Source organism: Mytilus californianus, unplaced genomic scaffold, assembly GCF_021869535.1.
Source record: "Mytilus californianus isolate M0D057914Y unplaced genomic scaffold, xbMytCali1.0.p SCAF_18, whole genome shotgun sequence".
In the NCBI taxonomy this organism is placed as follows: Eukaryota; Metazoa; Mollusca; class Bivalvia; order Mytilida; family Mytilidae; genus Mytilus; species Mytilus californianus.
The window spans coordinates 11,813,598-11,885,686 of record NW_026262666.1 but is presented as its reverse complement, the minus strand read 5'-3'; the positions used below and the strand labels follow the sequence as shown (position 1 = coordinate 11,885,686).

At 32.1% G+C, this 72,089-nt stretch overlaps 1 protein-coding gene and 1 long non-coding RNA gene across 2 annotated transcripts; both read left to right on the top strand.

Moving 5' to 3' along the window:
• Positions 1-19,633: 19,633 nt before the first annotated feature.
• Positions 19,634-25,420, top strand: LOC127726735 (uncharacterized). The gene is made up of 3 exons (XR_007993654.1): positions 19,634-19,846; positions 24,320-24,417; positions 25,203-25,420. It is a non-coding gene; the product is annotated as an uncharacterized LOC127726735 (long non-coding RNA).
• Positions 25,421-54,234: 28,814 nt separating this feature from the next.
• Positions 54,235-66,275, top strand: LOC127726816 (aldo-keto reductase family 1 member B1-like). Its single transcript, XM_052234269.1, has 5 exons — positions 54,235-54,318; positions 62,288-62,404; positions 63,467-63,585; positions 65,483-65,558; positions 66,162-66,275. Exons 1-5 carry the CDS (start codon positions 54,235-54,237, stop codon positions 66,273-66,275), a joined length of 510 nt encoding a protein of 169 aa, XP_052090229.1.
• The last annotated feature ends 5,814 nt before the right edge of the window (positions 66,276-72,089 follow it).

Here is a 72,089-nt window from a genome sequence, read left to right as displayed (position 1 = left end):
AGCTAAATTTCTCTGCAACGAACGATAATATGAATTGTACAACAACATTATGACAGATCTACCCATATAAAACTGACAACCACTATACGTCACAGATCTATCATCCGTACATACTACACTTAAAATCTCATGGATACTATTCGTAATGTGTCGAAATATTGATTGGAGCGAATATGAACTCGGCGCCGGAGAATGACTGACGACGTCATTTCTGCCGATTCCTTAATCATTGCATATGAAAAAAATATGAAAAACAATTCAGCATAACACTTTCATCGATATCTCAAAATCAATCTCAATGTACTTCATCTGTTGGCATACATTGGTGCTGTATGAAATCCTATTGACTTCTCAATTTGTTATATCCCCCACAATGTGTTATAGTTTGTTCTTCTTTAGAATATCTAAATATAGTGTCAAAATGTATAAAGTGCGAAGCTATTTGTTATTTGAAATACGATGTTGTCATAGAATTACGTAACTTCACTTAAAGGATGAATGAAAAATTGTAAAATATATGAAAGTGAAATCTACTGCACGATAATTTCAATTTAAAAGCAATATCTTTGACTTTGCAGAATCCTCACTCGTGAATAAATATTGAATCGAAATTTTATCATTTTGATTGCAGATTAAAATAGACAAGGTGCAGGCGTCAATAGAAAAATGTCTCCAATAATTTGAACGGTAAATGCCTTTCGCTTTTGATTTTAACTTGCTTTGTATTCTCAAATAAAATACTATTTGACTAACATAATATAAGTTAAAACTTCAACCTGTTGCGGTGTTATGAAATCCTTCTCATGTAAGAAAAATCTATTTTTGTCTGGACACTAAAATTTAAATATCCAATTTCTATTGTTCACTAGGTATGCATTATTTCTTTATATTTAAATAATGAGTAGCTAAATGCTGTCATAAATATTTATATAGTAATAATTAAACAAAATTGACTTTCGTCATTAATATTCAAACTAGTTACTAGTGCCTCAAAGCCTTACTAACATATATATAAATTATGATTCATGAGCTTACATATTGCTAAACTCCATCTTCAAAGGTCGCCTTTTTCAAATTATTAAAGACAATTAGTAAGATTGTACCTCAAACAAAATTAACGACACTTCATTGGTTTAATCTTGATTGTTTATGACGTTGTGACACAATCACAACATTTTGCTGTATGCTATATACAAGATATACCAACACCTTTCGGTTGGTATAATTTCTGTTGGCTTCAAAAGTTGCTGTAAAACAAAGATGCACTGCATTTAAGGTTTACCTTTATACAAAAGGAAGATAATTGATCGTTGCTTAATGTATAAATTAAATGTTTTCACATTGCTGGTGTCATTCATTTGTATTAATGATTGAATATTCCTATTCATGCCGATTTGCACTCAATTAATATCACAATGAGTAATGGACATCAATTTTGTACAGTGGACAATTTGAAGGTTTGTCAAACACCTAATTAATTTTATCGTGCAGATGGTAAGAATAAATGATATAATAAATGAAAGCATTAATAAATGTCAAACGAAATATTACAAAATAATAGACAATGCATTATATTGTCATATTGAAAGCGCAAATTATAGAAACAGCATTTGTGTTGTAATTGCATTTGGTTAAACTGTACACATGACTATGATTTTTTAGAAGAGAGAGAGAGAGAGAGAGAGAGAGAGAGAGAGAGAGAGAGAGAGAGAGAGAGAGAGAGAAAATTCCATGTATGAAAAATAAACAAGTCCAATAAAAACACATCACAATTACAAAAAAAAAAGAGACACGAGCAGATAATCAACAATGACAAAACATTTCACAGTAAAAACAAAAGATTGATGGACTGGGAGTGAACCCAAGTGCACAGCATGGTTCAGTAGATCCTGTTCACCATATGACAACTGTGTTTATGTTAATGAACTCCGGTTGCATACCTTTAATAAAGTGTTTTGAGAAACTGGGTATTGTTACATTCGCATGTTTTAATATGACACCTGTGTTAAGACAAAAACCAAATAGGTTGGATTATATTTCGAAAATTGTAGATTTAAATACAACATATGTGCAACATATGTTTTGTCATGGGGTTCGACTTGAATGATAGGCGGGAAGTTTAGATTCATACTGGAACATGTGTGTACTAGATATACAGACATGCATTAAACCGTGAAACAGGCCATCTATGGCCCTCAAACAGTTGACTTGGATGCTAATTTATTATTCCCTCACAGCCAAATAGACAACCAACCTTGTAAATGGATTTATAGCAGATCGATAGAAGACCAAGGGTGCGCATATTTCTATACCCCTGTTATCCCTTGGGGTTTGGTACTAACGCTAATGTTGATTTCAATTGTTCAATATTTAGTGAACATGAATTCATCGGTATCCAGTTTAAACACTTTCGGTCTAAGACACTATCTTAACTTACATTTTGACATTGTAAATGTCGTACTTTCCAGATATTTCTTATGACCTATTTACTAAACCGTTGGAGCTGTACTCATTGACATATTTAGTCTCGGAAAACATTGGTGATTTGTATTAATTGAAATTAAGCTTAAATTTATTCTTATATTATATATAGTACCGATAGGTCATTACTATAATTTTTTACAAAAGTGTACTAGACTCAACGAGGTCAAGTTTTGCTTGATCGGTACTTTCTTCGTTTGTCTTTTTGTTAGTTGTTCTTGTGTTAGGACCGTTCTGACGAATTATTTCCTTCGTACCGGATTTTTCGTTTGTTGCTAATATTGCTTAAAATATCGTTTACATGCACTGTAAATTATGAGTTTTGCTCATTGTTGGAGGTCATGTGTCGTTGTTTTTTTAGTGGATAGTTGTCTCATTTGCCATTATAGCACATCTTCTATGTGTGCTAATATTAATATGCCATCAACACAAATTCTTCAATAACGTAAAATATTTTCCTATGACATCCACCAAAGAGGTTCAAGATTTTTAAAATAGAGAGGCAAAGGATACCAAAGGGACATTCAAACTCATAATTCGAAAATAAGCTGACAACGCCATGGCTAAAAAAGAAAAAGTCAGACAAACAACGGCACACAAAACATAACATAGAAAACCAAAGACTGAACAACACGAACCCCACCAAAAACTGGAGGTGATCTCAGGTGCTCCGGAAAGTATATGTCGGTGATAGCCTAGTTTTGACAGTGCTATCTTTTTAATTTACCTTCAGTGTGTGTATGCAAATTAAAGAAGAAAATGTTTGATTGCACATCGATATCTTCTTTCCCTTCTTTATTCTCTTATATTACCATTACTACCAATTTAGTACATACAATAATAATTTGAGGTCATTCTTATGTTATTATTTTACAAAACTATAAACTTAAATCTCTAAAAGACATCGAGCGTAAGCTGTTTTATAGAGTTTTCTGAATTTGCATGTACTTAATACCGTTGCAGCTGTAAATAAAATTAATTTGACTTTAATGCTATTCGTTTATGGTTGCTCCGATTTGCAGACAACGTACTTGTATTTGGCTTGATTGACAATGTAGACTAATATATCATACAAAATATCAGAACCTTCAAACTGTGAAGAGATTTATTTTCCAAAACTGTTTATGTGCACGCTATTAAATGACAAATTTAGATTGATAAATATGTATTATGCAATATAACGTCACGTACAATGAGGAAAACATTTAAAATGAATATTTGAACATTTTGAATTCTTGCATCTATATTATTTTGTTTCATTACAAACTATATGTACATAACACAAAATCAAAAATATTTTGAGTAACACAGACAATGTACAATCCCCTCATGGTGATATACCACCAAATCATAGTACGTCACATCCGGTTTCATACGAAAAAGGGTCGAACAAAATATTCCCTTAAACTTGACAATTGTAGAACATTGATCCTACATTTCATTGCAATAAAATATTTCTGAGTCATTAACATATATCTAGGGTGTTTCAAAGCACCATTCTTTTTTATTTGGTGTTTCTATAAAATATTTAGAATCTTGAGGTGACATGGTCACTAAAGCTTGCAAACAGGAAGAAAAGGGGTGACAATTTGATTGGTTAACTTCCGGTAATGGTTGTTATCTTATATGCCATGACATGTTATTTAAAATTTTCGCTGTAGCACTGGACAAGATAAAACTTTACTCATGCCAGGTAGTTCTTTATTTGAAACAAAGATAAATTATGCACAAGTTTTTTAAAAATACCAATATAAAAAAGACTAATAAGGAAAAACAATGGTTGTATTACATCTGGTGGACTTTAGCATTGAGCTAAAAAATCTAAAGGAAGTAAAGGAAATGCAAAAATAACCCTTATGATTAACGATATTTAAAAACATCGTTAGAAGGTCAGTGGGTAATTAGCTGATGAAAGACAAAGTCAAACAACTAAACGTAGTACAAAACAGATACAAACACTGTGATCTACCTAAATAAAGGCAACAGTAGTATACCGCTGTTCGAAACTCATAAATCGATAGAGATAAAAACAAATCCGGGTTACAAACTAAAACTGAGGGAAACGCATCAAATATAAGAGGAGAACAACGACACAACAAAAACACAACATTAAAATGTAACACACACAGAACCGAACTATAATATAACAATGGCCATTTTCCTGACTTGGTACAGGACATTTTAAGAAAAAAATGGTGGGTTGAACCTGGTTTTGTGGCATGCCAAACCTCCCGCTTTTATGGCAACGTCAAACACAACACCAAAACGACAACATCACATGACAGGACCACAATACAAATAAATGGGAGAACATGTAGGACAAAGAAACACACGAATAATAGCTAACAAAAGGTACTAGGCAATAGTTATATCAGTATTTGATCAATTGTTAACAGAAATGTGACCTCAATTGCGGTAATTAAGCGTAGTAACAAGTCTTTAATTTACACATGAAAGCTATTCCCTCTTTATGTTTGCAATTTTTCTTTGTTTTCTATTAAGCTTGACCGAGTTTGTATCAGTAAATTAAAAGGAAACAGTTAACAATACATGCGACTGATCTATGTACATGTACTAATATGATATAGTTATGTAGAAGATTTAATACACCATTCAGATGCAAATATCAGTCCAACTTTTACTACACATGCAGTCTCAAGGGAGTATCATTTACATTCGTTTTTTTCGGAAGTGATACACGAGACAGAAGTGGGAAATAAATGGACAAATTTCAAAACATGAAGACAAAAAAAAAAAACAAAAAAAAACCGATTTCATTGTTTTGATCTGTTCCGAGTATAAACGAACTTTCCGTCAGACGTTTACCTTCAATAGAAGATTCATAAAGTTTTGTATCGCCGATTAAAGTTTTACGGAAATGTCCGTGCAGATAGTAGAACATAAAGTTATTGTACTCGGACGCACAAACTAATCAACAATTAACTCCCTAATATAAGGTTAATGTGAAAATCATCAAGCGATAGATATGCGAAATGATGTAGTAATAACCATGTTTTATGCTGAGGTGCTATTCTATTGATAAGGAAACGATGAAATATTTTCGTAAGTCGATTTAATTATTTATGGCGATGAGTTATACACGTATACATTGTTTGTTGTGACACCATGATAGAAAGATACATTGATATGCATCAATATATATTTGTTTATAATATGTTCCAGGCTCTTAGTTCACTCAATGTCTATAAAAGTTCTGTGTTATTGAAACAGAAAAAAAAACAAAAGAAGATGTGGGGTATAAGTCAATGAGACAGCACCCCAACGACGAAAATAACAAATGATATCAAAAAGTTATCATAAAGTCTTCAAAAATAGACAGCGGTACATACAACGCTTCTAGAACTGTAGATTATAAAAAAACGTACATACAAGAGATTATCGAAGATCTGTCACCAAAAGCAAGTTCCCTAGCTAGATAGAAAAACAACTTAATAAGCAACCACAGAAAACAACCACTGGCAAAATGTACATGAAAGTAACAGAAATAATAGGGGTTCTATGTTATCAAAAAAGGGAGTTATACAGTTTTGAACGATAGAGTCATAAAAATACTATATAAGTCGATAAAATGACTAACTATGTTAATGAAGCTTATGTTTAGAAAAATACCCTATATGATCTTCAGTCTTGTCAATACGAGGGGACAGCCGATGGTGACACTCGTTATATATATCATGACATTTGCTAATTGGTATTAGACCGAGTTTGCATAATACTTGATATCTACTTTTTTTTAAATATGATACATAAAAGTGTTTTTTTTTCCGTTTCAATTATTATTCAATCAGTACGCTCTTTAATTCATTGATTGCAATTGAAACCTATGATAACGTTGTCTTATAAATGGTGTTCATAATATCAATAGGGGAAGTTTTAGATATGTGTCCTTGCTCCAAAAAGTTGCCATTTAGTCCGAGTTTGAATGCTGTCTTTTAATGCAAGAAAATCACAAATTTAACGGTAATCTTCAAAATGTTTATGTTATTGTCATGGTTGTTTCTGGACGGTTTCGAGTGTTTGGAATTTGATAATTGAATATTTTGTATGTGTTTGTGTACATAGATGCTAGTAAATAAAACGTCTGACATTCTTTGGTCTGCAAAAGCGGTATAGATGTTCTTGTGTTCGTTTGAAGAAAATGTCCTGTTTGACTTTTAAGGATGTTCGCTACTCTGTTTCAAAAAAACAATCTTTTCAAAAGACTGTTATAAATTGATAGTATATGAATAAAGAAACTAAAAAAGCAGAATAAAATAAAGGGTCCGTGTGCTTGTTTTTGGAGATATAAGCCATTGAAAGGTTGGCGGGAAATAATTCTCTCAAGATTTTTTATACATTTAACATTGGCAGCTTTTTTTTTATTCAAAAACTATGTTAACTTAGTTTCTTTGGGAAGATGTATTAAAATACCTGGAATAAATATGCTGATAAAAATGATACGATAAATAGATCACGTTCCATCTTAATAATTAGATCTTGCAGGATTCTTTAACATCTGTTCTGATAGCTACTTTTGTGCACTTGTACAATGTAACTATGAATATTTATTATGCACTATCCAATTGTCATAATTATTATGTAATATTGGTAGTCATCGTGCTAATAGTATAAAAAAAATATACTATGATCTGCAAAAGCGGTATAGCTGGTCTTGTGTTCGTTTGAAAAAAAAAGTCCTGTTTGTCCTATGTATTAAATACCACATATTGGTTCAATACAGTGACTACATTATCCAAAATAAGTTTCTTTTATCTAATCTAAAGAAAAATACCTTTAATCAGCACATTTTCACCGACTCAATACATTTACATAGGTCCAGTCTGCTCAAAAATAAAGGTTTTATGAAGTAGTATATTTCAGCAGAATTAAACATGATAAGAACTGTCAGCTGCAAAAGCTTTTTGGGATAAAGGAATTAAATATTGCGAAACTTTGATTCCTGTCGTCTCACCGACTGTAAAATAGAACTTCACTGTAACTTTGCCTATGCTTTATGTTTTGTAAAGTGCTTCGCTAAAGATTTTCTTGTCAAATATTAATAAACAAGGTTTCTATCATTCCATTGCATATAAAATTTGAGCTTTTTTTGTCAGAATTATAGAAGAAATATCAGTGAAAATAATCCTCAATAAATTGGAAGTATTATTCAAATGTTGACTGCTGTTTAAGTAATCCATAAAAAATAATCTTATTTCATTAATCGACAAGAAATTATATTTTGTATGCTGACATGAAAAATATTACGAGCAATATCAAAAGTGATTGCAAATGAGTTTGATGTTCGAGCTAATAACTTTTCATCATTGTAACATTTCAGCCTTTTCCAGTCAAACGTTATTTTCTATAAATGCTGAGATGACAACCACATGGCTCCATTAAAACGAAATTCCCTTTCAGAAATTATTTTATGACTACCTTATTGGATCGGTATTAGAATTAAGATGATCATCTGAGAAACTAAAACATACAGGAATTAATAAGATGAAAAAGACAATAATGAATTGGTGTTTAACAACCACTTGCAACTATTGCATGCTTACAAGGACAGACATATGTTAATGCGATATTAATATAAGTAGTACTGTGTACTAGACCGACTAGCCGAATGTTTTTTTCACTACAGTTCAACGGAAAAACATTCTGATCTGAGGCAACCAAATTTTGCTCTTACTCCGTTATACCGAATTCTAAGCGAACAAGCACAAAATACCACTTTTCAAGACTTTGGTAGGACCCGCCCGAGGAGAGTGTCCACGACCTCCGTACTCGAGGCGCACAAGCTAACACGAAACCACTGCAACAATAAGCTTACATTACATTGTAGATGTGGTAAGCACTCAGGGGAAAGCACAATCTGCAAAAAAAGAGGGACGAAAGATACCAGAGGGACAGTCAAACTCATAGATCGAAAACAAACTGACAACGTCATGGCCAAAAATAAAAAGACAAACAGACAAATAATAGTACAGATGACACAACATAGAAAACTAAAGACTAAGCAACACGAACCCCACCAAAAACTGGGGGTGATCTCAAGTGCTCCGGAAGGGTAAGCAGATCCAAGTGATACAATATCAGATACAACTGAACACATGATACACAAAGGATAAAAATCCATGCATGTAAACGCCAAAGGATTAGGGAAAACAAAACATTAAATAGATCACATTCCTTCTTAATAATAAGCTCTTGCCGGATTCTTTAACATATGTTATGATTACTATATTTGTGTACTTGTGCAATGTAACTATTAATATTTATTATGCATCATACAATTGTCATCAATATTATGTAATATTGGTAGTCGTCGTGTTAATTATATATAGATTAATACATGGCAAAATCCGTATCGCATGCTGTATCACGACAAGAAGCCAATATCAGTCCCGAGTGCTGATATTGGTCGAGTGGTGATGCAGCATGCGATACGGATTTTGCCATGTATTGATCTGTTTATCATAGATTTAAACAAAATCAGATTCATGATATATATAGGGGACAACTATTTGATTCTGAGGTGGGGGCCTGGCAATGTTTTAGAAATAAATATTATGGCCCCCATTAAGGTGAAAATAAATAAATAATCTTGTCTTATCACACATGGAAATAAATATTCTTGCCCCAAATACATTTTTGTAATTATTTACAATATCCAATATTTACAGAAAATCCCCAAAGAAGTATTGTCAGTGATTGTTTTGAGGTATACGCAGTGAACGTCCCCCCTCCTTTTGACCTGTGTAAATATAATTTTGTTTATGAAATCTTAAAAAAAAAAAAAAACTGACTCGCTACGGTCGCCAGAACTTTTACCATTTTGAATAACAACACCCCTCTTTTCTTGGACCCACCCTCGATTGTAATATTATATATAGTGTACTGAGTGAATATAAATAATCTGGCCGCAATTATGTTTGAAATCAATATTCTGACCTCATCATATTTGCAAGCCTACCCCTCCCGCCCCCTCCTCCTCAAAACTAGATGGTCGTCCCCTAACAGACTGCTACTTAGCCCTCTTGCTGTCGCTTACTTATGGTGGTTACATTTCGTATCCTGCCATAAAATACGGCAACTGGACGTCATATATCCAACATTGACGTCATTTGATATATGACGTCACGCCCTGATGACGCAACATTGGAGACATATTGAAGCCTCGGAAAAAAGATTAAACGATATGATCGTTGGTCCTTTATTTTGAATAGAAGTTGTAATGAATAAGTGATTGCATAAATTAAAAATATGGACACAATAAGCATTTGCATGCATATTTGGCGGCATTTTCCTTTGATCTATTGTTTTTTCTCTTTGATCTTTACAATTTTGGTTAAATCTCAAGCATTTGTTTCATGAAAACTTGGCAGTACTGACACATATATCCATCCGGCAGCATCTGAAGAGGGTCAAAATCATTGTCGTCTTCTGAAATTTCAAGTGGATAACAACAGAGGAGTTCCGGAAACAATCTCGAGATGTTCCAAAAGGGGTGCATTACGTGGTATGCGATACGGGTTTAGCTATGCGATACGGGGTATGCGATACAGGGTAGATGATACAGACTGGAGAAAAGAACCTTTATTGGATATACAAAATTTCTGTATTTAGTACTAAATATATGATAAATAAAAAAATCAATCTTTCTAGTCATAAAATACGTATCAACCAAAACATATATGTTTCAGAAGTCAAAACGAAGCTTAATGTTTTTCTTTTCACCTTTTTTATTTAGTTGTCAGACATATATATACATATTTTACTTAAGGATGTTCGCTCCTCTTGTTTTTGAATTTTTGCCAGATATTCGGAATCCTCTGGTTTTATCCATGTAGTGCCATTAAAAATGTTTGCCCACTAACCCCGTCTTTTCTTTTCATAATTTGATTAAATATAGTTTAAAATGCCGTCTTTGAACATCTTATCAAATCCTTGTTATTTTTTCATATTTTTTGACGGAAAAAAGGTGCCGATGTTAAAGGTATGAAAAATCTAGAGAGAATCATTTCCCGCAAAATTTTCAATGGCTTATATCTCGAAAGCAAGCTCACGGACCCTTCATTTTTTTCTGCTTTTATAGTTCCTTTGTTTATATACTATCAATTTATAACAGTCTTTTTTAAAAGCTTGTTATTTTGAAACAGAGTAGCGAACATCCTTAAAACTAAAAGATGAGTTTTGTAACAAGGAAGGGAAGAATGTATCAAGGTGCCAATCGAAAAGCGAAAAGGGGATTCGGTAGAAAACCTTAGTTTTCAAATAACCTAATGTTTATAATAATAAATTCATATAATATTAACATATTAAAGATATTTCATTTCAAGACAAAAGTCCTGACTACTAGGCTGTTGAAACCCTCGGAAACAAAACGTCCAACGATATTGGCATCGACCTAGTGGTAACAAAATCTTATCAACGATACTAGTATTAGAATCAATACCTGCAATACTAGTGGAATCTTGAACATAACTCTTGTCTTAAACAGCTAAAGCTGCCCACCAAAACACGTAGATTTTAATGTCTATTTTTGTCTTTTACTGAATTTCGTGAACAATCAATATTTGGTTTGATGGCCTTTATTTTTCAATATCGTGAAATATTTTTAGAAACGTCGCAGGATAAAAAAAGAAAATAGGACTAATAAGCAAATATTGATTTGAAAAGGCTTTTTTTGTATGATGAAAGGTTAAGCATTCATAGGTGGTAATAGCAGGGTTTCCGCTGGCGATTAAAATTCATTATTGGCGAAATAATTTGGCGAAAGAAATATAAAGGTCCGACTTCATTCATTTTGTTTACTTTTGGATTGTTCGGACTTTCCCCCCGATCAGACAATAATGGGAATTCACCTTGAACTCATTACTAAAATTTTTGATAGAAACATCAATAATTAGCTGAAAGCATTTTATAGCTATCGGCAATAATGGACAAAGCTAATTAATAAAGGTGTGGATTGTGTATATGTAAGAGAATGATAATCCCTTTCTTCATGATTAAGTACGAGCGTTAGGGTTACCTAAATTGTTTTCAACGGTCGTTTGCCTGGTCGAACTTTATCATTGTACACTACACATAATAGACTGCCCATGAGATGTTTTAGAAAACTAAATCAATTGTGACTGAAATGTATTTTACAAGCGGTGAAAGGGAAGTAACTGCAACCGCTTGTCTACTATCATAATATTTTCAATGATGTAAAGTGACTTATTTTATTGGATTAACCTTGATGATATATCTAAAATGAAAAATAATGGTCCATCAATCCGAGGAACACAAAACCAAACGAAACTTACCCTATATCAATCGATTTTTGTGGTTAAAAAAAAAATTTGACCGTCACATCACTGGTATGGAACAGCAATTTGTATTATTCGATTCGCACGTGCTTGTCAATTCTGATTACCACTGAACTTGACAAGCAGTTCTTTGTTTGATTTATCTTTATGTTGTTTTACAGAAGTGGTTGTGTCAACAAAATCACAACTATTAGCATTCCCGATACAAAAAACTAGTTGTCAATTACCAATTTGACTTTGGTATTAAACACAGGTTGTTTCCCTTTACTAATTGTAGACTCGTTCTATAACGTACAAAACTGGCTGTTACCCATGCAAAGCATGATAAGTTGAAATTGATATATAGGCGTTTTGAAAATTTTTTCATAACTTAAGAAAAATATTTAAAAACTTTAGAATCCCAATCATTACGCACATATACAGTTGTTCTTTCCGCGTTAGCTCTTGATTGTAAATGACAACTAATTTTCGTCCTATAGAAATCAACTTCAAAAATGAATATTTAATAATAGGGTCAATTCCTGCCTCGCCAAATAGATGATTATAGGAAAAATAGATAATAGGATAACTAGTAAAGTGATGGCATTTAACGTGTCTCAGGCGAACAGTATCGAAAGACCCCAAAACATAATTAACATAGCTATAAAAGCAAGGCAAGGTATTTGAATAATACAATAGGTAGGGTATACGTCAATGGAGTAGCTGAGCACCAATGAAAAAACTAAAGAAAAATCAATTAGAGATCAATGGGTAGTCTTCCTGTCCTTTGTTGATGTAAATCATATTTGTATTTCGTTCATTGATTTTACATAAATCAAGCCGTTAGTTTTCTCGTTTGAATTGTTTTACATTTGTCATTTTGGGGCCTTTATAGTTGACTATGTGGTATGGGTTTTGCACATTTTTGCAAGCCGTACGATGGCCTATTTCATTTGATCTCCGGTGGAGAGTTGTCTCATTGGCAATTATAACCAAATCTTCTTATTTCTAAATACAACAATAGAAAATATTTTAACAATATGAGCTCTGATTATATCGGAGTTTATACAAAAGCGAGGTGGAAGGGATAATTTATTCAAAGACAAACTGATAACGCCGGTATAATAGCAAAAAACAAAAAAGACGCCCAAACCACAGGCAAAAAACAAATACATTATTACAAAACAAAAGACTGAGCAACTTGAATTTCTACATATATCAAGGATGATCTCATGTGCTCCTGAACGCTAAGCAGATCCTGCTCTATATTTGGCATCCGCGGTGGTGTTGCTTAAGTAAATACAAATTTGTTGATAGTCTTCGTAATCTAACATTCGAGGAAAAGAGTAAAGGACTAGCACGACAACTGGAATATATCCGTCGTTATCTGTGAAATAGATATCCGATAATGGTCAACCAACTCGTGATGGCAGATGTAAAAATTTTATGGTATGACTGCAACTTAACCACCTGCAACCCTTGAAATAATATCCGCATTGAAAGCAGAAATCTTCTATTAGAAAAACCATGATAGGAAGGCAAGCACTGAAATATCATATCAATTTGGAGTCAGATACTACATATGTAGGCGCTTCTGAAATGTAGCTACATAGAAAAGGAAGCTTAAATCCTTTCTTTTGACGTTTTGATCTCACTTTCTAGATGTAAGCCTTGTCATCATATTCGAAGAAAAAAAGGTTTAAAGGTACAAAGGTACTAAGTCAACATTAGAATTTTATTAATGCGAAGCGGAAATTTATCTGAAATGATTTTAAAATAAACAAAAAGATGTAATGACTGTGTTGTTTTTTTTTAAGAACTATAAATTTTCTAATTTAAATCGCTCTTTGGTTTATAACAAACATATGATATAAGCTGTGTTGTAGGTACACTTATTAAGAATATTAACTTCCGTCAATTGTTTTAAGTTATAATGAAAAAAATAATTCAAAATACAAATTAAGATTTTGTGAAGGTTAACAATTTTTTTCAGGATTCAAATTATCTTTTGATATCCTTTTCTTAGTAAAGAATTTACTTGCACATATAACATGTATAATAACATAAAACTCATTCACAAAACAGAAAGTTTTTCTCTGAAAAATTAAAAACATAACAAATCCCGAATTCATCAGTTTTGGGGGAAATTGGGGTTAGAAAACAGATAATAATCAACTGTTTCCAGCTTGCCTAATTCCGATAAATATAAAGTTTCGAAATTTCCTGTATGGTGGTAACAAAAACATGATCATTGATTTTTTTTTCAATCTGAAGCGTTTTTTAAAATTCATTGTCGATTGATGTCCTTGACATCAAGTACGTTGTATTACATACAAATCCTAGTGTAAAAAATACATTTATCGACGTTTGATTTTTTATAATGCAAACAATTTCACGTCATTTTTTGTGTAATTCTTCTATTTCTGGTGGTTTAATCTTTCGTCATATAAACAAAACTTATCAAATCTTTACAAAAAAAATGTTACAACGACTATGTTTTTTATTAATATTGCAGGTACTACTAAAATAAAAGAATAAATGATAATTATTTAACATTTTTATTATGTAATCCTTGTTATATTACGTGTACATAAACATGCTATATATAAATTGCATGAAAACACATAATTCCTCAATAACTTGGCTTCAATTTAAGTGCTAATAAAAGTTTCGACTTCGTCTTTGGTGAACACTAAGACAAATGTAAAAAGAATCCTGACTTGAGCTAGCAACATTTGCATGTGTCGGTTAAACCCTTCCTCTATTAATCTCGATCAATGTGACATAAAAATGTGCATTTTAAATCAACAAACAATATAAATCAGTCAAGATACACATGTTGATAAGTGAACACCATACAACAGAAACCAGTAGCTTAGTCAATATAAAGTCTTATAAATACCGCAATGACCGATTCCGACATAATTCTTTCTTTAAACACAACATTGTTTTTCAACAAAAATACTAATGATGTATGTCAATATTTTTAAATAAAAGGAGATACGACATATCCATTAATGACGGGGCAATACAACAAATTAAATCACAAAAAGACATCTGAAGGATAACACTATACAGTAGTCTTTACAGTATCAGTGAGTATGTCACGCTCCAAATTGTCCCGACTTACAAAATTATGTAAATATTATCAAAAGAAACTATAAAAGACTTGACAGAAGCACTCAATTTTCAAAATACCACAACCAATTTTAAAATGGCATAATACAGCGACTGACAAGATTCCAAGCTTGGACAGGCACGCACACTAAGTTACTTTGAATTTTTGAAATACTAAGGCTTTTCAACCTCAGGAATAGATTAACTAAGCTGTATTTGGCAAAAATTTTAGGAATTTTTGTTCCTCAATGCTCTTCAACTTCGTATTTAATTTGGTCTTTTTAACTTTTTTTTTTATTCAAGGGTTACTGATGAGTCTTTCGCGTTTTGGGCAAATACAAAATTTCAATCCTGGTATCTATGATGAGTTTATTTAAAACAAAGCTTCAAGATACTGTAACTGTTACAATGTTTCAGATTTGTGTTTACATTATTACCTTAAACTGTCAGGTGCGCTCTAAAGTCATGTATGACCTCATAAAAAGATTGTTTAGATTTTATGCAGTTTTGTCGGTTGCAAAACATTCCGCTGGCATCTATTTCTTTTTTTAACAGACATGAGCATATACTTCAAGGCTTAAATACGTATCACAGGAGACGTCTGTATTTTCAACGCCACCGGTTTCACTGCGTTAAGAGTACAAGTTATACCAACAGGTTTTCCCCTAACACTGGTTATATATATAAAAAAAAAAACAATTTACGAGTTTTGAACATCGATAAAAATCTACTGTTACGTCTTGTTTACCCTTCCGGAGCACCTGAGTTCAACCCCGATTTTTTTGTGGGGTTCGTTTTGCTCAGTTTTTGGTTTTCTATTTGTGTTTGATGTAGTGTTGTTTGTCTGTTTGTCTTTTTCTTTTCTAACCATGATGTTGTCAGTTTATTTAAGACTTATGAGTTTGAATGTCCCTTTGGTATCCTTTGCCTTGTTTCTTTTGTCAATAACTTGTACATTTGTAAAATTCTTTTGTTAATAACTTGTACATTTGTAAACTTCTTTTGTCAATAGCTTGTACAATTGTAAACTTCTTTTGTCAATAACTTGTATATTGGTAAACTTCTTTTGTCAAAAACTTGTACAAGTGTAAACTTCTTTTGTCAATAACTTGTATATTGGTTAACTTCTTTTGTCAATTACTTGTACATTTGTGAACCTCTTTTGTCAATAACGTGTACATTTATAAACGTCTTTTATATAGAGAAATGTATATGTTTTATTTTGTTTCAAATATATAATCGACCAACCTATAGATACAGTCAACCCTGACTTCGTACATTAAACGATTTAAAACTCAGGATATCAAAATCACACAAATCGACTTACTGCTTACCAAACCATAATTATCATAGTATAAAAAACAAGGCAAGGGATATGAATAATACAATAGTTAGGGTATACGTTAATGGCACAGCTTAGCAACAATGACAAAAGTAAAAACAAATTAGTTAATGATCAATAAACAGTCTTCAGTATCTTGTCTTAGGGAGGACAAATCCTGCTATGTAAAATATCACTCTAATTCTAACAAAAAATTCTCTGAAACTGAAATCTTCAAGATGCTTGATATCTTGATTGACAAGATATTTGTTACGTTTGCAGGCATGTTTTTCAACATACAATCGGCTTTCCCAGTGGAACCAAATGTGCCCTTCTTCTTGCTGAATTGTCCCTTTATTCATATGAGGCTGTCTTCATACGGGAACTTCTTAGGAAGAAAGAAAAGAAGTTAGCAGTATCCTTTAACTTAACTATCCGCTACAAAGATGATGTTCTCTCACTTAATAATTCAAAATTTGGTGACTATGTATTTACATCTAGAAATTAGCAATGAAGGTTGGTTGAAAACAAAATTTTATGACAAAAGAGATGATTTCAGCTTCCCAATTGTGAACTTTCCATTTTTATGTAGCAACATTTCAGCAGCGCCTGCATACAGAGTATATATCTCCCAGTTAATAGGTTACTCCAGGGCTTGTATTTTCTATCATGATTTCCTTGATAGAGGGTTGCTGCTCACAAGGAAGCTATTTAACCAAGAGTGCCAAGTGGTGAAGTTGAAATCATCCCATCGTAAATTTTACGGACGCCATCACGAGTTGGTTGATTGTTACGGAATATCCGTTTCACAGGTGATAGCGGATATGTTCCTAATGTCGTAACTACAATCCCGTCCCCTTTTCCCGAATGTGACTTACCGAATAAGACTTATTACCGCGTTTGTTCTAACATGAGCAACACGACGGATGCTACATGTGGAGCAGGATCTGCATACCCTTCCGGAGTACCTGAGATCACTCCCAGTTTTTTGGTGGGGTTCGTGTTGCTCAGTCTTTAGTTTTCTATGTTGTGTTTTGTGTACTATTCTTTGTCTGTTGGTCATTTTCTGTTTTAGTCATTGCGTTGTCAGTTTATTTCCGACTTATGAATTTGAATGTCCCTTTTGGTATCTTTCGCCTCTTTCTTATAGAGCATCATGAGCTCTAAATATTCGGGAGTCTATACAAAAGAGAGGTACTAAATGGATGATTAATTCGAAGACAAACTGACAACGCCAGTGCACTAGCAAAAAGCGAAAAACGACCAAAATACAGATAAAAAACAAACAAAACACAGCATAGAAAACTAAAGACTGATCAACGTGAAATTTACCAGAAACCGGAGGTGATCTCAGGTGATCCAGAAGGCTAAGCAGATCCTCCTCCATAAGAGACACACACGGTGGTGTTGCACAAGTATGTACAAATTCGGTGATAAGTCTAATTCGATTATGTAACTTTCGAGGAAAAGAGGACGGGGTTGTGGTCACGACACCTTGAAATTATCCGTCGTCATTTGTGAATTAGATATTCAATAAGAGTCAACCAACTCGTGATCGCGTCCGTAAAACAATTTAAAGGAATGACTGCATTTTCACCACTTTAAACTCTTGAAATAATTGCCTCATTTTAAGCAGCAATCCCCCATCAGGAAAATCACGATAAGAAATGCCAGCTCTGGAATATCGTATCGGAGTAATTTACTTCATATGCAAGCGCTATTGAAATGTTGCAACATGTAACAGGAAGCTGAAATCCTTTCTTTTGACGTTTTGGTCTCACTTTGTAAATGCAAGCATTGTCATTATATTCCAAGTAAAATACGGTTTAAATGTTTAAAGGTTCTAAGTTGACATGGGAATTTTATGAAGGCGAAACGGAAATTTATCTGAAATGATTTTAAAATGAACAATAATATGTTATGACTGTGTTGTTGTTTAAGAATGTTTTAATTTACATTGCTCTTCTGTTTATAAGATATTTAACAAAAATATTAACGTGAGCTGTTTATAATGAAACAAGTAATACAAAATACAAATTTAGATTTTGTTTAGCTTAACTTTTCATAACAATTATATATTATGAAAATCAGAAATTCATCAGTTGTCATCGCTATGGGTGAGATGTGGGTGGAGAACATAGACTAATCTACTGTTCTCGTTTTGCCTCATTCCGATTGATATAAGTTTACGAAATTTTCTATTAAGGGATAACAAAAACATGATCTTTGATTCTTTTTTTAAATCGATAGCGTTCTTTAAATTCATGGTAGATTGATGTCTTTGCTGTCAAAAACATTGTATTACAATTCCTTGCAAATCCGACTATTAGGAACAAATATATCGACGTTTGATTGTGTAGATTGCAAATAATTTTACGGCAGTAGTGCATCTTTTGTGCAGTTCTTCTGATGCTGGTGGTTCAATTTGGCGTCATTTATATAAAAAATATATTGATCAAATCTTTATAAAAAAAAATGTTACAACCACGGGTTTTTTTTAATATTGCCGGTGGTACTATGATTTAACTCAACATTGTTTTCAACAAAAATCCTAATGATGTATTTTAGCATATTTTAGCATATTTGAATAAAAGGAGATATGGCATGTACATCATTGACCGGTCATTACAGCATATTAAATAACAAAAGGACATATAAAAGGCAGTCGTAACATTCTACAGTAGTGTATACATTATGTCACGCTCTAAACTGTTCCTAGTTACAAAATAATGTGAATACTTTGAACAGAAACCTTTAAAAACATGCCAGACGCTCTAGACTTTCAAAATAACACAAACAATTTTAAAATGACATAAAAAGCGACTGACAAGATTCCAAGCTTCGACAGGCACGTACAGTACACTTACTAAAAAAACGAAATAAGAGTCTTCAGCAAGGTTTCAGATTTCTATGTGCATTATTAACTCAAACTGTTTGGTCCGCTCTAAAATGATGTATATGACATCATAAAAATTTGTTTAGATTTTATGCAATTTTGTAAGTTCCAAATATTTCGCTAGAATCTATATTTAGAATCTGTTCATAGATTCTTTTTTTTTTTTTCTTTTCTGCATATTGTTCATTTATTCAGAGAATCAACGTGTGTCAAAATCAGGTCTTACTAATTAATTTTTCCGACTTAAAGAAACATATTTCTCATTTTTTTTTTTTTTTTTTTTTAACACTCAAATTGATACTTTATTGCACAACTTGCTGTTAACAATAACACTTGATGTACAGCATTCCATCAAGTATCCCTGTTAATAGTGCCACCGAATATCCAGGGAGAATATTCAGTAGAATTAACAAAAAGAAAAAAAATTCTATCAATATCTAAATAAATAAATTGCTATTACAAATAGCTGTTTTAAATAGTCTACTACAAAATATGTTTATTTTTCTCTATATAAAATACTATATATTCATGTAACATTACACACGTTATCACAAAAGTTCGTCAATATATTACGGAATTTATCACTATTTATTTCGGAATGAGTTTTTGTATACTATCTTAAATGTTCCAGAAACTAAATGCGGTCACTGGTCGATGACCTCGCACGTTTTTTGTGCTTCAAGTTGGGATTTACACAATTCTGCAATGTTTTGTAATTTGGAATAAAAATACGAAAAGGTGAGATGTTTTAATTATATGTTTTATCTGTTATAAATCAAATGATTTGAAATAAATGTGTTATTTATTTGACCTACATAACGTTATGAACAATTGAACATGATCCCGTGTCGTGACCTTAAAATACCTATCAGCTATTTTGTAAACATACACATACTTGAATTTTCTGAAGTCATATTCGTACTACACACACACAGACAGATTCAAACATCCAAGATACACACACAAAACTCCTTCATAGTTGCATGTTTTATACATTTTAAGCATCACATTTGAAATTATATGCAGATAGGCTATAAAATATTAAGTGCCTCAAATTTTCAAGAATAACATCAAATTCTGTACACTTAGTTACTATATCTGCCCAGTAACATGGTATTAGTTATATTGTTCTTTATTTTTACCCCTTTTTCTTTATTTCTTAGCCAATTATTTTGAAGCAAATAAAGTATCCACACCCATATATACATACTTGTACAATGTAGACACACACACCAAACACACACACACACACACACACACACCAACACACACACACACCAAGTACAGATCTTTTCATATATATATTATAAGTAGATAATAAGTACTTGTATACCTTAACATTTAAGGTATCAGGTGCATTTATAAGCACATTGACAGCATATTGATATTACAAAATACTTTATGCTACATGTATATTTTCACATTTCTATAACATTACCTTAGTTTTTTCTCAAAATGTTATACACTTTTGTTAATAAACAGTTTATCTTCATGTTTACCAAACTATATAATTCTACTATATTATTTATTTCATATTTAAATATTTTCATTGTATCTACCCATTTAGATTTTTTATTCGAAACATAGTGTGCCTTATAGACTGAAAAGAACACTAAACTAAGCAAATGATTAAGTGCAAAGTAAGCTTTATCATTAATTTTGTATCCTATGACAAGAGAACGGAGACTTATAACATGTTCTTCTATGCCAACTCTTTTGAGTAAATCTTTCATTGATTTCCAAAATATTTTATGATATTGACATGTAATGAAGAAATGGTTATAGTTATCTAGTTCATTGCAATAAGTACATAGGTCATTTTGTGCAATTTTCCACTGGAAAAGCAGCTGTTCATTTGGTAAAATAAAATGCATCAATTTCCATCTGAACATTTTTATTTTATTATCTTTTAGATACTCAAAAGTGAATTTAATAGAGTCTTTGAATTCATTTTTGAGACTTCCATTACCAAAGAGTCTTTCCCATTTAGCAAATCCAATTGGCGTTTCTGTTATTACTTGACCTAGCACTATTTTATATATGTCTTTATTATTGATAGTAAGGATATCAGTATTGTCTCGAAATTTGATTCTAGTTCGGTTAATATGAACATTAGTTTTGAATGATTCTTCTGATTTTAATATGTTGACCCATCGTTTTGGTATGGAATTTTTAATTTTTAAGATTTCTGCAATCCAATTACTTTTATTTTTCAATTTTGAAATAATTTTTTCTTCTGATATCTTCCCCCTTTTATCGATTATGTCATTAATATATAATATATCGCTGTCAATCCAGTTATCAAAGAACAAACAGTTTCCTTGAAATTTTATAAATCTATTTCCCCATATTATTTGTTTTCTAATATCTAAATAATTCTCAATTTGATCATGATTAATATTGTTACAATTGTTAACATTTATCCATGTTTTTATCATCTCTTGATAGAAAATTGGTGTTTCGTTCCATATTTTTTTATCTAGCATTTTTATTTTATTCAAATTTATCTTGAAAATAAGTAAGTTTTTGCCAAATTTATTGAGGTATAGCTTTGGTAATACAGCCCAATTTGCATTCCCTGATTGTATTATTTTTATAATCCATTTTATATGTATTGATTTTATATAAGACTCGATATCAATCATATTTAAACCCCCCTCTGAAAATTTTTTAGTAATTATTGACCTTTTTATTTTATCTTTTCCTCCATTCCAAATAAATTTATATATTAAATTATTAATATTTTGTAGTTTATCTTTACTTATGATACTATTAGTTGCAATGTAAGTTATATTTGGTAGCAAAAGAGCTTTTACGATTAATATTTTTCCCAATTGGGTTAATCTTCGTTTTGACCATCTATCTACAAGTTTTGCTATTTTATCCATGACTTTTTCCATATTCAGTGTGTCACATTCTTTTCTGTCATAACCAAAGTAAATACCTAAGCTTTTAATTGGTTTATTTGTCCAATTTATATTTTCATATTTATCTTTTGAACTTTTTAATTTTCCTAACCATATCCCCTCTGTTTTATTTCTATTTAGTTTTAATCCTGAAAAGCTGCCAAATGTTTCAATTATACTAAGAGCCAGACTTATTTCTTTTCGTGACTGAAAAAAAAGAGTTGTGTCATCAGCTAATTGACAAATTTTTAAATTACATGATTTTCCATCTAATTTTATTGTTATTCCTTTAAAATCTTTATTACTTCTTAGCCTTATTGCCATTAATTCTACTGTTATGACAAAAAGAAGAGCAGAAATCGGACACCCTTGTCGTATACCACGATATATTTTAAACGGACCTGAAACCCACCCATTATTTAAAATACAGCCTTTAATGCCATTATACATAGTTTCCACCCATCTGATAAAGCCATTTTTAAATCCAAACTTTTTTAGCGTTTCTGTCATAAATGTCCATTCCAAAGAGTCAAAATCTTTACTAAAATCCAAAAAAAGTATTGCTCCTTCTATATTAAATTTTTCAGAGTAATCTATAATGTCTTGTATTTGTCTAATATTAAAACCTATGTATCTATTTTTGACATATCCAGTTTGATCTAGACTAATTATAGAAGGAAGAACATTTTTCAGTCTCTGTGCCAACACATAAGCTAGTAATTTCGTATCAATATTCAATAATGTTATAGGACGGTAATTATTTAATGAAAAAGGGTCATTCTTTTTAAAAATAAGCGAAATAGCACCTTTCTTTTGAGAATTTGTTAATTCTTTTTTTTCAAAATTATTATTGAAAACCTTGACCATAATATTCTTTAGACTACCCCAAAATTGTCTATAAAATTCTACTGTCAGCCCATCCAGACCAGGGGATTTATTTAATTTCATTCTAAATATTGCATCTGTACATTCAGTTTCTGTTACATTCCCTTCACATTGAATACTATCCGAGTCTTTTAGTTTTTTTGGTATTTCTGTTTCTTTAATATACATTTTAACATCATTATCATTAGGATTAGTTGACTCGTAAAGCTTTTTGTAGTATTTCACTTGTAAATTTAGAATTTTATCTTGGTCAGTTGTCGTAGATCCATTTTCATCATATAATTCAGTTATGATCTTTTTTGTTTGACGACTTTTTTCTAGTCCCAAGAAGTTGCACTATTTTTTTCCCCTTCTTCAAACCATTTTACCCTTGACCTAATTTTTTGCCCTTTAATTTTATCTTTATACAAACCCTCTAACTTATTTTCAACCTTCTCAATTTCTATTTTTAAGTTTTGACTTTTATCAATACCATTATCTATTTCATTATTAAGATTATTCAGTTGTTTTTCTAGAATATTAATTTCATCCTTTTTTAATTTAGCTTTAATTTTACAGTAGTCTAAACTTGCATCCCTTACTTCTATTTTCAAGTTATCCCATAGTATCCCCAGATCATTGCAGTTGAATGAATCTTTTTCATATTTAGATATCAACTTTTTGATTAAAATTGTGTAATCTTCATTATTTAAAACACTTGAATTTAATTTCCAATAGCCTCGTCCCTTATTTCCTCTGTCAGTATTAATTTTTAATGATACCGCATTATGATCAGTTAGTTTTTGGATTATAGGTCTAATGTCACAACTTTTACAATTTTTTTGTACTTCTTTTGATATAAAGAAATAATCAATCCTTGTGGCTTCTGATCTATCTTTTCTACACCAGGTAAATTGTCTTGTGTTTTTATTTTTGATTCTCCAAATATCTATTAATTTGGATGATTTTATCAGCCCTTTCAAACTTGTTACTGGTTTATCAAATTTTTTGGAGGATTTAGTTTTGTTTTTTGTATCAGTCAATGACCAAATATCATTCAAATCGCCCCCAAGGATAGTTTGGCCTAGTCCATTTTTATTTATATAAGATTTAACTTTTTTGAAAAAACTATTTCTTTCTCTGAATCTATTTGGAGCATAGATATTAACTAGTGTGTAGATATTTTCATTAATTTCAATGTTAATTAAGATAAATCTCCCTTCAGAATCCTTGTGTTCATCTATAATTTTGAAATGAATTCCATCCCTTAACCATATTGCTACCCCACGCGAATTACTTGTTCCATCACTTCTTAAAAGATTTTCACCAAATTCTTTATTCAAAGTATCTTGCATTAAATTTGTGAAATGAGTTTCTTGAATAAATATTATATCACATTTTTGTTGATTTGCCCAACTAACTATTTTAATTATTTTGTCAGGTTGCTGCAGGCCATTAGCATTGACCGTGCATATATGCAGATATTTATTCATGGTGGATTATAGTTAAATTTAATTATCTTCCTGAACTCCAAGCATGGTGAGTAATTATTCTTATTATCTCTGTAGTATTTTATCTTCAGCATTATTTGTTTATTACTTTTGATTGTGCCTACATTTATTTGAACTTTGAATTCTTTTATTTTTTTCCTTTTATCCGTTTCATAGACTTTACATGCTTGGATGATTTCTATTAGATTATCAGATCTGAGATATTTACCTGTGGAGTTGAAATCTACATCTTTGTTCATATGATTCTTTAAATGGCTGTCTAATATTTTGAGCAGTTCTTTATCACAAGCATTAACATATCTTACTTGATTTTTTTTTGTACTTAGTTTTTGATAATCTGTGATTAATATATTTATCACTTTTATAATGTTTATTCTGTAAGAAATTTAAACACCTGCTCCCCAGGTATACTAGTTCTCTATTTACAATTGTATTCGATCTATATTTTGACCTCATCCTATTTATAGCCTGTCTGGTCAATGTTATTTCATCTAGTTTTGAGGAGTTCATTTTAACTTTGCTTAATTTGTTGTGAATAGAGCTTTTTATGTTTATTTGTAAGATGATACATAAACACCTATTTAGTACATTAAAATACAATATACTCCACAAATACATTTTGTATAACATGATTATCAAAGTTATTAAACAAATAACTACATTTACACAGCATACTACTTTATTAGCTAGGCTTTCAGAGTAACACTTCTTTCCCTTTTTCTTACATATTTTTACATTCTTATACATAATTTCATACATATTGTTTTTATTTCCATTTACAAATTGATTAATTGTTTTATATGTCTTTTTCAGGATAACAACTACCTGAATTGATTGTGGATAACCTTCAACAGCTATACCACTCAAACAGTTTAAATGATATTCTGGATAATATATACAGTTAAAAATAAGTAAAAACAGTGCTATACAGACAGTATTGTGAGGAATGTGATTTTTATAATGCATTTTGGTTTTTCGATTTTTTTTATTTTTTTTTTATTATTGTTATAATAAATAAATTTTAGTCTTTATTTTTTGTAGTTCTTTACACATATATACAGTTTATGGTTTCTTTTTCTGCTTCTTTGCAGCTTCCTCTCTTGTAGCGTCGTGTAAATTTTCAGTTGGCGTTACTGGTGATTTTTCAATGTTTTGAGTTCTTGTTCTTGACTTGTTAGGCGTTTTGTTTGTTGCATTAGCCTGCTCATGACCAGGTTTTATTAAATATCTTGAGATGCCAGGTCTCCTGTAATCACTTTTAGGATGTTTTGGTTTTTCCTTCTTTTTTGGTGAATTGTCTTTTCTGGCGGACACCCTATCGTGATTATCGAGGATCGATTGTGAATGTTCTGTGTCACTCTCTGACCTACTCTTATCCTCGGTACTCATGAGAGGTTGTGTCGAACTCCGGAAATGGACCTCACTCTCCTGACTTGGCTTGTCGATATCATCTTGGTCTTGATTCTGCTCATAATTCTCACTATTGTCGTGAACATTAGAATTATCTTGTTTATTATCGCCATCAGTGTTAGTCATATATGAATCATTACCTTCAAATTCTCCTGAGTTTTCGTCGCATTCATACTGCTTATGGCCTGTTTGACCACATTTTTTGCACTTCCATCCATTCGGACATAGATTCTTGAAATAGATACTGCACTCCATATGAAACTTAACACAACTTAGAATATCGAAAGGATCAATTGTAATGAATTTATAATAAAAGCTTTCATGGCAAAAACTAAGAAATATTCATAAACTAAGTTTTTGAAAACACATTTTGAATTTTGGGTTAAAATTTATTTTTTTCTAAATTCAATGTTGACATTTCTTTGAAAAATATGATTTTTCTAACAGATAGGAGCATATACTTAAATAAGTATCATAGAAGACATCTATATTATCAATGACACCGGTTTCACTGCGATAAGAGTAAAAGCTATACTCACAGGTTTTTTCCACCTCATAGTGTATATAAAAAAACAATTTACGAGTTTCGAACATCGATAAAAATCTATACTGTTACCTCGAGCTCTTGTTTACCCTTCCGGAGCACCTGAGCTCAACTCCTTTTCTGATGGGTTTCGTTTTGCTCTGTTTTTAGTTTTCTATGTTGTGTTTTGTGTACTGTTGTTTTGTCTGTTTGTCTACTTCTTTTATTCATGTTGTTATCAGTTTATTTTCGACTTATGAGTTTGAATTCCCTTTGGCATCCTTTGCCTCTTTTTTATATCATTTGCATCGTTTCTTTTTTCAATAACGTATATAAAAAAGAAGATGTGGCATGAGTGCAAAAGAGACAACTCTATGTGTAAAAGGTTAACAATTGTAGGTCAAAGTACGGCCTTCAACACGGAGCCTTGGCTCACATCGAACAGCAAGCTATAAAGGATCCAAAAATGACTAGTGTAAAACAATTCAAACAGGAATACCAACTTTCTAATCTATATAAAAATCGAGAAACGAGAACGACCTATGAACTACACCAGCAAACGACAACCACTGAACAACAGGCCCCTTGTAAACTAATCTTGTATGATTAAATGTATATGTTTTATTTTGTTTCAAATATATCATCGACCAACCTATAGATAAAATTAAACTTGACTGTGTATATTAAACGATTTCCAAACTCATGCTATCAAAATCACATAAATCGGCTGACTCTGTACAATAAAATGGCAGAAACATTTTAACAATTTAACAGAAGGAAAAGATATATTAGATACCCCGTCACATAAACTGATTCGGTCATTGATCAACACCGTCTAGCGTAGGTGCATAAACGGAAATAATTCAATAAACTCTCTGACATGGTCATTGAACGTGCCATATTATCGAAACTGACATCTAATACAATCCTAGCTAAACAATATAACGCACGAAAGTATGTCAATACAGATTGGCCATAAAGAAACAGATAAGTGTCTATAGCTGGTGTACTTTAATGTAGTAATTTAATCTGGCGAGGAAAAAAAACCGGTCAGAGTAACGTTACGTAACATAGAAAAAAACTTATCAAAGATTCTAAGCATATTATTTTGAACACCAGACGCGCGTAGCGTCTTCAATTGACTCATCAGTTACGCTTGAATCAAATAAAGTTAAAAGGATAAATAAAGTACACAGTAGGAGAACTTGAGAGACAAAAATTATCACAAAAAGTAACTTCCAATATCATACATACTCTTCACCAGGGAATTAATCTCCGCAATGGCAATTAAGCTTCCTGTTGATTTGAATTTCCATAGATGTACTTTCAAAAACGATAGTACTCTAGAAAATCCATGTCCGCGGATACATAGAATAAGACGAGTTGGGTAAAATAACACAAAGCAAGAAGTGCCCCGGGCTTATCTCCATCAAGCATCTAGTGATTCGGTTTGGGCAAAATCTAAATCATTTAATGAGTCAGTAAATTTCAAGTTCAGAAAAAAATGTAATTGGGCACTGTTGGGCTATAAAATGTATAAGTACAGATAACTTAATTGATCCCAGACTGTTATGACTGTTCACTTAAAGTCTTTTTGGATGTTATCCTCTAAAATGTTTTATTTCTTTGGCTAACAATACTTTCCGTCTCGAGCGTAGATGATGACGGAAATTCCCCGCTTAATGATATAAAGGTTACTGGGTAATTCCATTGTCCGTATCTCAAAATATGAATAACGTCACGTAGTAGGTTAAAATACTATTATTCATGACGTTTTGAACCAATCAAAATATTGTGGTATACCTTTTGAAAAAATTACCCAGAGTTCATTATATTCCGAAACCCTGAATTCAGTATATTCTGAAAAAGCTAACTAGAAAAACATATGTTAATTATGCTCATAAAATTATATCATGAAGTTTTAACTACAATCCCCACTGAGTAAGGCTTCAACTCCCTACGGTAATACTACTTTACCATAAACTGAATTGCCTTTTATTCATCTTTTTAGTCAGTAATAATTTCATATGTTTTAATATAATCGAGTTTTTTAAACCAGGATACGTTTCAATTTTTCAAAAAATAAGATAGTGTATTGGAAGGTAGTTCGATATCACGTTACTTTCTCCTCAAATTCCTCCCCGAGTTAAAGAAACAAGCAATTACAGCTCGCATAATGGTTTAATACACATTGTAAACTCTTTCAGTATATTACTTGACCTTTCATGTTTGTTTACTTTTATTATATTTAATCTACCGTAGTATGAAACATTAAACATACACCATAATGAAATTAAATCTTACGGTCCTTCAACTTCATCATATACTACATTCATCTCACGTTTATCAATGTCTGCATTTTTTTCCATATTTGAAGAAATTTGAAGCTACCATCTTCATTGGCTATCCATTTCAATTAAGATGATTTGTAACGAAACTGACATTAGAATATCATATCTAAAATGGAATTAAATCGTCTTAAAACTATATTTAATTTCATTTGAATGGAGAAAATTAAATCAAATATTTTTGATTAATCCAATTTTGTTAAAATTAAATTTGGCTGTCAATTGTACTGATATTATCATTGATGAGGATTTGATGAATTGGCATGTGTGACTGTCAATCAGACCAGATCTCTTGCTTTGTCATGTTTAACATTATTATCCTTACTTATATCAAAGTAGACTTTAATTATTTTGAAACTACAAAATGAAAATGACTTTAAATCCTTGTAAGAATATTTCAAAAAGACATGGGAATTTGATCTGAAACTGACGAGTTTGCATAAGGGATAACTACACTGCAAATCCTTTTAAACAACTTTTTTTTTATAGAAATTTCGTATTATCGAGCATGTGAATTGCAGTATGTATTGCTCTCCAGTTGGACAACAGAGATTTACTATCTGCTTTTATACAAAACCTTATCAACAAATATGACAAGTTATGGATTTTAATAGGAGAAACACGAGAAGTACACTTTAGGTCTACCGATTTCTACCTCGATTGTTTTGTTGTTCGTTTTTCACCATCTTTCGGGTCCGAGTTGATGGTGTAACATCTTACAAAGACTACGGAATTATTTGTCTTATACATACGTTATGTCTTGCCAAGTAATCTAATATATATCTCGATGTGCCCTGTGGTTGTATAAAAGTTTGTATTGGTTTTTGTACGCTTCATTGTAATTGTCGGGCTAATTTTTGATAGTAAATGAATGATTTCTTTGCCAGATTATTTTATTGATTAAAAAGAGACGAAGGATACCAAAGGGACATTCAAACTCATAAGTAGAAAATAAACTGACAACGCCATGGCTAAAAAAGAAAAAGACAATCATTCTATTACCTCCTGACTTTGTTTATCAATTCACAGTTGTTGCGTGATCGTCAGATTGCAAAGAATTTCGCATAAACTAGAGTATTTTTTTCTAATCCTTGGTGAAGATGTCACTGAGACTTTCAGATGAAGAACAGCGATAAAAGCGCTGTTCATTTGCTTCATGTGATGTTTGCTGTGCATGTACCAATGTGTATCCTTTCTTTTCTATTACAAATATTCTTTGATTCTCTTTGAAATTGGATACATGTTAGTGACTAATATATGTTGTACGAAAATCCATTCATTGAGAATGTGCCAAAGCTGAAAGTATGGACAAAAATGATGGACAAATATGAAAACTATAAAGATTAGTTTACTCTAATTGCATCTGCATTTTGCATTATGTGTTTGATTTGTGGACTCTGATTTGTCTTTGTGTTTTTGAATGAAATATAAAGGGACATTTTAAAATCTATTTATCACATACTTATAAGCATTTTTTTTAAAACTTTGGGAACATTTTTATTACTATCTGTTCAGATACATATAGACCTACATGTTATTTCTTTCATTTTAATATTTTCAATATAACGTAGCTTTTATTAACAACAGTCCTTTAATATTATAATGCCCATATCTGTTTTTTCGATAGTGAAAGAGTTCTTTATTTTCTCAACAAGTTCCGCTGTCTTTTTTCTCGATGTTATAAAAACGAGAATCTTACTCGTCAACCATTGTTGATAGGAACGGTTATGACGTCATTGAGATAAACAAAAATAACCGAATCTTTTCGCCGACTAGAAATATTACTAAGGCAAATGTTGAAACTTGTGAAGTTTTTATATGTGCAAAACAGCACATTTTCTAAAACATATATTATAAATATATTTATCATACTTCATGTCAAAATGCCAGATTTTGATTGGTTAACACGGGGGAGACAATTTACTCTATCCCATGGCAAATACTCTATTACCCTTCACGGAGACGCTTGCTCAAGTATGCGCTTATGTATTATTGTCATTTTGTTTATTTTCTTTGGTTACATCTTCTGACATCAGACTCGGACTTCTCTTGAACTGAATTTTAATGTGCGTATTGTTATGCGTTTACTTTTCTACATTGGCTAGAGGTATAGAGGGAGGGTTGAGATCTCATAAACATGTTTAACCCCGCCGCATTTTTGCGCCTGTCCCAAGTCAGGAGCCTCTAGCCTTTGTTAGTCTTGTATTATTTTTAATTTTAGTTTCTTGTGTACAATTTGGAGTTTAGTATGGCGTTCATTATCACTGAACTAGTATATATATTTGTTTAGGGGCCAGCTGAAGGACGCCTCCGGGTGCGGGAATTTCTCGCTGCAATGAAGACCTGTTGGTGACCTTCTGCTGTTGTCTGTTCTATGGTCGGGTTGTTGTCTTTTTGACACATTCCCATTTCCATTCTCAAGTTTAGCTTAAATAAATACGGCTGATTGTTATGTACAAGACGACATAGTTTATTACTTTGAATTTGAAATTTAATAGACAGTAATAACAGAACATTCAGTATAATAAATTAAATAACACATATCTGCAAGGGTGATATAGCAGATTGTTATCCCTCGAAAAGACATTTTCAACCTTGGCTTCGCCTCAGTTGATAATGTCTTCTCGGAGTAACAATCTCCTCTACCACCATCTTAGTTATGTGTTATTTATATATTGACGCATTCCCCGTTTCCATTCTCAATTTCATTTCGTGTATGTTACGAGGAACTTATTTCCCAAATGAACCTTTAATACAATCATATTTAAAAATATTTCAATTTGTCGTTTTCTACGCCTCTGTTATCATATGAGCTGCGTCGAATAGAAATCGACATTATGCAAATGAATATCAATACATCTATTAACCTATTTCGGGTTGGAAAAATTTCTACGGAAAGTCTGTAATTGTTTGAAAATTGGGTTGTTATAAGAACTCTACAAAACAGACAAAAAATCATCTTTTATTTCTTATTTGAATGGTCTAAAATCAATTAAAGTCTAATACATGTACATGTATACGTGCATTTTTTAGGTCGATTTCTATCCAGCGCAACTCATATATAGACCATGCCGCTGATTTTCTCTTGTGAATTATTCTTGTCACGCAGGAACTTTTTATACCTGAATATACGTTTTTGGTTTTGTCCATTGTAGATCTTCTCTTTTAGATAGTTTTCTCATTGGTAATCATATCACTTCAATTAATAAAACTAGCATTTAGAAAATCAAATTTAGATCAGTATCTTGTAATTTTGTGTTCTCAATCACAAACATACTCTGATTATACTGCAGTATCTCTGTTTGCAATTTGGAGTTTTATTTGAAAGCATTCGAACATCATATGACATGATTATAGACAATTTATCGTTATTTGGTCGCAACAGAGTAAGTTATTAAAGTGTCAATATTTTCCTATTAACCTTATACATAATTGTTTTTGTATTTGTAGGATAGATTAATAAGTAAGACTTTAAACCAGCCCACTTTTTAAAACCTGAATGAAAATATGAACAACGACAGATATAGACAAATTGACCAAAGTAAAAACAAAGAAAAAAACGAATGATGTTGTGCACACAAAACTTATTTTTGATATTTGCCTTCTTTATCTGCGAGGCGAAATGTATTGGAAGCCTTGCAAGTAGCATTCTTGGTTTAGTACAATTGCATAATTCAAATCCTGATAATATACAAATAAAATACATCATTCGATTGATGCAATTTTAAAGCGCGAATGATACTCTTTGAGGATTGAAAGTCCAACTACATCGGTACCGAACAATTGCCGTTGAAAAGTGTAGAATACTCATTTCCTCGAACAAGATACGTCTTTATGGTACTTACCTGGTTAACTTGTAATCAAAATATAAAGTATTTGTGAGGATAAAAACACAGACATAACTATAGAACAGCCAAATCTGTCCTATACCTGTTAATAACAACTCTATGAAAAAGTGTTCAATGCAATTTGTAACCATTCAGCATGCAATTGTTGGAAATTTGAATAACATTTCTAGTCTCGAATATGCTTAATTTATGAATAAAAATAATATTTCATCGATTAAGTCAGGAAAAGTTTATGTTAGGGAAATTATCACCACTTACAAAAGGCAAATTGAAAAAGAAAATATTTTGCAGAATTTGACAAAGGAAATAAGGTTTCGAATATAAGGCACACATTATTACTTACGTTCTTCGAAAAATATAGTTAAAAGAAACAATGATGACGTGAGATGATTGGAATTAAATTGTTTATTGATTACTGTCAGATATACGTGCACATATCGAACCTAATCAATATCCTTGTATACCTAAATGTGAACCCAAAGATTTCATGAACTCAGTAATGTACCTAAAAGTGAACCCAAAGATTTCACAAACTCAGTAATGTACCTAAATGTGAACCCAAAGATTTCATGAACTCAGTAAAGTGAACCCAAAGATTTCATGAACTCAGTAATGTACCTAAAAGTGAACCCAAAGATTTCATGAACTCAGTAATGTACCTAAAAGTGAACCCAAAGGTTTCACGAACTCAGTAATGGTCGGTACTTTCCTGCAATTCTTCACTAATACATTAAGAAATTATTAGTAAACTTAGGTTCCAACTTCCTCAAGCAAATTGACGAAAGATGTAATGTGGCAGTTCTTTGTAGGTTTTGTACTTTATTTTGGCCTTTTTGACTTGCATTATTCGAGCGCTACTGATGAGACGTACACATATTATAATGAATTTATCTGATTATTTAGTTACTAACGTATTAAGGTACTTATACATCCTTAGCTTTTATATAGTTTAAAGATTGAGCGTTCCCGATTAAGGTTAATCCAGAAAAGCATTTCGGATTAATTGTTAAGTATTATTTTCTTGTCATGCAATACTTTTCCATCTTTTCAAACGTGTCTAGAGGTGTTTAAAGCGTACATTGAATTCTAAGATACTTTGATTAGTGTCTGTTGGAAATTGTAAGAAAATTAATTTTACACTTAAAACATGTAAAACGCAATATAAAACGATCTATTAGAATCTAATCTATAAAACCTTTAAAAGTTCAAAAAGACATATCTAATCAAACACTTAATCTGATGTAAAATGTATAAATAGAAAATTTAATCAACTGTTAACGATACTTATGAAAGTGTTCCATGTAGATAATTAGCTAATAGGTCTTATTCACAAATTAAAGGAAGGATATCAAAGTTAGATAAGTACTGTAAAAACTGTTTTATATCTGTTTTGATAGATGAGGTTGAAAAATTTAATGGGAAACGTGATTAAAAGGGTAGCCATAAAGTTAACGTGCAGGTTTGTAATAATTGTAATTAATTGATTTACCAACCGTGAGTAAAACGATTCAGAGGCAATTCGTGTATGGAAACCTTCTGATTACATAATCACAACTATAATCCGCGATCATTACTTCATTGATTAAGGAAAAAGTAGTTTACCGATTTTAAAATTGGTACGGAATAGATGATAACGTAATAATAAACACTATGAAAGGGTATAGAAGAGGGACGAAAGATACCAGAGGTACAGTCAAACTCATAGATCGAAAACAAACTGATAACGCCATGGTCAAAGATAAAAAGACAAACAGACAAATAATAGTACAGATGACACAACATAGAAAACTAAAGACTAAGCAACACGAACCCCACCAAAAACTTGGGGTGATCTCAGGTGCTCCGGAAGGGTAAGCAGATCCTGCTCCACATGTGGCACCCGTCGTGTTGCTTATGTTATTACAAATCCGGTAAATAGTCTTATTCGGTAGGTCACATTCGTGAAAAGGGAAGGGTATTGTAGTTACGACATAAGGAACATATCCGATATCATCTGTGAAACGGTTATTCCATAACGGTCAACCAACTAGTGATGGCGTCCGTAAAATTTACGAAGGGATGATTTCAACTTCATCATTTGGAACTCTTGGTTTAATAGCTTCCTTGTGAGCATGAACCACAAAAGGAAAGAGACAATGTGCGTCTCAGACTTTTTATGTTTAGTGTAATACAACTACTACTTAAACGTAGTTAACTTGTAGTGTAAAATTCTCTCATTGGTTTATTTGCTATGCATCTGTTTTTCATTGAATTAATTTTGCCTGCTGGAAACGCAAATGATGAAGCTCAAAAAGTTGCTATGAAACGTCTGTTTTGTTTGAGGTTTTAAAGTTTTTGGGTTTTGCTCAGTATTGAAAGCAACACTGGTATGTTAAGATGACGAAAGATGCTGTTATGTTAAAATGAAAAAAAATCGCTGTTACGTTAAGATGATGAAAAGCACAGTTCCGTTGCATTCGGTTTTGTCAAGTACGTTTTGATTGCTATTTCATGAATATAATGAACATCATGGTTCATTTTCCTTTCCATTAAAATCTGTGGATAAAAAAACGTAAAATTAATCCATTGTGATTTATTTTATTATATATTTATTGTAAGTTTTTGGTAAGCTATATCATTAATCGATATCAGATATAATCACTGTCGCAGAAAACTCATGATGGGCCTTATTCTTTGTGAGTGCTTGAGAATATTTCATCGGCAACATTATCAAACGCAGCAACAGCATTCTAGTTTATTTTTGCTTTACTATCTATTTCTCTGTATCTGAAAAATGGAAAAAGGTGGTAAAATTTTTATTAAAAAAAGTAAACAGTTTGATTAACTTTTATATGTAATCTAAAATGCTGACTAATACATGTAATATAATCTTATATTAATGAACAGCTTTTAACACCTCTATCAAATTACAAAATCTTTTCGGTGTCGTCTTTAAAAAATGCATTTTTTTTTCATTTTGGTAATATGAGAGATTAAGAAAACTACCAGCAAAATCTATACCGCGGTAACCAGATTCTAGGTTTATAATGAAAATAAAACTTTATGAATTTTATGCCAAAATTTAAAGCCGAGGTATAAGTACTAATACCTAAACAAATTAAGAGCTACATTAACAAACGGGATCTACAATTACAGCCAATTCAAATTCATTTTTAATCATTTAATACACAAAACGTGCGTTTTGTACATAACACGCGTCAGTGGCGCTCGAACCAGCACTGAGGAAGGCCAAAATGAATAACAACGTTGTCGAGCATTGAAAACCAGAAGTTAAGAATGTCTAGAAAAGTCCATCTTTGATCGGGTTTGGTAGAAACATCTTAGTTTTTCGAATGATTTCTACTTTCAGACAGTAAATTTAAAGAAACTGTCTATGATATATTATGTCATCAAGAAAGTGTTGACTACTTAGCAGGTGCTACCTTATGGGACGGATTGACAATCAGCCTTGACATCGTACCCAGTGATTAAAAATAGCATCAAAGATACCAGAATCATACTAGAAAAAAATAGGGAAATCAAGTGAACAAACAAAACATGAATTAATGAAAACGTCAATTTCAGTAGTAGATTTCCGATGATAAGTTATGACCATGATTGTATATCTTAAATCTTTTTTCCTCGTGTAGTGATTCTATCAAAATAACTAAAGGCTCAAAAAGGCATATGTCGCTTCAGAGGAGAAAATATGTGAAAAGGTTTAGTCGACGACGGACACTGGAAACAAGACGACGGACTCCAAGTGATGGCAAAAGCTCGCGTGACCATTTATGCCAGGTAAACATTTCTGAAATCTGTCTGATGACAATGTTCACTGCATCTATCACAAAGAATTTGAAATTAAGGATACCACAAACACAGTTAAGTCTGCCTCATATCTTGATTTACTCCTGCACATTGACAATGAGGGTCGGTTGAGATCTTAACTTTACGACAAAAAGGATGATTTCAATTTTCCTAATGTGAGCTTTCCATTTCTATGAAGCACATTTTAGAAGCGTCTGCTGATGGAGTATATACTTCACACATGATACGATATTCCAGGGCTTTCTTTTTGTTCTATAAATATTGCCTTGATGGAGGTTAACTACTTACACCAAAGGTTCAAAGTTGCTCAATGAAGTAAAGGTTTAAAAAATGAAACAGATGTCATAGTGGTTGAATGACCGAAATGGAATAACATTCTAACATATCACCAAAAATATGTTTATCTTGTCGAAACCATAATACTGTTCCTTGTCGTCGATTGAGACTTGTTGACCATGATGACGGATGCCACACGTGGAATAGGAACTGCTTACCCTTCCGATGTACCTGACATCCCCTCCGAATTATGAAGGATTTCTACGAAATGGTTTGTTATTGATCTTAGTCCTTTTGTCGTTTTTATTTTTGACTATGATGTTGTCTGTTTTTATTTTTGACTATGATGTTGTCGTTTTAATTTTTGACTATGATGTTGTCTGTTGTTATTTTTGACTATGATGTTGTCTGTTTTTATCAGACTGATGATTTTCTGTATCAGTATCTATTCAATCTTTTTGTTTACAGCATAAGTCAAAATAAAACATAATATCGTTGTCAATAGCGACTTTAATTGACCTCATGCGGCCACATAATTCGTGTAATTTTAGTCAGCAAAATATAAAATCAGGTGAATTTCAACGAGAAATTACGACAAAAAAAAATGAAAACAACACGTTATAAATTCCATTCGTCCGAGGCGTTTTCCTAAATATACCTTCATCAGGAATGCTCAAAGCCAAATATTTGAAAGCCAAGGATGTATTAAAACCCAAAAGAGTTCAAGTTTGCTCTTGATCTGAGGATTTAAGACCAATGTATATGTTTTCAAAAGTTCAACTTGACTGTTTATCAAACTATGAAATTTATGATCAGAAACGAATCATGGGAACGCAATTTGACTTACTCTGTGGTTTATAGTACAGCAGTTTCGTATAATAAGACGTAGATACTGTTCGATTAATTATCAAGTTCAGTCTTGTATCATAGTTTCGGTTTTCATTGTTTACGCTATCTAGCTGTCTGATAATAATCCTTAGTGTATCTAAGAGTAGTTTTTTTTTAATTGAAAATGCATGATAAAGATGTCACTTGTCGTGTAACAAGAAACACTCAATCTTTTTCTTAAACAATGCCTACTTTGTTTATCAAATGACCATTATTTTCTGTTAAACAAAAAAGAGAATTACCTCCCCTTTGTGTAGCAGACGTTGTTCTTATGAATGCACCCACTCTGTGACACGAGTTGGCATCTTCGAAACGAAGACAAAAAAAACCGACTGAGGTAAATAAAAGACGTGTTGTTTTTGTTATCATTATTAATGTTACTTCCGTATCCTATATTGCACATAAGGTACCGACCAACAATGAGTCTCCCTTAATAAAAAACAGTTTTCGCGAATGCTGTGTTTTCTCAAACAGTTCTCTTTTCGATGTATCCGGTTACAGATTTTTTAACTTTTCGATGCATGTTCCTGGATAAAACTGATCATACTTATGTTCAGGGAACTTATTTCATATTTATTTTTTTATAAATAAAAGTTCATGGTATAGTATGAGACTAATTGTCAATTTCCCAATAGTGCTTACTCTTCCGGAGCACGTGATATCATCCTCGGTGTTTGGTAGGGTTCGTGTTGCTTGGTCTTTGGTTTTCTACGTGTTTCATCTACTGAAGTTCGTCTTATATCGTTTTTTTCCTTTATTTTTTTGCCATGGAATTGTCATTTTTTTTTCGACTAGTGAGATATATTACCCCTTTGGTATCTTTCGCCTCTCTTCTCATTTACAAATTCTTGGTTTTAAAGTTTGACTATTTTTTTTTCTTTTCTAAACGGTATACTTAAACTGATTAAACTGACCGTAAGTCATTCACTTCTTTTGCATTTACTTGAAAAATTTCCTTTTTTTTTTTTTTTTTTTTTTTTTTTTTTTTTTTTTTTTTTAACGCACCACTAAAGTTCTACCATCGGATTGAAAGTGTATGAGGTAATTGGTCCAGCTTATACATACCAATAAACTGTTTAATTCTGTATGACCCTATATTATTTCAGTAGCGTCCCTCTCGATTCGACATTAAGTTCGATCGAAGCAAAACGTTTTAAAGTTAAAGAAGTATAAAAACTTAGACAAAATAAAAAAAAGGACAAAAGCGCACCAGAATGTATTGCAACTATACAAGAGAAGCGGAAGATCCGAAAGGGATATTCAAACAAATAAGTCGATAACAAACTGACCATTCCATGGCAAAAAAACAAAAAACGATGAAAAGACAAACAACAGTACACAAACACAGCATGGATCACTAATGACTGAGCAACACGAGCCTGACCAAAAACCGGGGATGATCTCAAGTTCTCCGGAAGGGTCAGCAGATCCTGCTCCACATGTCGCCTCCATCGTGTTGCTCAAGTAAATACAAACTCGATGATAAGTCTAATTCGGTAGGCCACATTCGAGGTAAAGAGGGCAGGATTGTGTTTACAGCTATGGGAACATATCCGTTGTCATCAGTGAAACATATATTCCGTAACGGTCAACAAACCCGTGATGGTGTCCGTTAAATTTTCGAAGTTAGGATTTAAACTTCCTAACTTTGAATTCTTGGTTCAATACAACATTCGTAATGATGCGTAAAAAGCATTGTTTTCATATCCTGAATATTACTCAGTTTTGAAGACAAACTGCTGTGTATAAATAAGACATAAAAAACTTCCATTTACTAGACCTGTACAGATTGGAATACATTTTTGATATCTTAGTTTGATCAATATTTGACAACAGTATAAAAATATGAAGATGTGATATGAATACAAATGATACAACTCTCAGCTAGAGACCAGATGACTTAGAAGTTAGCAACTTCATGACCGTCAACAATGAACATTGATCCATTTCATTCGCTTGATGTGTTTGATTTTGCCATTTGATAAGGGACTTTCCCTTTTGAATTTTCCTTGGAGTTCGGTATTTTTGTTGTTTTACTTTTTTGCAAGCTATAAAAGGCCCCGACATGATAAATGTAAAAGATTCAAACGAAAACACCGACTGCATGATTTCGGTAAAAAAAATAAACGTAAAACAATATGGTATTCAGCAAGACCTTAAAACCACTTAAAACAGGTTCCGGACTCGGGACAGACACATCCATAATGTGACGGGTTAAACATGTTTTGTGGGCGCCTAATCCTTGTCCTAACCTGCTAACCTGGGACAATGATGTAACTGCACAATATAAGAAAATTTAAAAATCAGTTGAAACGGATTTGACTCATCTGATCGATACAAAGAAAAATCAACGAAAAAAAAACACTAAAGAAACAAAGTACAAAATTGAGAATACTCGCAGTTATAGAAAGCTATTTAAAAGAAAATAACAGCTTATGAAAAATCATGTATCTAGAATTTAAATATCCAATGAAAAATTAGCAATCATGAACATGTGAAACTGAGATATCTAAATCTATATCTAGGAAACTAAGGGCAGTTATTCCTGTTTAAATAAGACTAATCTAAATTTTTTGGGGCAAATTCGGCAGTTTATTACGGGAATCAGGTCGTAACTAGCCTCTTTCAAAAGTGAGGCAAATTATATTCGCCTGGCGGAGCGAGGCGAAAACATTTTCGGCGGGGAGAGGGGAGGGGGGGGGGTTGTTCATGGCCCCCAGGAGCTCTGGAAAACATTACGCAAAATCGTGCATTGTGAGCGTTTCGCGGACCCTTTTTCAATCTTAAACACAAGTTTTGTTTAATTATTTTTTCGACAATATTCTGGTCTCAACGAAAAATATATAGATTCAGTGTAAGACTTTTTAGTTTTTAGAGGCAACATCAAAAGACCGATATGTAGGATAAGGCAATAATCATAATTCACATAGTCAAGTGTGTGGCTCCTGTTTTATTGTTTTTTTTGTTATTGAGTTTTATCCTGCAGAAAAAAAGTAGTATACCTGTCAATTATGTTTTTTTTCCAAATTAAGTTAAGACGGGGCTGATAATCATTGATATAACTATGTGAATTCAGTTTTTATAACACATTTCAATTACATCTTGATGTAGTTCCTAATTGAGATAAAAGGGTACACTCAGGGTAGACTCAGGAAAACTGTTCCTAGACCTCATTGCTACATTTTTGTGCAGTTTTAATATGTATACCGGCTGATTAATGTCGGATCTGTCTGTTCTGGTCTTGTATTGTGTCTAGACTTTGGTGTAATATTTTGTGGCTTTAAAATTTATTCACAGTGCAATATACTTTAAGTACCACTAAAGTCGACGCTAAGGGCCGTCTTGGCCTTGTTGTAGGGTATGAATGATTCGTTCTTTGTTGAAGACCCTCCAGCGACTGTCAAGATGAAGAACAGGAATAAAAGCCCTGTTCATTGGTAATTTGTATCTTTTCTATGTATGCGATTTTTTTCCATTCACATTTACTCCATATCCCTTTATTTTCTATTTTAGGGCCTGAACACGGCTGAATGCAAGTTTAGTCCTTCAATGTAAAAGGCAATACATTATTTTCTTTTTAAATGATTTGATTCTTGGAGATTGGGTTTTCTCACTTTAATTTAACCCGTAACAGTTTTTTAGTTTTATTTACAGAAAAGAGAGCCGGTTTTGTATTCTTTAATATAAAGTTTAATTTTCCATGAAAAAACGGAAAAAAAATCTATGTCCGGTAGCATCGTATCTGCTCAAAGCAATGAACAAAAGACAACCCTGTGAACAGATATTAAACACATAACGACAAACAATAGATAATCAACACTGAAAACTAAAAATAAATGAGAAACATGGATTCCGAAAAAACAGGGGCAACTTCAGAGGGTGAACAGAACTTGCTCCTTGCAAGACATTCGCCGTGAAAACAATTTGATATGAAAACAAGCTTTTGTATCAACGTATTATTTTTTTTAAATTTCAAACACGAGGCATTTGCCTCATTTGCCTCAATTTAGTTACGGTCCTGAATTCTTGAAAATATCATTATGATAGCGGTAAGTGATGTTGAAGTTGTCAATGAAATGAAATGAAGATGGGTCTTTGCTAGTAATACCTACAACCAACAGCTGAACTGTCTTGCCGAAACGTACATAGATTTTTAGTAGTTCACCGTTGTTTCAGTCTCGCATATTCATTCTGAATATACAGAATAGAATATAAAACCTGGGAAATCGTATGAACTTCAAAAGACCTAAACAACAAAACATGTCTCTCGTGAGAGGAAGTACAATTACATCCTTTCGGTTAATACAAATTCGTAAACTTTCTTCCTTGTTATTTTCTGTCGGTTTCCTTAATGCATAGTACTATTGCTATACAGAGGTCAGTGACATCGATCATAAATTGGAAATCAGAAGGGACCAGTTTGATTATAGTTCTGCTCACTGCGCTTTTCTGTCTGAATTAATCAATTACATGTCAATTGTATATCCTTAATTGTACAGAAAAACTGGCCAAACGCCTCTATGACATATTTTGGCATAACTGTAATTGACATTCCTGAATGGAAACAGGATTATAACAACTATTATATAGTAAAAGGTTTTTGTTTTAGTCAACATACAGACGTAGGATTACTAGAGGGTCTCGATGGGGGTCCATCATTTATTTATTCTTTAATTTTTAAGGTGGTACCTAACACTACAGGGAGATAACTCTGTAAAAATCAGCTAAACGTTTTAATTACGTTGTATTGTTAAGGAAATATTAAGCTTCTCAATGATCAAAATTGGTGTTTGTCAAACTGCTATATAACCAATGAAATTTTTCTGATAAAGTGGTTGGTTCAAATTTTTTGAAATTTTTATATTTTTGTCAAAGGGTCAAAGTAAACATTTGGTCAAAATTTTATGAAAATTAAACGAGCCAAATTAATATTAGTCAAGGTGTTTGGTACCACCTTAACATCATTTGTCTTTATTTTTCTATTTATTTTGTTTATTATTGTCTATTTTTTAATTACTTTGTTTATTTTTCTCTATTCTATATTTCTAGCACCCCATTATTCTCTATTCTTATTTGTGCTTGTTTTTCTCTTTTTTTTATTGTTTGCCCTTTATTTTGCACTTTTTGTCCATTATTGTCTATTCTGTAGACCCCATTCAGACAAGACACCAGTTTAGTCTGCTCATGCAAAATTATAACCAGTGAAACTATGAATTAAGCAGTTTTGAAAGTAGATATTAAGGAATATGACCACAATAAAAATAAAAGAACAGATGAAAAAAATTAGCACTTAATACACCTCCGTATAAAAGGAATTTTTTTTCTTATTTTGCCATGTAATATTAATACTAATTGAAGAAGTCATTTTATAAATTTTATGTGTTTCCCTCGGTTTTAGTTTGTTGCCCGGAACTGTTTTTGCTTAATCGAATTATGACTATTGAACAGCGGTGTACTACTGTTGCCTTTATTTAAATACTAATGTAATCCATATTAAGTGATGATAAAATTTTATGCGTGATACCTAATACAATTCATGAAATAAACAACAACTCAAAGACACACATTTAACTTGAAAATTCTACATAGTACTTAGTATACTAATAGGGGGAGAACATGAAGCCAGCTTTTATAGGAGTACAGAAGTTAACTTTGTAACAAGGTTAAGAAATCATTACGTATACCGGAATCTCAAAGAATGCATGCGTTGTCGTGCTTAGCATATCATAACTCGTGGTTAACATTATCAGAAATTAGGAAGTAGGTTTCTGACTGATCTGAAAAGTGCACACACTTTACAAATCATTACTAGGGAGATGCTGGCATATGTAATGTCATGTAGACAAAATGTAATTCTGTTAATATAAAAAAAAAGGAGATGTGGTATGATTGCCAATGAGACAACTATCCTCCCAAATTCAAATGAAGTGGATGCAAGCAATAATTATAGGCAATCGAACGGCCTTCAACAATGAGAAAAACCCATACCGTACAGTCGGCTATAAAAGTCCCCGCCATGAAAAATATGAAACATTTCAATTGAGAAAACTAACGGCCTAATTTATAGCAAAACAATTTACGAAAAAAAACAAATATGACAGACATGAACCAACAACAACCACTGAACTACAGGCTCCTGACGGGACAGACACATAAAGAATGTGGCAAGCTTTAACATGTTTGTAAGCGCTCAACCCTCCTCAATTTAGTACGAAGGAATCTTGAGGGTGCACTAGATGTTATATGGTAATGTTTTGGCGACAATATTTGAAATTAAATTTACATTTCTTATTTGGAAATAAACCGATAGAAAAAAGTCATGTTTATAGTAAAGTACTATATGCAAAATAAGATGTATTTGGAAATAAACCGATAGAAAAAGTCATGTTTATATTAACGTACTTAATGCAGAATAAGATGAGCATGATGGCAATAATGAGGAAACTTCATTTTGATTTTTGAGAGTTTTTTCAAAATTCACATTTTTAATTAAACGAGATGCTATACCCTTGATAAACATTTCACATTGATTGGTGGGATTTCCATTCCTCTGGTAGGACTTGGTGAAGTGATCAACGAGAGAGTTGTAGATTCAAATCTTAACAATGTAGATATGATGTTGCCTGACTTTAAGATTAACAGATATGTATATGTACTTTTCCAGCAGTTTAAAAAATATGTAGTGACCTAGTGTCGTAATTAGGACTATAAAATAGTTTCCTAAGTCTTGTATGATATCGATAAAAATAGATAAACAAATAAATAAGTAAATAAAAAGAAAAATAATGAGATAAGTTTGAATAATTGATGACAACGAGTCAACATTGATCATATAAGTTTGCTTAATTTGATAGTTCACTCCTAATTAAACATATGATCGATTTCTCAAGCATACGTTAACGACTATTCACCCACGAAAACTTACTTTGATGTAAAGTTTATATGTATATTATTAAATAAAATATACATAATAGAAGAATTATGTAGATGTCTGTCTTAGCATCAGAGACAATTAATTTTGAATAAACGGCTTCTTGTTCTCAGGGGACTTCTTCATATGAAACATTTCAACAAGTTTTAAACATCTTTTCTTATATTCTGGGACACAATGAGTCATGTTGCTGTACATGTAACCGGGTATGTAACCGATATATCAAAAATATGATAAACAGTTGAATAATATTTCCTGTGGAAAGAGCCCATTTTAGTTTAAGCTTCTTACTCAGGCGTACGGAGTGCTTGAGTTGTCTGTTACAGTGCTATTTTTGATGATAGTAAATTAATATCCAGCAAATATCTATAATAATACTTTACAAAATATTTTTTCGGCAGTTTTCACACAAACGCTTTCATTCAACACATACATTTTTAAATAATATGCGCTCTATTTGCTCGTCACCATGAAATTCTCAAAACTCGATCGAATCGATGTTTTTAAATAAAAATGTGTTACGTGCTATCATTCACGTCCTGTAGGCACACTTCCAAATTAAACAAGAGATAAATAAAACACAACTCTTAAATGGAAACTGCTACTTTGAAATATTTAAACGATACACTGTAAAATGTGCATAGCGTCAATTTTTTCAAACATCTTTGGACCAATCCTATAAGCCTATCAACTTTCTAAGCTATACTTATGGTAAATAGTAAACACTTTGAGTGACATTTATGTCATATTTAGTTAATGGTATTAAATGTTCTTTGATTCTAAAACTTTTTAAAAAAAATTCTACACATATACAAAATATCTGTTTGCTTAGACAAGTCATAGATAGGGACAATTCACATACGAGATATCACAGTAGCCCCAAAACATACTCTAAAAAGTAGTCATAGAACTGAAAGATAATGAAGTTTATTTTTAAATCTTCATACCTACGGGAATGGTCTAGAAAATCAATTATCATCGGTATGAACACAATCGATTGATCCGATCATTTTCTCTCCCTGTTTTCTGCGTTTCCAGGATAGAATTTAATTTCTGCAATCAGAATGGAAGATGAAAACAAAATGTGTCAAGACTTAGTCTTTTTCTTTTGTATTACCTCACAGGTTTTTGCGCCGTTTATTTTGTCAACGCTGCATTTGTATAGCAGTTTTTTCGCAATCGCGATCAGTTACAATGTATACAATATATATGTTTACTTTTAAAACTGCTCCCTGCTTTTATACTAAATATATCATCTACTTTTGAAGTTGAAATATTCAATCAAGTTTACCAAAAAAAACACCGAAAACAAGAAGAAGAGAAATAAAAGAACATCGTTCCAATGTCCCCCGCGTTGCACATATTTTATATTTCCAAGGGGCATAACTCTTTAAAAAAATTCGATCTTCCACCATTATAGAACTTGTCCAAGATATTGCTGATATTAACCTATAGTATAAGTTTTATAAAATTCTGGCAAGGATTGTACCCGTGAGAGCGCTAACGAGGCCATTTTCCATTAATTTAACATTTCCAAGAAACTTAACTCTTTAAAAAAAGTCGATCGTCCACCATTATAGAACTTGTCCGAGATATTGCTGATATTAACCTATAGTATAAGTTTTATAAAAATTTGGCAAGAATTGTAGCCGTGAAAGCACTAACGAGGCCATTTTCCATTAATTTAATATTTTCAAGGGACTTACATCTTTAAAAAAGTCGATCGTCCACCATTATAGAACTTGTCCGAGATATTGCTGATATATATACCTATAGTATAAGTTTCATAAAAATCTGGCAAGAATTGTAGCCGTAATGTAAAAGGCAATACATTATTTTCTTTTTAAATGATTTAATTCTTGGAGATTGGGTTGTCTCACTTTAATTTAACCCGTAATTAGGTCTTGGTTTTCTTCTGATTATTTTTTTTTCTTCCGCCTAATTTTTTTCTTGCGGTGTATTTTTGTTTCAAAAGATGTCGCTTAGTTTTTTGGTATATGATATCATACAGTCTATACGCTTTTGAAACTGACCCTGTTTAACCGAACACTTTTCTTTTTAAGAGTTATCTCCCCAAACACTGTTTTTCTTGTTATAAGATCTCCTCCGCAACCGTAAAAGAAAGCGACAAATTTATTTTTCCAAATTGCTCGTTATATCCTCAGGATGTTAGGTTTTATTAAGACCGAGGCTTTACGAAGACTCCATATGAGAGTTATTTCCCCTTTTGTATTTGATATAAGTGAAATGTATTTTTAACTGGAAAACCATAAGTGATAGAGGCCTAGGGCCTTTTGATTTGAGGTCCTTGGTCCATAAAAACGAAAATGAGGTCAAGGTCAAATGTCAAGGTCATGTTCAAAATTTTGATGTTGGCTTGTTATCACTAATTTTCAGAAATCTTATAAGATATCGACAAAATATTTTACAGAATTGTTAGTTGCGATATGTCGTAACAGGTAAATTTGAGTTGAAAGCGTACGGAGACATTTAATGGGAGTTTTCTCCCCTATTATATTTAAAATTACACGTATGGTGATATAACTCATTTATCATATATTATAATTAAGACCTAGGGTCTTTTGATTTGAGGTCCTTAATTTATGACCTTGAAATTGAGCTCAAGATCATAGGTAAATTTAACGTTCTAGATTTTGACCTTTGGTTTTACCTCATAAGTATACATGATAAAGCCATGGGACTTTTTGCATTAGGTTACAAGACATTTGAACTTGAAAAAGCCAACCGGAAGTGACCTTTTGTAAACCGGAAGTAGCTATTTTTTTTGTATTAAATTAATGTAAAAGTATATAGAACCATATATTTTTAGAATCAGTGTCAAGTTACCTATCAAACAATACCAGAAGTGACATTTTTCAAACCGGAAGTAAAAAATTATCTCCCTTATTTATATCTTTTTGTATAGAAACCATATATTTTTGGAATCAGCGTACAATAAGCTGTCATTTGACTCTGGAATTGACATTTAAAACTAAATTTTAATATTTCATATCAAAGTAGATCCTTACTGGTGGAAAGATCTTCAATTGTTCTCTGAACAATTGGTTTTTACTTTTTTTTTAGTTTTATTTACAGAAAAGAGAGCCGGTTTTGTATTCTTTAATATAAAGTTTAATTTTCCATAAAAAAACGAAATTTTTTTCTGTGTCTGGTAGCATCATATCTTCTCAAAGCAATGAACAAAAGACAACCCTGTGAACAGATATTAAACACATAACGACAAACAATGGACAATCAACACTGAAAACTAAAAATAAATGAGAAACATGGATCCCGAAAAAACAGGGGCGACGTCAGAGGGTGAACAGAACTTGCTTCTTGCAAGACATTCGCCGTGAAAACAATTTGATATGAAAACAAGCTTTTGTTTCAACGTATTATTTTTTTTAAATTTCAAACACGAGGCATTTGCCTCATTTGCCTCAATTTAGTTACGGTCCTGAATTCTTGAAAATGTCATTATGATAGCGGTAAGTGATGTTGAAGTTGTCAATGAAATGAAATGAAGATGGGTCTTTGCTAGTAATACCTACAACCAACAGCTGAACTGTCTTGCCGAAACGTACATAGATGTTTAGTAGTTCACCGTTGTTTCAGTCTCGCATATTCATTCTGAATATACAAAATAGAATATAAAACCTGGGAAATCGTATGAACTACAAAAGACCTAAACAACAAAACATGAATCTCGTGAGAGGAAGCATAATTACATCCTTTCGGTTAATACAAATTCGTAAACTTTCTTCTTTGTTATTTCTGTCGGTTTCCTTAATCCATAGTACTATTGCTATACAGAGGTCAGTGACATCGATCATAAATTGGAAATAAGAAGGGACCAGTTTGATTATAGTTCTACTCACTGCGCTTTTCTGTCTGTATTTATCAATTACATGTCAATTGTGTATCCTTGATTGTACAGTAAAACTGGCCAAACACCTTTCTGACATATTTTGGCATAACTGAAATTGACATTCCTGAATGGAAACAGGATTATAACAACTATTATATAGTAAATGGTTTTTGTTTTTGTCAACATACAGACGTACGCTTACTAGAGGGTCTCGATGGGGGTTTCTCATTTCGTGCATTCTGGGCGTTTCGCGGACCCTTTCTTAATCTAAAACGCAAGTTTTGTTTAATTATTTTTTCGACATTATTCTGGTCTCAACGCAAAATATATAGATTCAGTGTAAGACTTTTTAGTTTTTAGGGGCAACATCAAAAGACCGATATGTAGGATAAAGCAATAATCATAATTCACATAGTCAAGTGTGTGGCTGCTGTTTTATTGTTATTTTTTTTGTTTTTTTATTTGTTATTGAGTTTTGGCTTGCAGAAAAACGTAGTATACCTGTCACTTATGTAAAAGGGAACATTTTTCCGATTTTGCCTTTCAATATTAATAGTGAAGAAGTCATTTTATAAATTTTAAATACTAATTTAATCCATATTAAGTGATGATAAAATTTATGTGTAATACCTAATACAATTTATGAAAAAAACAACAACTCAAAGACACACATTAAACTTGAAAATTTTTACATATACTAATTGGGCATGTCATCGAACGGAGAGCACGAAACTAGTTTTTATAGGACTGCAGAAGTTAACTTTGTAACGAGGTTAAGAAATCATTACGTATACCGAAATCTCAAAGAATGCATGTGTTGTCGTGCTTTAGGTTACAAGAGCGCAATTATTCGTAATGCATTTTCCATAGGGTACCACTGGTGTTCCGTATTTTTTCCCTCAAAGACTACACAAAATAGGGAAAAACGGGTAGCAGTTCCTGTTACTAGAAATGCCAGTGTTGCATTACAACCAAAAAAATATATATGGTCATGCGGCAAAAATTGACTTAAAACGCAGTTGAAAAAGATCGTCTATTTTTTTTCGCTTAATGAAAAAGGCATATTTTAAATGGCTCCGACGTGCAGAAATGGAAGATATTTTCTATACTTTGTAAAATTTGAATATGATTTTCTGCATTTTTTAAACCTAATTGGATAAGCTTTCGATTAAATGTAATTCCAATCCTGTATCATCCAATCAGAAGCCGTATAGGATTCTATTCTGAGTACCATCTTGGGGTAAAAACCTTGCCGGTAAAATGTAAACAAATAATTGCGTTCTTGTTACCTTTAATAGCATATCACAGCCGTGGTAAACATTATTGGAAATTAGGCAGTAGGTTTCTGACTGATCTGAAAAGTGCACACACTTTACAACTCATTACTAGTGAGATGCTGACGAATGTAATGTCATTTTGTAAGGTGCTGAGTAGAAGGGAAATGTGTGAAGTAGACAAAATGTAATTCTGTTAATATAAAAATAAGGAGATGTGGTATGATTGCCAATGAGACAACTATCCTCCCTAGTTCAAATGGAGTGGCTGTAAGCAATTATAGGCAATCGTACGGCCTTCAACATTGAGAAAAAAACCCATATGGTATAGTCGGCTATAAAAGGCCCCGACATGAAAAATATGAAACAATTAAATTGAGAAAACTACCGGCTAATTTATAGCAAAACAATTTACGAAAAAAAAAAACTATTTATGACAGACATGAACCAACCAACAACAACCAGTGAACTACTGGCTCCTGACTTGGGACAGGCACATAAAGAATCTGGCGGGCTTTAAACATTGTGTGAGCGCTCAACCCTCCCATTAACCTGGGACACTGGTGTTACAGCACAACATAAGAACAAACTTTAAAAATCAGTTGAAAAGGGCTTAACTCATCAGATCGATACAATGTTCATTCAACATATTGAAAATACATTGAAAAAAATAGGGATTTAAAATATTCTATTATACATATGCAATTCTGTCTAGACAGGATAGAGTTAGTTTACATGAAAGTTTGGGACATACTAGCAGAACATTTATATCATTATCAATCACATCCTCAATGGGCATGTAATAGTAGTAGTTAAACAATAAATTAAAAACCTTTGGTATTTTGTCATAATGAAATCATGAAGTGACTATTCGCTATTTGGCTACACTAATTGTAACAGGCATTGATTGATTGGTGTTTAACCCTTCTTTCAGAAATTTTGTGCTATTTCGTGGCGGTCAGTTTTTATTGGTGATGGAAGTCGGAGTGCTATGAGAGAACCGTCAACCTTCGGAAGGAAAACTGACAATCCTAGTGTATTAAGTGTGGAGTCGAGTCTAACGTGCCAGCCACGTGCCGGATTCGAACTCTCAACCTCATGCTAGTGATACAGTTGTTCGACTACTTACAACACTCGCCAACCGATGTCCCCAAAGAGGCATCGAAAGTCGTGAAAAAATAACTACTAGGTGGTAGGATTTTTTATGAGACCAATGTACTAAGCATTTTATTGTCTAATTGTCTCTCAAAGTCAAAGACGAAGTAGCGACTACTTACAAAACATTTAAATATTGTGTCCTCAATTTAGTACGAAGGAATCTTTAGGGTGCGCTAGATGTTATTTGGTCACGTTTTGGCGGCAATATTAGAAATTAAATTTATATTTCTTATTTGGAAATAAACCGATAGAAAAAAGTCATGTTCATAGTAAAGTACTAAATGCAAAATAAGATGAGCATGATGGCAATAATGAGGAATCTTCATTTTGATTTTTGAGAGTTTTTTTTCAAAATTCACATTTTTAACTAAACGAGATGCCATACCCTTGATAAACGTTTCACATTGAATGATGGGAATTCCATTCCTCTGGTAGGAGTTGGTGAAGTGATCAACGAGAGTGTTGTAGATTCAAATCTTAACAATGTAGATATGATGTTGCCTGACTTTAAGATTAACAGATATGTATATGTACTTTTCCAGCAGTTTAAAAAATATGTAGTGACCTAGTGTCGTAATTGGGACTATAAAATAGTTTCCTAAGTCTTGTATGATATCGATAAAAATAGATAAATAAATAAATAAGTAAATAAAAAGAATAATAATGAGATAAGTTTGAATAATTGATGACAACGAGTCAACATTGATCATATAAATTTGCTTAATTTGATAGTTAACTCCTGTTTAAACATATGATCGATTTCTCAAGCATACGTTAACGACTATTCACCCACGAAAACTTACTTGGATGTAAAGTTTATATGTATATTATTAAATAAAATATACATAATAGAAGAATTATGTAGATGTCTGTCTTAGCATCAGAGACAATTAATTTTGAATAAACGGCTTCTTGTTCTCAGGGGACTTCTTCATATGAAACATTTCAACAAGTTTTAAACATCTTTTCTTATATTCTGGGACACAATGAGTCATGTTGCTGTACATGTAACCGGGTATGTAACCGATATATCAAAAATATGATAAACAGTTGAATAATATTTCCTGTGGAAAGAGCCCATTTTAGTTTAAGCTTCTTACTCAGGCGTACGGAGTGCTTGAGTTGTCTGTTACAGTGCTATTTTTGATGATAGTAAATTAATATCCAGCAAATATCTATAATAATACTTTACAAAATATTTTTTCGGCAGTTTTCACACAAACGCTTTCATTCAACACATACATTTCTAAATAATATGCGCTCTATTTGCTCGTCACCATGAAATTCTCAAAACTCGATCGAATCGATGTTTTTAAATAAAAATGTGTTACTTGCTATCATTCACGTCCTGTAGGCACACTTCCAAATTAAACAAGAGATAAATAAAACACAACTCTTAAATGGAAACTGCTACTTTGAAATATTTAAACGATACACTGTAAAATGTGCATAGCGTCAATTTTTTCAAACATCTTTGGACCAATCCTATAAGCCTATCAACTTTCTAAGCTATACTTATGGTAAATAGTAAACACTTTGAGTGACATTTATGTCATATTTAGTTAATGGTATTAAATGTTCTTTGATTCTAAAACTTTTAAAAAAAATTTCTACACATATACAAAATATCTGTTTGCTTAGACAAGTCATAGATAGGGACAATTCACATACGAGATATCACAGTAGCCCCAAAACATACTCTAAAAAGTAGTCATAGAACTGAAAGATAATGAAGTTTTTTTTAAATCTTCGTACCTACGGGAATGGTCTAGAAAATCAATTATCATCGGTATGAACACAATCGATTGATCCGATCATTTTCTCTCCCTGTTTTCTGCGTTTCCAGGATAGAATTTAATTTCTGCAATCAGAATGGAAGATGAAAACAAAATGTGTCAAGACTTAGTCTTTTTCTTTTGTATTACCTCACAGGTTTTTGCGCCGTTTATTTTGTCAACGCTGCATTTGTATAGCAGTTTTTTCGCAATCGCGATCAGTTACAATGTATACAATATATATGTTTACTTTTAAAACTGCTCCCTGCTTTTATACTAAATATATCATCTACTTTTGAAGTTGAAATATTCAATCAACTTTACCAAAAAAAAAACACCGAAAACAAGAAGAAGAGAAATAAAAGAACATCGTTCCAATGTCCCCCGCGTTGCACATATTTTATATTTCCAAGGGGCATAACTCTTTAAAAAAATTCGATCTTCCACCATTATAGAACTTGTCCAAGATATTGCTGATATTAACCTATAGTATAAGTTTTATAAAATTCTGGCAAGGATTGTACCCGTGAGAGCGCTAACGAGGCCATTTTCCATTAATTTAACATTTCCAAGAAACTTAACTCTTTAAAAAAAGTCGATCGTCCACCATTATAGAACTTGTCCGAGATATTGCTGATATTAACCTATAGTATAAGTTTTATAAAAATTTGGCAAGAATTGTAGCCGTGAAAGCACTAACGAGGCCATTTTCCATTAATTTAATATTTTCAAGGGACTTACATCTTTAAAAAAGTCGATCGTCCACCATTATAGAACTTGTCCGAGATATTGCTGATATATATACCTATAGTATAAGTTTCATAAAAATCTGGCAAGAATTGTAGCCGTGAGAGCGCTAACGATGCCATTTTCCATAAATTTAATATTTCCAGGGGGCTTAACTCTTTTAAAAAAAAGTCGATCGGCTACCATTATAGAACTTGTCCTAGATATTGCTGATACTAACCTATATCATAAGTTTTATAAAAAATATGGCGAGACTTGTACCGTTGAGAGCGCTAACGAGACCGGACGGACGGACGCCCGGTATTTCCATAACCCCCGCAACGCGTTACGCGGGAGACAAAAAAAAAACCAAAAAACAAGAAAAAAAGAAAAAGAAAAACGGGAATTTACATGACGTCATACACCTACGTCATTGGCGTTACCTTGGAATATCTATATTTAGGTACACGGACGCTGTTCCAAATCTTATATTAACCTCGATCGTGATTTTTGCCGCGGTGAATACAATGTTTTATCAAAGAAGATTTCCTATGTTTTTAGCAAATGAGAAAACAGAAAATTAATAGTCATATAATATATATGTTTACAGTGTTTGCACTACATTGTTTATTCATTATTTTAACTGTGTATCTGTTAGAATATTTTTTTTTTGTAAAATCATCGTAAAATTAATTTGTATATTTTTGTTTCTATTGAAAGGCAAATACATATATAGCAAAATGTTTTGTGTTAAAAACAAAACAAAACAAAAAACGCTCATACGGGCCAATTCTATATTTATCTCCTGACAGCCTTTAATTCTAACAACGACCTCTTACAGAGATTACCTGTTATCTACTAACAATTATCCGTTATACAGAAAACGATGTAAGGTTTTAAATTAAATACCTCGATTATATTCAACATGTGAAGTAAGTGATATATGATACGGTTATTCTAAATATAAACAGGCTGTTATCACCTTGAACTGTCATAGTATCGTACCAGAAATGACTGCTGAACATACCCTTGGCAAATATTTCACATTGAATGATGGGAATTCCATTCCACTAGTAGGGCTTGGTACCTCCAGGGTAAGTAACTTAATAGTTAGGTTGCCCCCTCCCCCCCTTAACATATTCAGTATGCTTCGGAATATTGTCAAACTTGTTAAAAACGACCGGGTACCAGTTTACTTAATGATATCCTTTTCTCTGCACTTCTTGTTTCCGATGACTTAATTTGTAGTGACAATTAACTTTTGTTATACAGCATCAAACTAATCACTGGGATAATTAACTACAATTATAAATAGTTTGTATCAATCATATTCCCATAACCTATATTTACATATTTACTATGTATATTATAGAGGGTGACTATGGGGTATATCATTCAGTTAGCAATATTAAGTATTATAAATGTCTATATATCAAACTGAAAACCCTTTGTTTCTCATTATTTCTATTTTCGTCATGTTTTTTTTTTTTTTTTTTTTTTTTTTTTTTTTTTTTTTTTTATTTCTTTGATTTAAATTGGGTAAGTTGACTATGCTTATTTTGTGTATGTTAAATAAATAATACCGATAGAAATAGAAAGGGAATAGATTCATAAGGGCCGATGACAGTATCACAGCTACATTCTATTTATATCAGAAGGGCCGATGACAGTATCACTGCTACATTCTATTTATATCAGGACCGATGACAGTTTCACTGCTACGTTCTATTTATACCAGAAGGACCGATGACAGTTTCACAATGGGAACTTCTACATTTTAAATTAAGGATTACCTAAGAATTAGTCAAAATTGAAAGTTAGTTCATATTTACATTTTATCAGCTCATGCATTTTATTGACTCTGAAATTTGTTTATATTACCTAACGTATGTCATCGTCAAGCTACAGATGTAGCGTAGTTTTGTTGAAATCTAGATACAAAATTATCTAATTACATTACATGTATGTTTCATAATAATCCAGACTTTTGATTAGCTGACAACAATCGAGTGGCATTCCAAAATTAGATTTCATTTCCAATAAAATTCAACATTCATGACACGTGTTTCCCTTGACTATGTCACAATAATTATTATATTAATTGGCTAACAACAATCGTGCGTCATTCAAAAATTAACCTTCATATCAAAATGAATTTTAAATTCGTGATGACACGTGCCTCCTCAAAAAAGTGCACAGGTAAATAATAGAAAAACTTGATAAAACTTTTTTGCCTTGGTGTTATTAACATAAAAATGTAATTATAAGAAATGAATGCTTCTTTTTGTAATTTTATTGGGGTGTAAAAGTGTTGACGTGCACACATTTTTAGAATGCTTCGGTCAACACTTTTAAACCCAGTAAAATTACAAAAAGAAGCATTCATTTCTTGAATGATGTACAGAAAACAAACGAACAATTTTATATAATAACGCTTTATTTCACGGTTTTAGCATAAGAAAGCATTTATAAGAATTGAATGTAATTTTATAGGGTTTTAAAAGCGTTGATCGTATGTACATTTTTGTATGAAGTGTTTCCATTCAAAATATGCTCCGGTCAACATTTTTCCTCTAATAAAATTACAAATTGAAGCATTAAATTCTTAAGTAATGTATTTAAGTAATTTTATGTGTATTTTTAGATTTTACCAAATGAAACAATTGATGTGATCACTACCGCTGTTGCTATTGGTTACCGTCACTTTGATACGTCAGAATTCTACAAAAATAAAACACAGTTAGGCGACGGTCTACGACAAGTTATATTTTCGGGAAAGCTTAAAAGAGAGGACGTGTTTATTACAGCAAAGGTAATATTCGTGTAAAATTAAACAACATAGCAACACAATATCTAAAATACAATGAAATGCAAAAAACAATCTACACGTTAAATTTGCTTCTGTTGCGACAACTCTAGTTTATATGTAATGCTAGGGTGTGTGGTTAAAATAAACTATAGATACATTTAATAAGAAAAGTATCGTACCACACTCGCAACAGGAGAATAATCTATATTCAAAATCACTATGATATGCATCTGATAATGATGAACTAGTTGCTTTTAATAAATATAATGTGGTATGATTACCAGTGAGAAAACTTTTCACCAAATACATGTACCAAATAACGTAGAAGTTAGCAACTATAGGTCACCGTATAATTTTGTATAGTTCACTCCCTTTTTGTGTGAATTTGCCTGATTTCAGTCAAGAAAATAGTTTTTAAAGGACATACAAGTACACACTATGTAAAACCAAAATTCAATCGTTGAACAGGTATTTCACTTGAAACAGATTAATCAAACATTCAGTCATGTGCTAGAATTTAAATTGTGCAGCTTAATGGTTAAACAGTTGTGCGAGAACTTATCCTCTCCTCTCTCATTTTCAACCAATATAAGGTACTTGGAAGACCGTACAATACAAATTAGTTCAGAATAAGTAATATCTGTATCTGATTTAGGATGGTTCTCTCCTTTGCAACATACGGGTATCTGAGACACCCTTGTTGTCATATATTTGTCAGAGCCAAACAGATAAAGGACAGGGAACCAGTCTTTATCTGATTGAAAAACAGATGATGGTTCCACACTTCGCATACAGGATCTGACAACGATCCATTCTACTTTCTGTTTTAAAGACCTTTCGGAATCCTTTGGTTTTGTCGTAATGATACATACTTTCATAAATTTGAAGGCAGAAATTTACTTGGCTAGTGTAAAAATTACCAGAATAGAAAGTAAAAAAGGAACATTAAAGAGGTCCTTGTAAAGCAAAACATTGAGACAGGATCTGTATTTAATCATATAGCGCTTAAAATGATGTATCATTCTTTCTTTTACTCTTAAATATCAGTGTGTTTAAACTAATACATTTTTTAGAGAAACAGTGCATATACAATGCCAAAAGTTAAATTAAGCTGGAAATTTAAATCGCGAGACTATAAAAGAAACCCAAGCTCTCGACGGAAACAAACGGAACCTGAAAGGATAAAGATTATCCTTCTAAATAAAAACTAACCCTATAGAAAAAAATGATATACCGCAATTTGTATAATTTGTTATAACATATGACATTGAGGTCTTAAACTCCTGCCAGGGAACTGATCACCAGACATAAATATTTGCAGTAAAACATTTTCCGTGATGCAGTAATCAAGCAAAACATGTTGAAGGCCGTATAATGGCTTATTGTTGTTGACATGAACGTCATTTAGATTATGGTTGATAGATATATCATTGGCAATCAAACAACATCTCCATATTACTAGTATTAAGTTTTTTTTCTGTAATTAGGGGGTAAACATATAGTGGGAAACTTTTGATTTTCTTGCTGTGTTAAAATATTCTAATTAAATAATGATTATATGTTTATCATTGACTATGGAAAAAAGTCGTCAAAGCTAGTTAGTGCACTGTGTATTCAACTTATGCTACTATTTCACAGCGTCAATATTAAACACAGCATTACTTTTATCAATATACGATCTCAAAGAATTCATAATTTGAATTTACATTGGAAACATCTTATTTTAGAAACTTCTTGTGTCTTTTGTATTACATTCAGACGACACTGGTTATTTTTTTACTTCCGATTGCTCTGCTACTGCGACTATATAAGCCCCGTCTTACTACCTGAATATACTATTGATTTACGGGTGGAACACATCTTAAAATGTATTAAACACAGCTGAGATGAATATTGGCAGATCTCACGCATTTTATTGACATCAGTACTTATAACTATCAGACAGTTGTATGCTTTTCTAAAAATAATCATTCCAACTCTATGAAAAGCTTTTTCGTTATTTTAAAATATTCTTACAGAAAGTCTAATTTATATTCTAAGTATATGTACTTGAAAAAGGGCTTATATCCATCTGATGAGTGAAGCCTTTTTCAACTGACTTTTATAGTTCGTTCTTATGTTGTACTGTTACACCACTGTCCCAGGTTAGGGGAGGGTTGGGATCCCGCCAATATGTTTAACCCCGCCACATTCTGTATGTATGTGTCTGTCCCAAGCCAGGAGCCTGTAATTCAGTGGTTGTCGTTTGTTGCTGTGTTACATATTTGTTTTTCGTTCATTTTTTTGTACATTAATTAGGCCGTTAGTTTTCTCGTTTGAATTGTTTTACATTTGTGATTTCGGGGTTTTTCATAACTGACTATGCGGTATGGGCTTTGCTCATAGTTGAAGGCCGTATGGTGACCTATAGCTGTTAATTTCTGTGTCATTTGGTCTCTTGAAGAGAGTTGTCTCATTGGCAATCATACCACATCTTCTTTTTTATAATTACATAAGAAGACTAACAACAACTATCGAGGTCATTAGCTGATTTGTTAGAAGGTACAAAGACAAAACGTAATCTATGGTACAAATAGGAGACTACATTTCTTTCAAAAAACCTAACACTGATAGTAAATATTGTAATTTATATTTAGTTAGCGCCATGCTATGAGGCATTTGGAGACATTGAAAGATCACTGAAAGAGTTTCTATTAACATTACAACTAGAATATGTTGACCTGTGTCTTCTACACTTTCCAATACAGTTTAAGGTAAATGTTATGTTATCTTAAACAAAGAAACACCAGGAACGATGAGAAAGAGGATAAAGTCTAATCATCCTAGTACAAAATGTGATGTCAGATTTACATCGTAATCATGTCAATATTCACAATTTAATTTAAGATGATAATATTATATTGAATATCAGCAAATGTTGGTGTAACCCTTTAAAACAGAAAATATATTGAACTCTCCTTAACTTGGTTGTAAAAAAAAAACATTTAAAAAACCCTGCGATATTCATATAGTTTGTCTCGCAAATTGTACATTACTATCTAAACTGGAAGAGAGCTGATACGGATTTTGCACGTGAGTGTTGATATGGCCCTCCCCTTGAAATGCACCGGAAGCCGATGTCCCGGGAAAATAACCTGTTATTTTGCCCTGTTCTCGCTGACGTAATACGCAGTAGGACAACTGTTCTTTACGTATTTCGATGCCAAAAACTAGCGAGAATAGGATGTAAAAATATTTAGAAAATCGAAGGATATGTATTTTTTTTGTTCCCATTTTTGATATCGCTTTTTAATTCTACAGTGCAGTAAATCAAAATCTGAAATTCTATGTTCAGATATAAAAAAATAAGATTTCCTTTTATTTTAATGTTCGAAAATGATAATAATTTGTAAACTCATGTATTTTTTCTCTCATAGATGTGCTTACAATCAACAGTATTTACCGTCTGTACTTTGCCATAAACGAATAAAATTTTTTTACAAAAGCCCGCCATTTTTCAGTTGACGTCGGCCGACACAAAATAGTCCAATTTTTGAGCGCCGTCGAATCACATTTTGGCCAAAAAGGCACATCCGGTTGTCCTACTGAAGGGTTCATAACAACAATTATGGACGAATAATATGCTCGTTTAGTCAACACCGAGCAAAATGACATCTGATGTTGGTTTTTTTTTGTTAAAGAAAAAAGAACACTTAGTCTAACACTAAAATAAATATGATATTGACATCATAATATTCATGGACTATAGTTTAAACGGTTTGGGAGCTTGGTAGTTTATAAATTGAGTAATATGACTCTACGTATCTTGATAGAGAATAATTTTTTTGTTTGTTTAAAAAGTCACAATGGAATTTTGGACAATTCTTTTTTCATATTGCACTTACATGATCGAGCAACAAGACGGGTGCCACACGTAAAGCAAGGTTTGCTTACCCTTCCGGAGCACCCCGATTTTTGGTTGGGTTCGTGTTGCTAAGTCTTTTTTTTATGTAATGTGTTTTTTACTATTGTTTGTCTTTTCGTGGTATTTCTTTTTTTGCCATGGCATTGTTAGTTTTTTTTTTTTCACTTATCAGTTTGAATTTCCATGGTAGCTTTCGTCTCTCTTCTATAATCTTTAAATATAGGAATTGATAAAGCATCAACCTTAAACTAGTTCTCTCCCTAGCAGCATACGGGTAAATAAGTAACCTTTCTAGATAATGGAAAGGGAACCAGTCTAGGTCCAACCTCAAATGCATTCTTTGTTTAAGGTTGTTTCTCTTTATTTCAAATTCCATTCTGATTTTCAGTAGTTGTCGTTTGTTGATGTGGTTCATAAGTGTTTCTCGTTTCTCGTTTTTTATATAGATTAGACCGTTGGTTTTCCCGTTTGAATGGTTTTACACTAGTAATTTTTGGGGCCCTTTATAGCTTACTGTTCGGTGTGAGCCAAGGCTCCGTGTTGAAGACAGTACTGTGACCTATAATGGTTTACTTTTATAAATTTTGACTTGGATGGAGAGTTGTCTCATTGGCACTTATACCACATCTTCTTATATCTATGAAATATTGAATACATGTATATGACAGACGAGTCAATATTTAAACGATTATTTAAACGATTATTTAAAACTGTTTACACCATTTCACCGATAGTCTTAACTGAAAGTGCTTTTTTGACGAACATGTCACTTTTTATATATACAGAAGGGGTCAGCAAAGTGTAACGACCACACAAAGCTACATGCATATATAAATGGAAAGTGTGACCATGAACAGCTGTGGAAAGTAAGTATACATTGGTGATCCAGGCCGGATTGAGGCTCAACGTTTGATTTGTATTCTTTTTTATCATATTTTATGTTATTTTTTTTTAAATCTTAACTCTCTTGTTCCAAAGGGCAAAGGCGAAATTTCCTAATCACTTGTAATTTTAATCCGATGTTAGCCTTTAAAGAAAAAAAAAATCAAGCATCCAGTTTTCCTACTGATCAACAAATGCGATCTCCTTCAGTAAAATTAAACACTGGTGGTGTAAAATCAGTACAAATTTAAATTTTAAAAATCCTGAAAAAAAATAATGCAAAATGTAGCGTCAAATATGGCCGCCGCCGATACTTGAAATGAAAACGATTGAACAAATAATATAATTCAACGAGAAAAAAAAACATACACAAATCAAGTAAATTGACAACCACTTTAAATCTTAACTCTCTTGTTCCAAAGGGCAAGTGCGAAATTTCCTAATCACTTGTAATTTTAATCCGATGTTAGCCTTTAAAGAAAAAAAATCTAGCATCCAGTGTTCCTACTGATCAACAAATGCGATCTCCTTCTGTAAAATTAAACACTGGTGGTGTAAAATCAGTACAAATTTAAATTTTAAAAATCCTGAAAAAAAATAATGCAAAATGTGGCGTCAAATATGGCCGCCGCCGATACTTGAAATGAAAACGATTGAACAAATAATTCAACGAGAAAAAAAAACATACACAAATCAAGTAAATTGACAACCACTTTAAATCTTAACTCTCTTGTTCCAAAGGGCAAGTGCGAAATTTCCTAATCACTTGTAATTTTAATCCGATGTTAGCCTTTAAAGAAAAAAAATCTAGCATCCAGTGTTCCTACTGATCAACAAATGCGATCTCCTTCTGTAAAATTAAACACTGGTGGTGTAAAATCAGTACAAATTTAAATTTTAAAAATCCTGAAAAAAAATAATGCAAAATGTGGCGTCAAATATGGCCGCCGCCGATACTTGAAATGAAAACGATTGAACAAATAATTCAACGAGAAAAAAAAACATACACAAATCCAGTAAATTGACAACCACTTTCAAACCAAACATTTTCCTACGAGTTAAGATATTTTGATATATATATCATTTGAACTTTCGGGGTCAGTGTGAGATCTGTAGATACCTAACATTAAATGTGCTAGCTGAATGCTCCTTTCAGAGTTCGTATTTTTTATCTTTATTTTTCTTATTAAGTGTATGTTATTCCTGATTGCTTGTTGTTTGTTTTATGACCAGTGTCATATATTTCACGTAAATTTAAGACGAAAACAAATTACGAATATATTAAATAGGACGGTAGGGTTTGAAATGTGGGTCGACCGAGATAAAGGGCGGGAAATTTAGACTTCTACTGGAAAAAGGGTGAAGTTTGTATAGGGGCAGAAATAATCCTTTGTAAATTTTTCAGCTTATTATCTTCATTCAATAAGGAGAAAATATTTAAACAGTTTTGATTATTTTTACTTTACAGGAAATGGAAGACGTCGTTGAAAAAAGTTTAGCTAGGTCTATTGGAGTCTCTAACTTTAATCAACAACAAATACAAAATATAATACAGAAATGTAAAATACCCCCGGCTGTTCTACAGGTAATTACAGTTTAAATTCCTGGTTTTTGGCGGGTTTGGTGTTACAGTCTTAAAAAAAAAAGGTGCCCCCCCCAAGACTTATTACTTTATTTGTTCAAATAATGTTCAACATATCAATGTAACTTTTTATTCTTTTCAATGTCTTGCCATTGCTTTGGATTTAATGCTGACATGTTTATCTTACATTTAAAAAAAAAAATATCTGAACATTTCCCACTGTTTTTGTAAGTTAACGAATCTTTCCTTGAATTCAACAAATATTCCTAATTGGTCGTTAGATTATGATAGCCTAAACTATGGAGAAAACGTAGAGGAACAACAACCTAACAACAAAAAAATAACCAAGTGGCATTTGAATGTCTAAATGGGTCACCTACTGTACAGAAGACAAGTTTCCATACTTAATGCCAAAATCTGCAATCTTTTTTTTTGGCGTGCAGTTTCAATATTGCTATTTTTCAGACGGTATTTTTCAGGGCCCTATTTGCAATATTTTATTTTCGCATTCGTCTTGACTCGAACTACCCGACATTTCCAGTTCTTATCCACATACTAATTTACACTGATGTAATAAAGAAAAATAATTCCGGAATGCAATCAATCGATGAACGGAGTTTGGTATTGTTCTGATTTCCTTAAAATTCAATTGACGCGAAGAGATAGAGATGCGATGTAATTAAAATCGCACTGGTAGAAAAATAAACCTCCTACACAATTTTCAACTTCACAGAAGTTTAATGCCTTCTAATGAATCCAAAAGAGATAACCAAATTTTCGCTAACAACAACAAGTTCCTTAATCGATACAGCACATAAAGATGTATACAGCGATCACATTTCTTCCTCTTCAGATAATGTATATAATTGTGTCTATTTGAAGGGGTACTTCTGTAAAACAACGTCTTAATTTTACGAAATAAAATTTTTCGAATCTTCCCTTTAAATGTTCACATTGCATCCACCGCTTTTTTTTCTCCGCAATTTTATCTAATGTCTCAAAATTATTTTCCATAGCGTGGAGAAGCACATTCTTTATTTTTTAATTGTACCATTTATTTTTCAGACAGAATGTCATGCATATCTACAAATAAAAGGTCTTGTAAAATTTTGTCAAGATGAAGGAATATTTGTAATAGCGTTTGCGCCATTTGGATCGCCAGGTCTCTCCAAGCACAAACCTTGGTAAGGATTAAACTTTTACGTGTCAACGGAAATATCGATTAAATAATATTAAATTATCAATAGATTTCTATCCCATTTGTGATATTAATAAAGATAAAGAGATGAGGTATGATAGCCAATGAGACAACTATCCACACAAGTTCACATGAAGTGGATGTAAGCAATTTTAGGCAACCGTACAGCCTTCAACAATGAGGAACATCCATACCGTATAGTCGGCTATAAAAGGCCTAGACATGAAAAATATGAAACAATTCAATTCAATTGAGAAAACTATTGACCTAATTCATAACAAAACAATTTACAAAAATGAAATATGACAGACAAGAACCAATGAAAACCACTGAACTACAGGCTCCTGAATTAGGACAGGCACATAAAGTATGTGGCGGGGTTAAACCTGTTTATGAATGCCCAGCCCTCCCGTAACCTGGGACAGTGGTGTTACAGCACAACCTAAGAACAACCTGTAAACAATCAGTGGAAAAGGCTTAACTCATCAGATCGATACAAAGAAGAAAACAATAACACAGACCGGACGTGGCAGGGTATGTATACATCCCTAACAACAAAAGACACAAAGTACAGATATGAGAGTATTCACAGTTACTGACAACTAGTTTAAAGCCAATAACAACTCATAAAAGAAATCATGTATCTAAGACTAATATATCAATCGGTACACATTCAACATCCAATGGATTTTGTGTAAAGACGTCATTAACAGCCAGTATTTGTGTGTTTCTTTCTCCGATATTTTTATGATTTGGTTTGGTTTTTCAATGTCAGCTATAATTCTTGTCGATGACGGTTACATTTGCAAGTGTCATTCAGTCGAAGATAAAATAGATTAGAATGTACTGTAAATCCAGAAAATAAGGGAGATAATTCAGAAAATGCTTTGTCTAACTGATCGAAGAATTGCAACAAGTTTGAGCTTTCTAAAAAGCTGTGGACTGCTTCGCTCTATCCTAATTTAAGGTAATATGTGTGCATGTGGTTCTTGGTTTAGTATTGGAAATGTGGTATTTTTAGATATTGATTGATATAAAATGGATGTCTTAGACTTGGAATATCAATTTTTGTATATATATTAAGATGAACTTTTCTGAAATTGTAAACTGGCTGTTCAGTGTTTAGATGCGTTATACACCCATGCTTTTGAAATTTTGTTCACTTTACTTGTTGAAAATTTAAAACATTTACAAATAGACACGACTCTAGAGGTGTGCATCTCTGGAGGTGTGCCTAAATTGGCAGAAGTTATACAGATAATGCATTTTTGTAAACATTGTATAGGAACATTGTTTAGCAAAATAAATCGTGCATATTGCAGATTAACAAAACAAATAAACACGTAATAATAATTGATATATTTCAATATTGAATTTCAATGTGCAATATATGCATAATAAAACGAACATGAATTAATGACAGTTGATCGGAACTGAAATACACATAGTTAATTTTCCGGCATTTGATGTCTTATCCTGACACGGGAAAAGTCTGTAATTCGTTATCTCATTTAAGCCAATAGCTGTTGCTGTATCTCAGCTGCATCATAAAGCAACCAATTAGAATCTATGTGTGATAAGTAATTATTTCAAGATGGCGTGTATATCGACTGAAACTAATAGCTCCGCACCGTGATGCGAAGCAATGACCCAAAACTTCTGAAATTAATTTTTTAAATAATTAATAGTTTGTTTGTTTTTTTTTTTTTTGTGATTAATTTTGATTTTTGCTCCTTTTTTATATCTATGTGAAGGTATGAACAATCAATTAAACAAGCATTAATGTATGCATAAAATACACAGGTATTTGTCAGTCTATCTAAGTTTAATTATGAATAATACAGATTAACCATACTTCAATATACATCTGCCATATTATATAGGTACAAGGAATGTGATATTCTCAAAGATGAAGTAGTATTAGATCTTGCAAGAAAGTATGGACGGACATCTGCACAGGTTTGTGTACTTCTACTTGATATGCATTCCCTCCAAAATTAAGCGTATTCATTGTTGTGATAAAAAATTCAAGCAATACTACGAAAAAAAAGGCTGGCAATAACCAGAAAACATGAGTTGTTGGTCATACGTTACTTCGAAAACAGTTCTTTGTCACAAATTCAACAAGGAATATCTGCTTTTATTAAAGTACAGACGAACAAGTAAACAATGGGATGTCGTTCAACGCAATAATTGTATGAGAGGTTTTATACTCGATGAGGATTTTGTTTTCCTGACGATTTATCTTTGGTTGTTGCTTATTTTAGAGAAAACAAACAATTTTGGTTAATGTTTATTTCTTATTCTAAATTACCACTCAATGTAACTTATTAGCCATCGGCTTACAAAAAAAAAAAAAAAAAAAAAACAAAATGCCAATCGTCAACAAAGCATCGAAAGCATAACATTTAAAAAAAGCTTATGGAAATATGAAGTTTAATCCTATTTTCAAGTTAAAATTATTTGGTTATTTGGTTAATGTAAAGATGATTATCAACAGCTTTACTCATCAAGTTAAAAAAAATTTAATTAAGAAATCGTATTAAAAAGATTTTCTTTCAGATTCTTTTACGGCATCTCATTCAGCGTGGTATTGGAATGATTCCAAAGAGTTCCGATGGTATCAGATTGAGAGAAAATATAAATGTAAGATGTTGTCAGAGGAAAAGAAAATGATTTCATGTATTTATAGCGAAAAATAAGACAATACTTTAGATTGTAAAAGCACTATACCATGTAATCAGAAATTAACACGTTTTACTTTCTGTGTTATATGTTCGTAAGCAAATAACAAAGCGCAATATTTAAAATATAAAGCGAGACCAGGTAACGGTATAAAATATAAGATCCAGTTGAAATTCAAATGAAACACAAGTAAGATTCATAAGCATCTGTTTCCAACATATAATTTGAAAAGAAATAATTGAGTTGAACCTTGTCTTGAAGAAAGAATCAAGGAATAGCATACAATCACCAAGACTTTTGGGATAAAACAAAATGAGATGTATGAATATAAGACACTTTTCTTTTAACAAAAACCTTTAAAAATAACACACACATTTTATTGATTTTTTTCTAAATATTGACATGAACTGAGAAACTCGTATTATATGGCAACCAGTACTTCGGTAATATATCGAATTTAATGATGCATTTTAGCTGTAAGTAATTCTATGTTTCACGTAATTAAAATTGATCTTGCAACGCAGGCAAATCTAACATTAGACTGGCTGTTCTATTTATGCCAGTTAAGTTCAGACGTTAACGATTTGTTTGTATTTACTATGTCAAACTAATGGTTTCTACGCGTTCCTGGTGACGTTTATACCAGACAAACATGTAGAACACACCGAAATCTAAACTAGACATTTATATTATAGCAAGACTTATGAAACAAAAAGCTTCTATTGAAATCCTTATAATTACATTACATGTATGTTTCATTAAACTCCGCATGAATTTGATCATTCTAGTATCATATTTCATTTCAATATAAAATACAACAGCTATGACTGCACGCACTGTCCGAGACAATGTTAAAATAATACATTGAAAAATAAACAAAAAGCTTGATATAACTCCTAAATTCATGGTTGTAAAAATGTAAGTACAAATGTATAAGAATTGATTGATTCTTTTTATAATTTTATATGTAAAAGCGTTGTTCGTGTGCACATTTTTAATTACAAAATGTGCTTCAATCAAAAGGTTTTACACTCCAATAAAATTATAAAAAGAATACCCGTTCCTTAAATATTAACTCTACTTATGTTTATTATTTCAGATCTTTGGTTTTAGCTTAACAGATGATGATATGGTAATGATGGCCAAGTTAGACAAAGGAGGTCGTATATTTTCTTTTCCTTTGTGAGTTGCTTATCATCCTAACTGCCTGTACGAAATGTGACGCCTGTAAATGATACGGAAACCAGGCGTAGAAATCATTCTTTATCCTGGCGTCATTGCAGTGTTAAGGGAATGCATGTCCAGGCATCAACCAAGCGTAAACCAGGCGGAAACCAAGCGTAACTGAGGCGGAAACCAGGCGCAAAATTAGGCGTAATATTTAAATGAATACGCCTGGTCGACAGAAAACCAGGCGTAATATGCAAATGATTACGCTTCGTTGATAAATAAACCAGGCGTAATATGCAAATGATTACGCTTCGTTGATAAATAAACCAGGCGTAATATCCTTACATAATACTACGCTTAATTTGAATCAGTGTATAATACCGTAGCTGTGTACTTTGTTTACTGGTATTTGATACAAACTTGAACTGTTGCTTAAATTTCTCATTGTTTGACATAAAACATGAAATATTAACCATTGAAGAAGCTATATAGATAAATACATATTAGACAGTAACACTCAGGCTCAAATAAGTTAAAGTTTAGATAAGAATTATGACAATTTTTCTTGAAAAAAAACTAGCATTTTGACTAAGTTGTTTTGAAAATTAATCTCATTTGAACTAAACAAATCAATGATAATACTGCAGTATAACTTGTGAAAGATTTAAATGTTATTATCCAAGGCTGATGGTTTCCAGAATTTGAAATTAATGTTAAAAAATAAAAACTTAATAACTTAGTTACTCACATAATTATTATTTACCATGTACACTACTTTCCTTTCCTTTCACATTTTTCTTTTATCAATTTGATTTCATAATTCCAATTTCAAATCCTTCCAAAGAGCACAAAAAAGCAAATTTCCGCTAAAAATATTAAGCTGCCATATGTCCAACTCTTGCAAGCTAATACCAGAGAGCCAAATTTTGAAAAAAAATTCCCAAGATCCTTTAAACAAAGCATTATAGGTACTATGATTTACGCCCGTAGGAAAATTTACGCCTTGCTTATTTCAATTTACGTCAGGCTTACCACTTTTTTCTACGCCTGTAAGTGCTACACATTTACGTTTCCTGCTCCATTACGCCTGGATCTTGGCACGTAACTACCACTTACGCCTGGTTTACGCCAGATTTCCGAGCGTAGTATGCCTTATAATATCGTACGGGTGTTATTTATGTTAACCGAATGCTCAATTTATCTTTTGTTTGTATAAAACAATTGGGTCTCTGACTCATTGACGTACATCCTGAGACCAATGGATAAAGGAACATGTTAACGTCTACGTCATTAAGTCTTTTTATTTTTATATGTAAAAAGTTAAATCACAAAAAATACTGAACTCCGAGGAAAATTCAAAACAGAAAGTCCCTAATCAAATGGCAAAATTAAAAGCACAAACACATCAAACGAATGGACAACAACTGTCATATTCCTGACTTGGTACAGGCATTTTCTTATGTAGAAAAAGGTGGATTGAGCCTGGTTTTATAGCGCTAAACCTATCACTTGTATGACAGTCGCATCAAACTGCATTATATTGACAACGATGCGTGAATAAAACAAACAGATATAATAGGTAAAAATGTCAAAATAGGGGTACAGCAGTCAACACCATGTCACAATCTTAATCACAACAAAAACAAACAAATATTTAACAAAGTAGCACAAAAAAGCATATATCACATTTAACAACCTCGTTCATTGCTTACTTATTTTTGAATTTTATTTATGTATGCCAAATCAGCCCATAAAGGATCGAGGGACCGAATCGGAATTTTAACATTATCTCTGGCGTAGAATCGCGTGTTTGACGTCAGAATGTAAACGTCACACAGGTAGAGATATAAAATAATTTTGTCGTTCAAAGTATGCAAAATTTATAATAGAACAATAAAACAATGGCGGGATGTTTAAAGTACAGAGACAAGTCATATGTATGTCACCAAAAACAGACCAAACAGTTCTTTGACATACCCCTGGTTCATCAACTTTTTGCTCAGACACTGGTGACGTTTTACAAAGTCTGAGTAGGAGCTGCAAGCTCTTGCATACCGAATAAGTTGGGAAATGTATATCCCATATGCAGGTGAAGTTGGTATATTGCTACTAAGGTGGGGGAAATTGATAATTTCAAAATTAAAATCATCTCGTTTGTCATAGATTCTTGTACTGAGATGATTGTGTATGTCAAATTCGAGGTATAAGTCTAAAAATGAGGCGGAAGAAGCCGTGTCTGTTGTTTCTTTAATTTCTAGTTCTGGGGGATATATTAATGGAACCCAATCAGAAAAGTTCAGATTGTTAATGGAAAGAACATCATCAATATATCTGAAAGTGAAATTAAATAATCTGGCTTCTTTGATCTTCTTGTTTTTGACAAGTGTCTGAAGGAACTCCGATTCATATGAAAATAAGAAGAGGTCGGCAAGGAGAGGCGCACAGTTCGTTCCCAGGAATGCCGACAATTTGTTGAAAAAGTCTACCTCCAAATTCAACAAAAATGTTGTCGATAAAAAACTCCAGTATACTGATCACTTGTTCCTCTGTGAAGCATGTTTTACCCTTTTGTTTGCTATTAACAAAATATGCCTTATGGTATCCCAAAGTAATAAATTTATAGCGTATGCTACCATTTTTATTTTGAAAGGCATTGTGGATTATTTCTTTTACTAATAGGCGATTTTTCAATTTCACATGAGGAATGGTGGTATACAGGGTTGAAAAATCAAAAATTTTGATAGAACTAATTTCAGAAAAAGACCGAGATTTAAAATTATGCAAAAGTTCTTTAGATTTTTTAAGAATCCACACATGATTAATACCACTACGCGAGTAAACAGTTTCACAGTATTTCTGAAGACCCTCTTTCACTACTGACAGTATTTTAGTCAATCTAATGGACAATTCTTTGGTGGAACATGCAGATGAGCCGGCAATGTACCGTTGTTTGTACGGAATTTTGTGAAGATTAGGTATCTTATATAAACAAGGTAAGTCCTCTGATTTGTTGTTCAATGTAATGTTCATTGAAGCCATGAAGGACTTATGATTCGCCAAAATCTCATCCTTGTCAAATGATATGTCTTTGTATGTGGGATTACCTGTTTGCTCATTTATTCCTAATTCTTTTACAAGACATTAGTAGTAATTCGATTTACATACAAAGACAATATTATTTGAAGCTTTGTCCGAAGGAACAACAACATACTTATCATGAAGAGATGATAGACATCTCACAGCGTCTTTGTCTCTGAAAATGGACTTTGGTTGATCATTCACACAGTTTTTCAACTTATGAATACGACGTTTTATTAGAGACCTGATTGTTTTGACCCAATCTGACAAAATGTCCAGTTCAATTTCTTCTCGTTTAGCCCATGCTCTGGCGTAGTCGTCAATGGAATCCATAATTATTTTGAAGTTATAGTTCCAATTGATGTGTTGGGGTTCTCTTAACTTAGGACCATGAGAAATCACCTTTTGGAGATTTTAATGTTGAATTATGTTTAGATCCCCAGTAATAACATGGCCAGAGGGACTGTAATTATAAGGCGAGTGGGAACAGTCACATGCCAAAGTGATTTTTAGGCATTGTTCTATAACTGGGAATATTTTTCAGTTGTATGCCTCGCAAAATTTACCTGTCAATGGCTGTTTTGAAGACAGTTCTCTGTTCAATCATTGGTCTACTATTTGTTTACCTCCTTTGAGAATTGGGTACTGATATGATAAAAAAATATATGGCATTGAAGATGAATATTGTAGGGTGGTATGGTAATTTTCATTTTCTATAATTTCTTTATTAAGTTGTTATTTTGTGTTTTAAAAATCAATAATATTAAAATATAGTTGGAAAGGATCACAGATATATTCAACATACTTTGTATTCACAATGAATATTGAGATTTACAGTTGAAAAAAAATAATGATTAAAACTCATCAATGCAGAAAAAAAAATTGATGACTTAAAATATATTTTACAAAAATATTAAAATAGATAGCATGTGAAGGCCGTAGGCATCGTAAATCAGTCACCGACCGTACGAGACCCTCGTGTGTAGTAACGGTCGATAAACATTCCTTAGTAGTAAATCAGTCACATCGTTTATACGTTTAATAATTTCTGTGCATACTGCGTCTATTGATGTTGTCAAATAGTCTTTTGTGGTTGCTTCATGTCATTGGGTTTTGGACTTATTGTCGTTTATCACAGTATTCTTTTATTAATAATTGTAATAACAATAACACAATTTGCAACAATATGTAATTTTGAATTCACAAACTTTCTAAATAATATCCTCTGTTCTATATATTCCAAGCTTTTTATTTTGTCAAGTTTTAAAGACTTCCCCCATTTTTTGAATTTTCCTTGGAGTACGATATTGTTGCTGATACTTTTTTTCTAGACTTAAAACAATTGTGTGCACACTCTGTCTATTGATATAGAAATAAGAAGATGTAGTATTATTTTAAATAAGATTAATATCAACCAGACACCAAATGACGTACATGTTTGCAATGGCGGTGACCAAAAGTCTTTTGTTGTTGTTTTGGTTTGTCGTTCAGTTGCTGTCGAAATGTGCTGGCAGTAACATTCGAAAACTAAACAAACAAATCAACAATGACTCTCAT

Excerpts from the sequence above, each read along its gene's own strand:
- LOC127726816 (XM_052234269.1), top strand. The coding sequence starts at position 54,235 with ATGACTGCTGAACATACCCTTGGCAAATATTTCACATTGAATGATGGG. Across the intron at positions 62,405-63,466 it reads TACCCCCGGCTGTTCTACAG|ACAGAATGTCATGCATATCT; the intron begins GTAATTACAGTT and ends TTTATTTTTCAG. Across the intron at positions 63,586-65,482 it reads CTCTCCAAGCACAAACCTTG|GTACAAGGAATGTGATATTC; the intron begins GTAAGGATTAAA and ends CATATTATATAG.